The sequence below is a fragment of the Triticum urartu genome, chromosome 4A, assembly GCF_056163025.1.
Source record: "Triticum urartu cultivar PI428250 chromosome 4A, HENAU_Tu73, whole genome shotgun sequence".
Taxonomy (NCBI): Eukaryota; Viridiplantae; Streptophyta; class Magnoliopsida; order Poales; family Poaceae; genus Triticum; species Triticum urartu.
This window is the reverse complement of record NC_141876.1, coordinates 578,126,041-578,198,129: the sequence shown is the minus strand read 5'-3', so window position 1 is coordinate 578,198,129 and position 72,089 is coordinate 578,126,041. Positions and strand designations below refer to the sequence as shown.

The 72,089-nt window shown below is 45.2% G+C and overlaps 2 protein-coding genes and 1 pseudogene across 2 annotated transcripts; 2 read left to right on the top strand and 1 right to left on the bottom strand.

Moving 5' to 3' along the window:
• The first annotated feature begins 5,506 nt into the window (after positions 1-5,506).
• On the top strand, positions 5,507-8,787 carry LOC125552918 (uncharacterized). The gene is made up of 3 exons (XM_048716642.2): positions 5,507-5,682; positions 5,818-5,938; positions 6,119-8,787. The coding sequence occupies exons 1-3, from the start codon at positions 5,545-5,547 to the stop codon at positions 8,428-8,430; spliced, it is 2,571 nt and encodes an 856-aa protein (XP_048572599.2). The 5' UTR covers positions 5,507-5,544; the 3' UTR covers positions 8,431-8,787.
• A 44,510-nt stretch (positions 8,788-53,297) lies between these two features.
• Positions 53,298-59,239, top strand: LOC125552911 (uncharacterized). The gene is made up of 11 exons (XM_087519052.1): positions 53,298-53,518; positions 54,064-54,106; positions 54,207-54,294; positions 54,413-54,433; positions 54,528-54,610; positions 57,516-57,548; positions 57,983-58,061; positions 58,153-58,205; positions 58,418-58,478; positions 58,598-58,680; positions 58,833-59,239. Exons 2-11 carry the CDS (start codon positions 54,095-54,097, stop codon positions 58,926-58,928), a joined length of 609 nt encoding a protein of 202 aa, XP_087375178.1. The 5' UTR covers positions 53,298-53,518; positions 54,064-54,094; the 3' UTR covers positions 58,929-59,239.
• On the bottom strand, positions 55,685-56,926 carry LOC125552916 (1-aminocyclopropane-1-carboxylate oxidase homolog 1 pseudogene; annotated as a pseudogene).
• Positions 59,240-72,089: the final 12,850 nt, after the last annotated feature.

Genomic DNA, 72,089 nt, shown 5'->3' with positions numbered 1-72,089 from the left:
GGGCCCGAAGCTGTCTAAACCCTTGTCTTGTGTTGCATCTCTCGATTCCGCTCAACCCCTCTCAAGCTACCACACAGATGCGTTGGCCTCACGACTAAGTCCTCACACTAGGACATCTGCCATGACAATTCCACGACAGAATCCTTGTAAGCTTCTTGTCCTCCGCTTTATTTATATGCTTAAACTCAGCGGGTAGTCTCGTCTGGCCTGGGGTCATGATCGAAGCGAAATGCGCTTCGTTTGCTGGGTCGTTCTGAGGCCATCACACCGGCTATGTGTCAGATCCCGATCTTCCGCCCACCGCCTCTTGCGAAACAAGGGACCATATGCCGCGTCCTGATTCCCGATGAGAAGGGCTGCGAGCATGTTTTGGCGCGATGCTCAGCTGGCATGCTTGAAACGCGTAATTTGCCATATAAAAAATATTCAATTTGCCATGCTTAAAAATCCGACGTCAGATTTTTAGCATTGCTACTCGTCGAAGTCACTAGTGTAACCAACTGCAAAACATAAATAAGCAAATGTGAGTACAAAGGTACTCAGCAAGTCTTACATCAGAACTATCTACATATGCAACATTATCAACAAGGGGGGGTGGTGGAGTTAACAGCAGCAAGCCAGCTTTGACTCAGTGGCTAACCTATACTACGAGTATCAGAAACTTCTTTGAGGTGAGAAGACGCACACGAGTCCACATATTCACCATATCAATACTCCACTATGGATCCGTTCCCGTCTCCCTACGAGAAGGCCATCCATAGCACTCACGCTTATCTTGCGGATTTTAGAGTATCCACTTCAAGTTGTCTATGTACTACATAAGTCCTCCAAGTTTCCATATCCGAGGAAAACGGCTATTCGAATAGATAATGTTGACCCTGCAGGGGTGTACTTCTTTACACACGCTCTCGCCACTTATAGCCCTGTACACGTCATGTACCTCAGCAACCTTCAAGCGGAAGCCGGGAGAGGGTGTCGGCCACGACCTGACTAACCACACAAATCTCTCATCCAGGTTTATCGCCTATTCGGGTTCCATCCGCAAGGAGATCCGGCCGGGGTGTCGCTCACAGCCCCAAACGATGTGTGCAGGGTTCCCAAGCCCACCATCCGGGTGCCACTTGGTACACCGTGCCACGGTGCCTAGTCTGTCCCAAGCCCGTCCCGTCGGATACCACCTGGTAGACAAGTAGCACTACCTACAAATGCCAGAAACTAGTTGCAACTCCTAGACAGAGATCAAGTGGATTAATAAGCCGAGAGGGGCCGGATAACCGGAATCCAATGTGTGGTAGTAACTGGCCTTGGATAACATACACAGAACTCAGTGCTCAGGGACGGTTCCAATGAGACAACCCACCATGTACTCCTACATAGCCTCTCATCGCTACCTTTACCAAACGTGTTCACACACTTAGCCTTTATCGGTAGGACATGTTCACCACTCCGATTCATTCCCGATGAATCAGACCTGACACAACTCTAAGCATAGCTGGCATAAAGAAAAACAAGCATGGATGAGCAGGCACATCAAGGCTCAAGCAACTCCTACTCATGCTAGTGGGTTTCAACTATTTACTATGGCAATGACAGGTCATGCAGAGGAATGGTTTCAATTACCGCAGCAGAAAGTAGCAGTTTGAATCGTTGTTGTCCTAATGCAGTATAAGGAGCAGGAGCGAGAGAGTGGGATTTATCGAAATGCTCAAGGGGGGTTGCTTGCCTGATAGAATGACGAAGGGGTACGGCTGCTCTGACAGGTACTCGGGAACACCTTCCGGAGTGGAACCTATCGAGAAGAAACGGTGTCGGTGATCAACTCATAAACAAATGCAACAAAATGATGCATGAACATGACATGTGCAAATGCTAGTGTTAGGGCTAATGCAAGATGCTACCAAGTTGGTTGAAGCCCATTTGAATCAAAGATTCAAATGCAATTCAAAATGAAGCATTTAAAACGCCCATATTATGTTTTCACTTATACAGCATGTATAAGTTGGTTTTTCATGCATGTAACTGGCATAAATGGATTCCTTGCATTTTCTGATAATTTTTCATATATAATTTATTTCATTCTGAGCTACAGTTGAATTTCTATGATTTTTTGAAGTTTAGGCAATATTCTGGAATTTCCTGAGTTAAAATAATTCCAGAAATCAATTATTGCGTCAGCTCTACGTCAGCATGACGTAAGCGAGTCAACGGGGCTGACCAGGTCAAACCTGACTAGTGGGTCCCACTGGTCAGTGACCCAGTCAACTAACTAAGTTAGTTAGTCCTAACTAACTGGGCAGGGCCCACTAGTCAGTGACCGTAGTAGCTAATCTAGCTAGTTAATTAAAGCTAACTAAAGTAATTAGTCGGGCGGGGCCCGTAAGTCAGTGAGAGAGAGGGGGAGGTCAAACTGGGCTATGGGGGTCAACCCACGCCAGTCAAAGGTCAGCGGCCGCCGGCGTTTAGCCGCCGGCAAGTGCCTACAGGGGGCTATTTGGCACGCGAAGTGCAGCTACGGGGTGCGGACGCTCGTCCGCATCCAGCCGTGGTGGTGGCGCGGCCGGGGAGCGGCCGGAGTGGCGCCGGCGACGACGAGTGCGGCGGCCGGAGTTCGGCCAGGTGCGTGCGGGGTGTTTTGGGGCACAGCAGGAGCTGCGAGCGGGTCCGCTCGACTCGCCAGAGTGCACTGAGTGCAACGGCGAGCTCGGCTGCGAGCTGCGGCAGCTGTGGCCACGACGGCGAGGGGCGGCGGCGGCGATGGCTTCGGCCGGGGTGGAAAAGGCGGGTACACGGCGCAACAGAGCATGGTGAGAGAGGGAAACGGCAGAGGAGCTCACAGCGAGGCTAACGGAGGACTCGGCAGCCGCGGGGACGGCCGGTGGGCAGCGAATCGACGCCGAGGATCTTCGGTGGCCGACTAGGGGAACGGCGGTGCTTGCAGCGTCTAGGGGCTTCCGGCGCCGTGCGTCTCGTCGAGGAGGCGTAGCCCACAGCGGCGGAGCGCGTGGACACGACGGAGGGACGAGGGGGAGGCAGTGGCCGCGGCAACGGCGAGCAGTGGCGTCGGCTGCGCTCGGGTGCGTGCGAGAGAGGGTGACAGAGGAGAGGAGAAGCACGGGGGAGAGTGAGAGGGGGTCGGGGAGGCTGCGTGGCGTCTCCAGGGGCGTCTAGAGGGAGGCGGCAAGCAGGAGGTGGCCGGGCGTGCGCCGGCGTGCGTCGGCCACGCACTCGGCGTCCTCCTGGCGGGAGGTAAGTGGTGACTGGCAGTGGCCAGTGGGCTGGGCCTCTGCTGGGTCGGCTGGGGGTGCCAGGTAAGCCAGGCCTCAGGTAAGTGTTTTCCCTTTTTTGTTTTCTTTTCTATTTCTGACATTTGTTTTTGACTTAAAAATAAATACCAGCACAAATATAAAAATGTTGAGATTCCTTGTGACCACTAGTTATAATATACCAGAGGCCCTCACCAAATTCCAACATTTTTGGTGCCTCTAAAATATTTATATTATTTTAAACAGCTCCAATTCAAATACATATGGGTTCATTCAAAAATCCAAAATGTCTAGTAAAAATGTGCATCACCCCTGGTTGTTGTTTCCAACATTTTCCCAAAGACCATGAACATTTTTGAAAAGCATTTTGGGTTCACTGAAATTCCATTTTTAATTTAAACCTATTTGAATTTGCTTTGGTGCTAGGGTTTGAAACATCCCCATTTCAATTTCATTTGAAATTTAAACATAATGCACAAAGCAAGCCTAGGATCATACCAGAACTAGGGATGTGACACAGAATCATCAGTTTTTATAACCTGGCAATGTTGGTAATCATAAACCGGCAAGTTCTACATCTTCAAGCCGGCTGAATATCAGTTGAATATTTGAAGACCAATATTTTGTCAAGTCAGAGCATTGAAGGCCGACTCAAATGGATTCTTTATTTACAATATTTTCTTCTACAAGCAAATTGATTATGAAGCTGGTCTATTCACCCGGATTTTCTAGAAGAAGGAAATGATAAGGACTTAAGGATGTTCAGGTGCCGGCTTACAAGAATATTTAACCCGGAGCACAACCTGTTAAATTTGTTTTTGAGTTTTATTTACAGGATCAGTTTAACATGGATAAATCCAAATTAAACTGGGGGCTAATGTCGGGGATATACCTCGCGGTATGACCCGGCCGGACTTGTCGTTTCATTGGTGACCCGCCAGAGGATTGGCGACTCACGTGTCTGGCGGTTCACTGGTGTGACGACTCACGAGCCTGAAGACTCATTGGTGACCCGGCGAGTGTTTCAGATGGATGACAAGGCCTAATGCCTAAAAGACCGGCTCATGATATGGTGGGCCGGCTTAAAGAGGAAAGGCGTGAGGAATATTTCCCTTACAAGAAATCAAGACCCGGACTTGTATCTGGCTTGTAATAGAAGATAGACTAATCCTAGTTCTACTGGGACTTCTCATGTAACCCGCCCCTTCAACTTATATAAGGAGGGGCAGGGCACCCCAAGAGGGAGAGGATCTTTAGGGCTAGACATAACTAGGAGAGCCGGTTTACGACGACTCCCTCGTGATGATAATAAGACATAGCCACAAACAGCACGTAGGGTTGTTACCGGATGATGTTTCCTGGGGGTCCGAAGCTGCCTAAACCCTTGTCTTGTGTTGCATCTCTCGATTCCGCTCAACCCCTCTCAAGTTACCACATAGATGCGTTGGCCTCACGACTAAGTCCTCACACTAGGACATCTGCCGTGACAATTCCACAACAGAATCCTTGTAAGCTTCTTGTCCTCCGCTTATTTATATGCTTAAACTTAGCAGGTAGTCTCGTCTGGCCTAGGGTCATAGTCGAAGCGAAATGCGCTTCGTTTGCTGGGCCGTTTTGAGGCCATCACACCGGCTATGTGCCGGATCCCGATCTTCCGCCCACCGCCTCTTGCGAAACGAGGGACCATATGTCGCGTCCTGATTCCCGATGAAAAGGGTTGCGATCATGTTTTGGCGCAATGCTCAGCTAGCATGTTCGAAACACGCAATTTGCCATATAAACAATATTCGATTTGCCATGCTTAAAAATTCGACGTCAGATTTTTAGCATTTCCGTAATCAAATGGGCAGGGCTTCCGCCTTTCCACATAAAAATTTACGAGTAATTTCAGCGGCACCCGGTTTTGACGGCGGTTGGGCTTCCCAAGAGGACCAAGGAGGAGAAGAGCACTTCGTTCTCCGCGGAGGCCACCCGCACCCACACCAGACCCACTGGAGGAGGCAGACGGCGCCCCGTCAATTTGGTCGGGTCACGGCAGCAACCCTAGCTGACGCCGCGGTGAGAGCGAGCCCAGCCCCCACCCCCCACCCCCCACCCCCCACAGCAAGCAGGAGCTCGGGCCCGAGAGGAGGAGCCACCGCACCACACCACGCCACGCCACCAGAAAATTCCCTCCCCCCTTCCCCTCCCCCTCCCCACGCGGTGCTGCTCCCCCCAAAATTCCCCACCCCTCCGCCCCGCCGTCTCGCCCCCGCCCCCGCCCCCGCCCCCGGCCACCGCCATGCGCATCCGGCGCTACGCCGCGCGCCTGCTCGCCTCCTCGGCCCCCGCCGCGCCCCCGCCGCAGCCCGCGCCCTGGCTCCACGCCGCCGCCGACGACTGCGCCATCTGCGAGCTCACCCGCGGCTCCGACCCGCAGGTACCCACTCCCCCCTCCCCCTCCCCCATCCGCATTACATCGCCCTGCCTGCCCTCTGGGGAAAGCGGCGATTTTGGCTCGGCTGGAACGGGGGTCCGGTCCTCACGCTCGCTTGTGCGTTCCGCGGAATCGCAGGTTGCTCCGGACGGGGTTAAGCACAAGGGGCACATTGCCGGCCTGGAGCCGGAGGGCGAGCTGCTCAAGGGCGACCAGGACCACCGCGCCCGCCTACCTCAGCAACCTCCCGTCCTTGAAGGTGCGTGCCTTCTACGCTGCCACACCCTACTACTGTTTTTTTCGGTCACTTCAGTGCTTAAAAACGTGTAGCTTCTTCTATTCTCCAAACAAAAATGCTTGGCTTTTTATTCAAAAAATGATTGGCTTGCTACTAATGTTTGAAATATTTGTTCTCTTGGTGTTTGACAAATGATTCCAGCTCAAGAATGTGAGGTGGGCCATGAGCACTCTGTGATTAAAGGTTCTGTGAGGCCAGAATCTATGGGGGAGACTACTCTGGTCAGCGAAGCTGCTACTGAGCCGGTAGTAATGGAAGGAGTCCATGTTGTTGATGAAGCTACTGCTGAGCAGGAGGTTGGAGTGGCAACTCCTCTTGTGAATGGCTCTGTCACTGACCCGGAGGTTATCGGGGGAGCTTCTCTTGTGAGTGGATCGATCACTGAGACAGAAGTTATGAGTGGAGTTTCTCTCGCTGATGAAGCTGCTGGGGAGCGAGACGTTTCAGTGGGAGTTTCCCTTGTGAGTGGATCGATCGCTGGGCCAGAGGTTATAAGTGGAGCTTCTCTCGCCGATGAAGCTGTTGCTGAGACAGAAGTTTCAGGGGGACTTTGTCTTGTGAGTGAAGCTGCAACTGAGGCAGCAGATGTAGCCACCTCATCGGGAATTACAACCGGGGCTCCCCTTGACAACAAAGGCGTTGCAGATCCAGATACTGAAATGGGAGCTCCTACCATCCATAAATCTGCTTCCGAAGCTGCAACTGAGGCAGCAGACGTAGCCATCAGGTCAGAAGTTACAACTGGAGCTCCCCTTGACAACAAAGGTGACGCAGAGCAAGATATTAAAATGGGTGCTTCTCCTGTCGACGAATCTGCTTCTGAAGCTGCAACTGAGGCAGCAGATTTAGTCACCACACCAGGAGCTCCCCTCGACAACCAAGGTGTTGCAGAGCCAGATATTAAAATGGGAGCTTCTCCTGTCAATGAATGTGCTGCTAAAACTGCAACTGAGGCTGCAGATGTAGTCGCCGCTCTTAGAGTTACAACTGTAGCTTCCTTCGACAACAAAGGTGTTGCAGAGCCAGATACTAAAATGGAAGCTTCTCCTGCCAATGAATCTGCTGCTGAAATGGATTTTGTACACTCAGGTTCCCTTGTTACTGAAGCTGCAACTCATCCAGGACTACCAGAAAGAGTTTCTCTTGCTAATGGAGCTGCTACTGAGCGAGAGGTTTCAGAGGCAGGTTCACTTGTGAGTGAACCTGCAGCTGAGGCAGCAGACGTAGTCACCGCGTTGGAAGTTACAACTGGAGCTCCCCTTGACAATGAAGGCACTGCAGAACCGGAAATTAAAATTGGACCTTCTTTTGCGAATGAATCTACTGCTGAAATGGATTCAGTACTGTTAGGTTCACTTGTTACTGAAGCTACAACTCATCCTGGACTTATAGGAAGAGTTTCTCTTGTCACTGAGACAGGAGTTACAGGAGGTGCTAACCTCGACACTGAAGTTTCCATAGAACCAGAAGATACAGGTCGACCTTCTCTTATAAATGAATCTACCGAATTGGAAATTACACGGGGGGTTTCTATTGCTACCGATGCTGCTTCAGAACCAGAAGTTACTGGCCAAGCTTCTGCTTGTAGTGGAGATAGTGATGCTGCTTTAAATGAGCCAGAAACTCTTGACTGTGATTTGGATAGTGCCAATGTGCAGATTGAAAATGCAGGAGAGTCTGTTGCCACCAAAGTGCAACCTTCTAGAGACGACAGGGGAGATGTTTGTTCTGTGAATGCCATGAGCACTTGTCCTGTTACGGACAAGAGTCTAGCTTTTGATGAAGTAATACCACAGGATGATGCACCCAGTGTTTCATGTGCATCAGGCGTAGTTGTTAGAAGTGTTGGTCAATCAGGGAGAACTGATGTCATATGTTATGCCAGGCGCAGAGGTAAAAGAAAGCTGGATATGGAAGAAACAAAGACAGACCAACTTGAAATGGGTGATGGTGACATCTATGGTCAGTGTGAGGAAAAGGCGACATTTGACATAACTGTTCCTTGTGAGAGTACGATGTCAAACGCTGAATCTGCAGACATTAAACTCGCCGACATAAAGAGAGGTCTTGTGGACAATTCAGCCTCAAGCAAGGGTAAAAAGAGGAAGGGACGATTTGAATGTGACATTGACTACTGCCACATGACATTCAAGAAAAGAGCCGAACTTTCTGTCCACAAGAAGAACATGTGCACGATCAAGTCATGTGGCAAACATTTTAGATCCCACAAGTATCTGAGACGCCACCAGAGCATTCACAACGAGGAGACACCTTACAAGTGTCCGTGGGAAGGTTGCAGTATGGCTTTCAAGTGGACATGGGCTCTGGCTGATCATTTCCAAGTTCATACAGGGGAAAAGCCCTATAAATGCAGGACGCCGGGGTGTAGCAAGATATATAAGTATGTTTCGGACTTTACCCGGCATAGGATGAGGTGCAAACCGCAGAGGTAAAATCTTGCTCAACATTGCAGAGTTAGGATAGGAGTAAAGCCTGCGCTTGCCACTGTAGATGGTTTTATTATTTGTTGGAAGTTCCTTGGCCCAATTGTTCTGTGTTCTGACAACTTACAGCGGGATTGTTGTTTCTTTATTGAAGAAAAAATGTCACAATCTTTAGTTTAGAAGCTTTAACTATACTGTTCTCGAACATCGGTGTACATTTCCAAAAGCTGTTTGATAAGATCCGCAGTGTTTGTTTCTTACAGTGGTGATGTCTGTTCTTCACAGGGGTGATATATCAAATCCGAGAGTTGTAAATAAGTTGTTTTTATTCTGTTTCAGGATACTACTCCAATGCCTATGCATTTACAGATTTGCATGCTTGAACATTTGCTGCAAAGTACAAGATGGCCTGTTTATTTTGCTTAGTTATTCACCTATACTAGAAGGGTTGGGCGCGCTTTGCTGCGCCATTGATGTTGTTGGGTTTTCATATTTTGGTACTCCCTCTGTTTTAAACTTTACGGTGATTAGTTTTTTGAGAAGTCAAACCTCTTTAAGTTTTGACCGAATTTGTAGAGAAATATATCGGTATCCATAATATCAAATCGGTATCCATAATATCAAATCGGTATCATTAGATTCATCATGAAATCAATTTTTCATACTTTATATAATTAGTATTGTGGGAGTCGATAATTTTGGCTCTCAACTTGGTCAAAGTTAAAGAATTTTGACTTTTGAAAACATGAATACAGCTTATATTTTGGAACTGAGGCAATATTTGGTTTGGCGAGTGGGCGAGATGGAGTGTGTTTTCTTTTTTACTTATAAATGTGGTGTTTTGGTGGGCCTTTCGCGGTGTGTTTCTGTGTTATCTGCTAATCAATCCATAATTGTATGGGGAAATTTTCTACGTCGGTTACTGCATGTACTATATTGGCGCTATAGTATCACATGTTGGCGCTTATTTTTTCTAGGTTATGAGAGGTTGCTCGGGATTGATATGTTTTTATATTCCGGTTGCTGCCGTTTGATTTGAGAAATCGTTGATCCAGTCAAAATGTGAACCAATTCTAAAATTGAATATCTTAATTGAACGGGAGAGCTTCAAAATTAAGGAGCATAGTAAATTAAAAGAATTGCATTAGAGAACTCCTTGAGAAATTGTTGACACAGTCAAAATCAAGTGACCCAATTTTAAATTGGAGACCTCAATTGAATGTGAGGCCTTAAAAATTAGGGAGCATGGTGCTATAGAGGATTGAGCCATATAGTTATCTTCCTGGATGTCTAATAAGCCATGAAGTTGTTCAATCATTAACTGCTGCAATGCTTCACTTCCATGAAGAGCTTTGAAAATAGATAGCGTGCACGTCTATTTATCCATTTAAAGTGCTTCTTCTGTGCATTTCTGGAAGAAAAACGATACGTAAATCATAAAGCACTGGATGGTATCAACCAAACTGGTAATGACTGCAACCTAAGAATACATGCCCTTTCATATGGTTAAGCACAGCAGCACAGGAGTAGTTTCTTAGATTATTTTGTTCGTTGAAATTGGAATTTGTCCTGTTCTCTGACTGGGTGTGTCTGCTGTTAAGGCTTTGATACTCGCGGCACCTTTGATCCCACCCGATTCATTCCTTGTGTTGGGAACATGTTCTAAATTTGCTTTGACACATAAATGATTTCTTTTGCCTTGCTAGCAATGTAGTAGAAATGAACATGTACTAAATCTGTTTTTTCTGCTTTACAATTATCAGTGATCTTCCTGGCTTCTACATAAAGGTAAAATCTAGTTCATTTGGTAGATTTCAACTAGCTTGGAAAAGGCAAAACCATATGCTTAAGCAGTTAAGCTTCAGCATTCTGCAGTACATAAATGCATCATGTGATATTTTTTGTATTGATTGCCAAAGAAAAACCTAACCGTATTTGAGCTTCTGGACCCTGTATTGGTTGCCTATATGTCACTGATGGTATTATCTACCTTCCCTGCCCAGTTTGACATTTGATTTCTCATAGGCAAGTATCTCTGACAGATGTGAGCATATATTCTTGCATCTCGAGATGATCTTGGGTAGCTTGCATATGCATATTTACTCAAGGATCATTGATTTATGTTATAGGCTGCAGTCATGCTTGCATTAGCATCAGTTCGTGCTATGTGACTGTTCTTTTTGGTCGCCCCAATGTCCCTGTGTGATGTTTCATAATAATCCAGAGCTAATTAGGGCACCGGTTCATGTCCCATGATCTGTTCACTATCCACAGTAATTCAGAGCTGTAGATATAGACTGAGCGGTGAGAACTAACCTGTTCTTTACTCCTTTTTAGTATGTTGGATTGAACACTTGACCTCAAAATAATATCGCTTTGATTAACATATCATGTGATAGTTTTTTGTATTGATTGCAAAAGAAAAAACAAATGCCATTCGGGCTTCTGGGGGATGGAGTAGAGTTACCTCTATACCACTGATGATATTAACCACCTTCCCTGCCCAGTTTGATATTTGGTTTCTCATACAGGGAGTCGTTAGTAAGTTCATGTTATGTGCCTGTTCTTTTCGTTGGCCCAACTTTGCGTGTGACGTGACAATAATTCAGAGCTAATTAGGGGCCAGTTCATCTCTCAGTATTTATCCACTATCCACAGTACTTGAAGGGCAGTAGATAGAGATGGAGCAGTGAGAGCTGTAGATAGAGACAGGAAGGAGAAACAGAGACGGGAGGACGGAAATAGAACAAAGAGGTTGAGAGGAGGGATAAATGTTAATGACATTTTGGTTATTTTCAGAGACCACTTGTAAGTAATGTCACAAAAGTATTTTATTTTTTTGCTTTACTGTGTGGCCAAATGCCAAAACGTGTCTGCAATTTACTTGCGACGGTTGTGTGAGCAAATATGTCAGCAATTTACGTGTGATGGTTGATCGTAAGTTCTCTGTCTCGAAATGGATTGATAAGTCTATAGCTTTCAAATGACAATTGACAAACATGGATTTTCTCCCAAGCTGGAATTCTTGCCAAAACAACCAAGTCCAATTCCCTGTATGTAAAAACAGATATACAATACAACACACTCAGAGTTCACATGATCATTGCAAGTAAATGCTGCAAACAAGCAAACATGAATGATCAATGGAACCTAGTTAGGTTGGCATCATAGCACCTGGGTTTTGATCATCGGTTTTGTTCTTCACTCAGACTAGGCGCTCCTTCTTGCGGATGGGCCGAACAGTGTGTAGTAGTGGTAATCCTCTCCCCAGCCATAACACACATTCTTCTTGCATCTATTGGAGGCTTTGGAGAAGCTGCACACCATGGAGCTAGATGCCATGCTCAATTGAGCTAGCTCACAGGAGACATCCCGGTCCATCTGTGCGACAACCTCATCTTTCTTGAGCTTTTCCTTCATGAAACACCTATTAGACCTAGCTCTCCTAGATATGAATTACCTAAGATACCTGAGGGTTATGTTATGGACGGAGAAATAGCTTGGGACTTTCTTGCTTGTAAGGATAGAGATGATCTTAAGAAATTACTATGTAAATTGAAAGAAACATCACATTTGCATAGGTCGGCTTTGCATGCAATAGGCACAATGTAGTTTCAGAAAGGCGTCCTCCTGAAATTCCACCCTTATAAAATTCATTATGTGTGCGTGAACTTGAGCATAAATGTTCAAAGTATAAACAAATTCAATTGCAAGAAAGTAACCACTTAAGCGTTAAAAGTGTAAATCACGTTAAATTGCAGCAACTGTCTTTTCTATGCTTCCTAAATTTAAAAAACCCGCATTCAATTGAGGACAACATTGCTAACTTTGGCATACGATTTTGACCCAGTTACACCCCTGGGCTTGCACTGTTTTGTGAGGTCATCATGTAAGTGGCCTAGTGTCGTGGGTTTCGTGGGTTTTCCTGGAAGACGCAATTTGCGGCGTGGCGGTTGGGGGTTTCTTTTGTTGGCCACGTGTCGATTGTGGTTAGTGATCCATCTGCCCATTCATGTGCGGTCAAATTTGGTGTTTTGACCCTTTCGTCAAAGTTCAGCAGGATCTGACCCTGGTTCGGAAACAATTCAGGATCTGGCTCTTTTCCTACTGCTGGGGTCGATGTCGCCAGGGTTGCACTGCCTACCGCCGAGGCCCTTGGCGGTAGGGTTGACAGTAGAGGCTGATAGACGTCGGTTGTTACTGACGTGGCTAGAGTGCACCTACCATCAGAGAAGGCCACAACAGGTTGAAGTACCCTACCGCCAATGTATCCGGTGGTAGGCTTCAAACCCCCCACCCCCAAAACCCCGAGCTCTAGGTCGTTCTGTTCCAGAAACTGTTTTTTTTTTGCAGTCAGGTATGCAACCCTACCGCCAGAGTGCCCGGCGGTAGCCTTTAGTACCCTACCTCCAGCTACCTCAGCAATAGGTGTCGAAGAGGGGAAATCTGTATTGTTCTCGGAAGTGGGTTATATTTTACGGTAGGTGTGCAACCCTACCGCCGGAGACCCTGGTATGTGTCCCCTTTGAATTTCAGTTCCTTTCCTCCAAAACTTGATAATTTCAATTAAAAAATTTCACTACAATAATATAGTTTGTGAATCAAAATATTAGGATATCACACATCATAATATGCATCACACACCGATAAAAAGGATAGTTCAACATATCAAACATAGCAAATAGGTTTACATGTCCAAGATAACAAATAGTTTAGCAATTCAACGATAACAAGTAGCTCAACCTAGCTAACAATTTCTCATTCAGCTCACATAAAGCAAGTACTTCTACATGGTCATATCACTTGGTCTTCCTCCCCCTCTTGCCGGTGCACTCGTCATTCCTCTTGGAGCGAATCTCTTGCGTTGTTTTTTTTCGTAGTTTGTGCCACGGGAGGTGTCACGCAAAGAAGCAAGGCTCTCCTGGCGGCGAGCAAAAGCTATTTGTTAAACGTTGCATTTGGGGATCTTAAGAACAATTAGATGACCCCTTGTGCCAATGGCACAAAGGGTGAGAGCAAACCAAGTATTCAAACCATAAACATAAGATTTGTTTAAAGACTGATAAAGAAATAGATACTTAGATAGCATGTTAATACATAGTGATATATGAACAGATTAACATTATCGACATAGGAAATAAGTATCTTAAAAGTGGACAGATATAAAAAATAGACAACACTATTATGCCTCAAAAGTAATTGAGGCTATGATTTTTAATTCCAACAATCCATGTATCTTGTATATAGGGCATTATGGGAGTACAATTTTGTTTAATATCAAAGCAGACTTGAAGAGCCTCACGGATGCTGATACTAGTTCATAATACTCATGTATCAACCGTACTTCTGCGGCATCTATGGAAAAAAGAAAAGATAAGCTAAATCCTTAGCATTACAATACTCCCAGGTCTGTATATTGTTAAAACAGGGAGTGCCTTAGTAAGTAGGATACAAACTAAACATGGACAATGAAGGCTTGATTTTGAAAAATACTGCTAGAATTCATATGCATGATCCACAAAAGTACATCATAGGATGACATATATTTTGTCATCAAGCAATAGTAATAGAAAGAAAAATTACATTACATAATTGGAATGAGTACGATCTCGCTGTCTCATCAAATCAAGAAATAAATACATTGTTAAAGTGCAATGATTACCACACACTTATGCAAGATCACGATGAAAGGGGAATGCTATCTTTAACACTCCCGGTAAAGAAGTTTAACTTTTATTACATGAAATGGAACAAATGTACTGGTAACTAAGCATGATTGCAAGGATAGAACACAACCACTCTAGTAAACAGGATTAGAAGGAAATGATGCCTACTTTCATATGCTTGTCTATGTGGCTTACATGAATACTGTACAGGTTGAGGCCAGTATGTGCCGTTCCATGCATATGCAGATGATTTACCTGCATAAAGTAAGACATATCTTCAATCAAGATCAACAGAAGAAAAAGTACACTAAATATCTTTAACTCTTGAAGCTTAGACCATTCAGGAGGCCTCTCATCAATATCCTGAGTAAAGCGTGTCAGGCAGATGAAGGCAGACAAATGGATCTTGGTTCTAAATTTGTGGAAGCTATCCTATTGCATCATATTTTCTCTCTTCAGCTAAAGCTCAGTAAAGGCATCCATGTCCTCATTTGATAAAATAATCTGGTGTTTTTTACCTCTCTGTTCTCTCAAGGATATTTCTCTGCATATAAGAAACAACATGTACCTACAGAATCGCTTAGATAAGAACGGCTTGATAAGAATGCATTGCAGCAAACGTAGAACGCCAACTTCCAATAAGCGAAAACTGAACTTGCGACTCTCTGTTATCTGTTTTCAGTTAACTATAAACTCTGTACCTAGACGCAAAGAGCTTACAAGCTGAAAGAATTAAGCCTACTGGCCATAAAGGTACATGCACAGACTGGAACAACTAGTTGAAACTCTTTTGTTCATTACTTCATAACTGAAACCGAAGAAGAAAATAAGTTGTCATTTTTTTTTACTTATAACACTCCCTCTCAGCGAATCCCCTGGTTTAGAGGTTATTTTTCTTTTTTCAGAATTTGATGGCAAACTTGAACTGTACCAAGAAAGGATTAGCATTGGTAGCAACCTTGCAATGCAATGAAGGAAAAAATCAAATTAGTAGAAAACCTATAGAAGCTTCAGTGAGCCTTCGTACAAACAAAATGGTTTAATTTGGCACCCCTTAGATTATTGGAGTACTAAACAATACAAAGTAGGACACTAAGAATTGCATAGACTCGAAAACTGAAACTCATAACAAGCTAACAACAGACGTGCACTTGCATAATACTCCCTCCGTAAACTAATGTAAGAGCGTTTAATCACTACTTTAGTAATCTAAACGCTCTTATATTAGTTTACAGAGGGGGTATGTCTCAAGTGGCACCTGACTCTGAATCTTCTAGAGATTTAAGCCTTAGCCAGTGTGCATAACAGAAATGAAGATAAGGCAGAAGAAATAATCAGTTATGTGCTTCTTAGTAATTGCTTGATTCCAAGAAGACCAAATATGTAGAAGGAGGACTCTAGGTCAAGGTTCTGGATAATGGGTGAACATAAGTCTACAGTACTATGTGCTTCTTGTAAACAAAATAAAAGCAACACATAAAACCTGGCTATAAAATGCAGTTCAAACAAAGCAAACAACATGAAGCAATAAGAATAAAACAAAACCAATATGGCAATATATTGGAACAGCTAGGATCGCATTTGCAAAGTTTTATTGTTGTCTGTCTTCTTAATGAAGTTTCAATGACAGAGAGATTCAACCTGGAGTCAACTATCTGAAATAAATTAATACAACAAATCAAATAATAGTCCTGATGGGATGCACCTTGGATTAACTTAACAGGGACCATCTAGCACCGTGCAATGGACTAGCAGACATGTGGAATTGATGAGAGAATGAAAAATAGGTATACGAGGCAGTGAAGATCGATGTGAGATGTCGCAGTAAATCGGTCAGAGAAACAAGCCCAAGCACCTTCTAGAGCAGCGAGTGAGCTCGTCGATGAAGCTGGAGTTGCAACCTGGTGTTCCTGTAGAAAAAGAGAACGACGGTGTTATCTCTGTGTGCATATTTTAGATGAAATTGCTCCGGAAGAACCTAATTTCAGTGAAGGAAAACTGTAGCCATAGATCTGGATATGAATTTTGTGTTCAATACTCTGTAATTTGATTTTCTGTTTATGGAATATATGAATTTGGAAATGGCAGCTGCAGCTATGTTGCCACTATTTCCCGGCGGTTCTGAGGATGATATGGACATGCACAAATGAAAAGAGAAATGAGGTCTCCGAAGGTAAACGAACGATGGAAACACACATATGGATAATTATATTCCTTTTTAGCAACTGGTGAACTAACAACAAGTCAAGTCACCAAATAAATCTACAGTCCATACTTATTTGCTTGATGTAGGCATAAACTGCTGCGCATCAAGCTTCATGTTGAATACTCCTTCCGATCCATATTACTTGTCGCTCAAACATATAGATGGACCATATTAAGATAGCACCTTGTATGCATAGGATGGACCATATTTTGAGTATATGAACAGTCAGTTCATTTAGTTTTCCTGCTATCAGAATAAGACCATGAAATGAAATCAACTTTGAAGACCTGAGAGAATCTCCAGCCGCGCCCCCAATAGGTCCTCCCCAGGCGTTTTTGTCGCGCCGGCGCCCAAAAAACGGCCCAGTCGTGTCCTCAGAAGCCCGTTTTTCGCCGGCTCGGGTCGAAACTGGTGCCGACGGACCCAGGCCGAACCCGGCGCCCTGGGGGCGCCTGGGGCGCCGGCACAAGCGAAAAGGGCGCGTGGGTCCGCCCTGTCGGCGAGTCGAGCGCCTCTTCCCGCCGTTTCTTCCTGCTTTTCCCCCACTTCCCTCCCATACTCCTCCTTCCTCCCGCCAATCTCCCTCCCGCTCGCCTCCCAGCCGGCCGCCATGCCATCAAAGAAGTACGTCACCCCCCGCGCGGCGGCAACCGCGACCGCCTCCGTCGCCCAGCCGAAGCAGAGGAAGCCGAGGGCGCCGCCGACGAAGCCACCGGGCATGTCAAACGCCGAGTGGAGGGCGGAAGTTCAGCGACGGGAGGCTGTCACCGCCGACCGGCAGAACAGGGCCATCGCCAAGAAGGCCCGCGACAACGCGGCGCGCGCGGCTGCGGCTGCCTCATCGACGGACCAAGCCGAGGCCGAGGCGACTCGCGCGGGGATGATGAATCCACCCGGAAGCCACGCCCAGTACGCGCCCTGGGGCCACCAAGGCGTCGGCTCTCCGCAGCCATGGGGATCGCCCTCGCCGGGCTACGCCGACGGGGACGCGCACGGTGGGTTCAACCCAAACGTCACCTTCCCCCATGGATACTCGGCCCAGCGCTGAAAGGACATGCGGTGCCCCCATGTGTGGTTTTGGTAATTGATGACAATCTCTATGGACTAACGGTTGCCTTGAGTTATATTTGAAGCATTTGTCCATAGGATTGTCTTGAAGTCCATGTGTTGGTTTCAAGGAGTTTATGAGATGGCCAAAGTGCTTTTCAAGGAATTATCCAAAGATTGGCCATGTGTGAGTTGAGATGGCCAAAGTGCTTTTCAAGGAATTATCCAAAGATTGGTCATGTGTGAGTTGAGATGGCCAAAGTGCTTTTCAAGGAATTATCCAAAGATTGGTCATGTGTGAGTTGAGCTTATTGCAAGCATGTCTTGAAGAAGAAGATTGTGTGATCATTCATGTTTACCTTCAAGACATCATCCAAATGAAGAGAGTTGGAAAGATTCAATGTTGATCAAGACTAAGTCAAGAGTGAATCAAGTTGATCAACTCACAAAGCGTAGAAGAAGTACCGAGAGGGATCAAGTGATCCCATGGTATGGTAAGCATTGTCCATTACGCTTTGTGTACTAACCCATGGTCTACGTGAGAGTTCTTTGTGGGGTTAGGTATGTTTCCATGGTCTTGCGTCAAGAGGAAGATCTCATACAACCCATGGAGGATGACATCAAGTGGTGATCGTCATCAAGTTTGCAGTGTGCAAGTTCAAGTGGAGCAACTCGAAGAGTGGCTCACCCATAATGGAGTATGGGGGAGCAATCAAGCTTGAAGCTTGCCGTCCATTGTGGTGTCAATGGAATTTTGAAGATGTGCCAAAGAGTGGCTCACCCATAGTGGAGTATGGGGGAGCAATCAACTAGTCTTCATCGAGCCAACACAATCAAGAAAGGTGGTCCAACTTGAGGAAGTCAAGATCGTCATCATCTAGCTCAAGTGGACTATGTGCAAGGCAAAGGTTTGCCCTTGATAGGTTTTCTATTTTACCGGTCTCATAGTGGTAGTTGGGAGACCAGGTTGTAGGATCGATTGCCGTACTATCAAGGGGGGCTCTCTAGGGAGTAGCTTGATCGTATCATTAGTCGAGAGCTCAAACCATTGCATCCTTGCATCATGTTTCTTGGTTCTTGTTTGGTTCCATTTGTGAGTCTTAGAGCTTATGGTCATCTTGATGACAAGCTTGAGTTCATCGAAAACGGAGTTCGCATGCATCTTCTATGATGTTTTTGGTGTTGGAGGTTTTACCAGTCTTATCCGAGGAAGGGTTCTCACCATTTTATTATGGTCCTTTTCTCATTTGCTTCTTATTGATATTTCTCTCAATATTGTGTTAGCCCTTGTCATTAGCTTTCCAACAAACTTGGTTTCGTTGAATTCGGAGCTCATATGCGAAAGTTGTAGTTGTTTTGATTTTGCCTGTTTTACACAGAGAGGTTGTACCGCCCCATGGAGAGGTTGTACCGCTTGACCGGTACAACCGGTGTTTGGAGCGGTTGTACCGCTCCAAAATTGGTCCGGAGGTTGTACATGTACTGCTCTATCACCAGACTGGTCTCTGTTGTGGTGCGGTTGTTGGGCGGTTGTGGGCCGGTTGTACCGCTTATTGCCTGTTACCGGTTGTACCGGTGCTCATAGAGGTTGTACCGCTCCTATGTTGTTCTGTACATAACGGGCAGATTCGTGGGGACCTATTTAAGGGGGTCTTCTTCCCCAATGGTTCCCTATCTCTTGAGCTCGTTTTTGCCCCCATTGTTGACCTTCTTTGAGCTTGCTAACTCTCAATCCCTCCATGGATTCTTGCTAGTTTTTGAGGGAAAAGAGAGAGGAGATCTAGATCCACATTTCCACCAATCACTTTCTCCTCTATGTGAGGGGAACCCCTTGGATCTAGATCTTGGAGTTCTTGGTGTTCTCCTTCTTGTTCTTCCTCTCATTTTCCTCCCTAGCATTAGTTGCTCCGGTGGGATTTGAGAGAGAAGGACTTGGGCACTCCGTGTGCCCTTGCCATTGCATTTGGTGCATCGGTTTGAGTTCTCCACGGTGATACGTGGAAGTGAAGTTTGAGAAGCTTATTACTCTTGGGTGTTTGGGCACCCTAGAGCTTGTTCCTCTTGGGTGCCTTGGCGCCCTAGACGGTTGGTGTTGTTCGGAGCTCAATCATTGTGGTGTAAAGCTCCGGGCAAGCGTCGGGGTCTCCAATTAGGTTGTGGAGATTGCCTCGAGCAATTTGACGGGTACCGGTGACCGCCCTCAAGGGTTGCCAACGTGTACGGGTTCGGTGACCGCCCCCAAGGGTTGCCATTTGTACGGGTTCGGTGACCGCCCTCAAGGGTCCCTTAGTGGAATCACGGCATCTTGCATTGTGCGAGGGCGTGAGGAGATTACGGTGGCCCTAGTGGCTTCTTGGGGAGCATTGTGCCTCCACACCGCTCCAAACGGAGATTAGCATCCGCAAGGGTGTGAACTTTGGGATACATCATCGTCTCCGCGTGCCTCGGTTATCTCTTACCCGAGCTCTTTACTTATGCACTTTACTTTGTGATAGCCATATTGTTTCTTGCCATATATCTTGCTATCACATAGTTGCTTATCTTGCTTAGCATAAGTTGTTGGTGCACATAGGTGAGCCTAGTTGCTTTAGGTTTTGTGCTTGACAAATTAACCGCTAGGTTTATTCCGCATTTGTTCAAGCCTAAATCGTAATCATTTTAAAACGCCTATTCACCCCCCTGTTGGGTTTCGTAGTAATTTCAAAAAAATTCCTACGCACACGCAAGATCATGGTGATGCATAGCAACGAGAGGGGGAGTATGATCTACATACCTAGTAGATCGACAACGAAAGCGTTTGGTTGATGTAGTCGTACGTCTTCACGATCCGACCGGTCAAGCACCGAAACTACGACACCTCCGAGTTCTAGCACACGTTCAGCTCGATGACGATCCCCGAACTCCGATCCAGCAAAGTGTCGGGGAAGAGTTCCGTCAGCATGATGGCGTGGTGACGATCTTGACGTACTACTGCTGCAGGGCTTCGCCTAAGCACCGCTACAATATTATCGAGGACTATGGTGGCTGGGGGCGCCGCACACGGCTAAGGAATAGATCACGTGGATCAACTTGTGTGTTCTAGGGTGCCTCTGCCTCAGTATATAAAGGACCAAAGGGGGGAGGCTGGCCGGCCACATAGGGCGCGCCAGGAGAGTCCTACTCCCTCTGGGAGTAGGATTCGCCCCCCCCCCCCAATCCTAGTTGGAATAGGACTTGTGGAGGGGGGAAAAGAGAGAGAGGGGCCGGCCCCCTCTCCTTGTCCAATTCGGACCAAGGGAGGGGAGGGGCGTGCGGCCCATGTAGGGCTGCCTCTTCTCTTTTCCACTAAGGCCCATCATGGCCCATTTAGCTCCCGGAGGGTTCCGGTAACCTCCCGGTACTCCGGTAAAATCCTGATTTCACCCGGAACACTTCCGATATCCAAACATAGGCTTCCAATATATCAATCTTTATGTCTCGACCATTTCGAGACTCCTCGTCATGTCCGTGATCACATCCAGGACTCCGAATAACCTTCGGTACATCAAAATGCATAAACTCATAATATAACTATCATCGTAACCTTAAGCGTGCGGACCCTACGGGTTCGAGAACAATGTAGACATGACCGAGACATGTCTCCAGTCAATAACCAATAGCGGGACCTGGATGCCCATATTGGCTCCTACATATTCTACGAAGATCTTTATCGGTCAGACCGCATAACAACATACGTCGTTCCCTTTGTCATCGGTGTGTTACTTGCCCGAGATTCGATCGTCGGTATTCCAATACCTAGTTCAATCTCGTTGCCGGCAAGTCTCTTTACTCGTTCTGTAATACATCATCCCGCAACTAACTCATTTAGTTGCAATGCTTGCAAGGCTTAAGTGATGTGCATTACCGAGAGGGCCCAGAGATACCTCTCCGACAATCGGAGTGACAAAACCTAATCTCGAAATACGCCAACCCAACATGTACCTTTGGAGACACCTGTAGTACTCCTTTATAATCACCCAGTTACGTTGTGACGTTTGGTAGTACCCAAAGTGTTCCTCCGGTAAACGGGAGTTGCATAATCTCATAGTTATAGGAACATGTATAAGTCATGAAGAAAGCAATAACAACATACTAAACGATCGGGTGCTAAGCTAATGGAATGGGTCATGTCAATCAGATCATTCTCTCAATGATGTGATCCCGTTAATCAAATAACAACTCATTGTTCATGGTTAGGAAACATAACCATCTTTGATTAACGAGCTAGTCAAGTAGAGGCATACTAGTGACACTTTGTTTGTCTATGTATTCACACATGTATTATGTTTCCAGTTAATACAATTCTAGCATGAATAATAAACATTTATCATGATTATAAGGAAATAAATAATAACTTTATTATTGCCTCTAGGGCATATTTCCTTCAGTCTCCCACTTGCACTAGAGTCAATAATCTAGATTACACAGTAATGATTCTAACACCCATGGAGCCTTGGTGCTGATCATGTTTTGCTCGTGGAAGAGGCTTAGTCAATGGGTCTGCAATATTCAGATCCGTATGTATCTTGCAAATCTCTATGTCTCCCACCTGGACTAGATCCCGGATGGAATTGAAGCGTCTCTTAATGTGCTTGGTTCTCTTGTGAAATCTGGATTCCTTTGCCAAGGCAATTGCACCAGTATTGTCACAAAAGATTTTCATTGGACCCGATGCACTAGGTATGACACCCAGATCGGATATGAACTCCTTCATCCAGACTCCTTCATTTGCTGCTTCCGAAGCAGCTATGTACTCCGCTTCACATGTAGATCCCGCTACAACGCTTTGTTTAGAACTGCACCAACTGACAGGTCCACCGTTTAATGTAAACACGTATCTGGTTTGCGATTTAGAATCGTCCGGATCAGTGTCAAAGCTTGCATCAACGTAACCTTTTACGATGAGCTCTTTGTCACCTCCATATATGAGAGACATATCCTTAGTCCTTTTCAGGTATTTCAGGATGTTCTTGACCGCTGTCCAGTGATCCACTCCTGGATTACTTTGGTACCTCCCTGCTAGACTTATAGCAAGGCACACATCAGGTCTGGTACACAGCATTGCATACATGATAGATCCTATGGCTGATGCATAGGTAACATCTTTCATATTCTCTCTATCTTCTGCAGTGGTCGGGCATTGAGTCTTACTCAACTTCACACCTTGTAACACAGGCAAGAACCCTTTCTTTGCTTGATCCATTTTGAACTTCTTCAAAATTTTGTCAAGGTATGTGGTTTGTGAAAGTCCAATTAAGCGTTTTGATCTATCTCTATAGATCTTAATGCCTAATATGTAAGCAGCTTCACCGAGGTCTTTCATTGAAAAACTCTTATTCAAGTATCCCTTTATGCTATCCAGAAATTCTATATCATTTCCAATTAGTAATATGTCATCTACATATAATATCAGAAATGCTACAGAGCTCCCACTCACTTTCTTGTAAATACAGGCTTCTCCAAAAGTCTGTATAAAACCAAATGCTTTGATCACACTATCAAAGCGTTTATTCCAACTCCGAGAGGCTTGCACCAGTCCATAAATGGATCGCTGGAGCTTGCACACTTTGTTAGCTCCCTTTGGATCGACAAAACCTTCTGGTTGCATCACATACAATTCTTCTTCCAGAAATCCATTCAGGAATGCAGTTTTGACATCCATCTGCCAAATTTCATAATCATAAAATGCGGCAATTGCTAACATGATTCGGACAGACTTAAGCATCGCTACGGGTGAGAAGGTCTCATCATAGTCAATCCCTTGAACTTGCTGAAAACCTTTTGCGACAAGTCGAGCTTTGTAGACAGTAATATTACCGTCAGTGTCAGTCTTCTTCTTGAAGATCCGTTTATTCTCAATTGCTTGCCGATCATCGGGCAAGTCAACCAAAGTCCATACTTTGTTCTCATACATGGATCCCATCTCAGATTTCATGGCTTCAAGCCACTTTGCGGAATCTGGGCTCACCATTGCTTCTTCATAGTTCGTAGGTTCATCATGATCTAGTAGCATGACTTCTAGAACGGGATTACCGTACCACTCTGGTGCGGATCTTACTCTGGTTGATCTACGAGGTTCAGTAGTATCTTGTTCTGAAGTTTCATGATCATCATCATCATTAGCTTCCTCACTAACTGGTGTAGGTGTCATAGAAACAGTTTTCTGTGATGTACTACTTTCCAATAAGGGAGCAGGTACAGTTACCTCGTCAAGTTCTACTTTACTCCCACTCACTTCTTTCGAGAGAAATTCTTTCTCCAGAAAGTTTCCGAATTTAGCAACAAAAGTCTTGCCTTCGGATCTGTGATAGAAGGTGTATCCAATAGTTTCCTTTGGATATCCTATGAAGACACATTTCTCCGATTTGGGTTCGAGCTTATCAGGTTGAAGCTTTTTCACATAAGCATCGCAGCCCCAAACTTTCAGAAACGACAACTTTGGTTTCTTGCCAAACCACAGTTCATAAGGCGTCGTCTCAACGGATTTTGATGGTGCCCTATTTAACGTGAATGCGGCCGTCTCTAGAGCGTATCCCCAAAACGATAGCGGTAAATCAGTAAGAGACATCATAGATCGCACCATATCCAGTAAAGGACGATTAGGACGTTCGGACACACCATTACGCTGAGGTGTTCCGGGTGGCGTGAGTTGCGAAACTATTCCACAATTTTTCAAATGTACACCAAACTCGTAACTCAAATATTCTCCTCCACGATCAGATCGTAGAAACTTTATTTTCTTGTTATGATGATTTTCAACTTCACTCTGAAATTCCTTGAACTTTTCAAATGTTTCAGACTTATGTTTCATTAAGTAGATATACCCATATCTGCTTAAATCATCTGTGAAGGTGAGAAAATAACGATATCCGCCACGAGCCTCAATATTCATCGGACCACATACATCTGTATGTATGATTTCCAACAAATCTGTTGCTCTCTCCATAGTACCGGAGAACGGCGTTTTAGTCATCTTGCCCATGAGGCACGGTTCGCAAGTACCAAGTGATTCATAATCAAGTGGTTCCAAAAGTCCATCAGTATGGAGTTTCTTCATGCGCTTTACACCGATATGACCTAAACGGCAGTGCCACAAATAAGTTGCACTCTCATTATCAACTCTGCATCTTTTGGCTTCAACATTATGAATATGTGTGTTACTACTATCGAGATTCAACAAGAATAGACCACTCTTCAAGGGTGCATGACCATAAAAGATATTACTCATATAAATAGAACAACCATTATTCTCTGATTTAAATGAATAACCGTCTCGCATCAAACAAGATCCAGATATAATGTTCATGCTTAAGGCTGGCACCAAATAACAATTATTTAGGTCTAATACTAATCCCGAAGGTAGATGTAGAGGTAGCGTGCCGACTGCGATCACATCGACTTTGGAACCATTTCCCACGCGCATCGTCACCTCGTCCTTAACCAATCTTTGCTTGATCCGTAGTCCCTGTTTCGAGTTGCAAATATTAGCAACAGAACCAGTATCAAATACCCAGGTGCTACAGCGAGCATTAGTAAGGTACACATCAATAACATGTATATCACATATACCTTTGTTCACCTTGCCATCCTTCTTATCCGCCAAATACTTGGGGCAGTTCCGCTTCCGTTTCAGGCTTAGGTCCAGGTTTGGGTTTCTTCTCTTGAGTAGCAACTTGCTTGCCGTTCTTTTTGAAGTTCCCCTTCTTCTTCCCTTTGCCCTTTTTCTTGAAACTAGTGGTCTTGTTGACCATCAACACTTGATGCTCCTTCTTGATTTCTACCTCCGCAGCTTTCAGCATCGCGAAGAGCTCGGGAATAGTCTTATTCATCCCTTGCATATTATAGTTCATCACGAAGCTCTTGTAGCTTGGTGGCAGTGATTGGAGAATTCTGTCAATGACGCAATCATCTGGAAGATTAACTCCCAATTGAATCAAGTGATTATTATACCCAGACATTTTGAGTATATGCTCACTAACAGAACTGTTCTCTTCCATCTTGCAGCTATAGAACTTATTGGAGACTTCATATCTCTCAATCTGGGCATTTGCTTGAAATATTAACTTCAACTCCTGGAACATCTCATATGCTCCATGACGTTCAAAACGTCGTTGAAGTCCCGATTCTAAGCCGTAAAGCATGGCACACTGAACTATCGAGTAGTCATGAGCTTTGCTCTGCCAGACGTTCATAACATCCGGCGTTGCTCCTGCAGCAGGCCTGGCACCCAGCGGTGCTTCCAGGACGTAATTCTTCTATGCAACAATGAGGATAATCCTCAAGTTACGGACCCAGTCCGTGTAATTGCTACCATCATCTTTCAACTTTGCTTTCTCAAGGAACGCATTAAAATTCAACGGAACAACAGCACGAGCCATCTATCTACAATCAAACATAAACAAGCAAGATACTAATCAGGTACTAAGTTTCATGATAAATTTAAGTTCAGTTAATTTACTTAAATAACTCCCACTTAGATAGACATCCCTCTAATCCTCTAAGTGATTACGTGATCCAAATCAACTAAACCATGTCCGATCATCACGTGAGATGGAGTAGTTTTCATTGGTGAACATCATTATGTTGATCATATCTACTATATGATTCACGCTCGACCTTTCGGTCTCCGTGTTCCGAGGCCATATCTGTATATGCTTGGCTCGTCAAGTATAACCTGAGTATTCCGCGTGTGCAACTGTTTTGCACCCGTTGTATTTGAACGTAGAACCTATCACACCCGATCATCACGTGGTGTCTCAGCACGAAGAACTTTCGCAACGGTGCGTACTCAGGAAGAACACTTCTTGATAATTTAGTGAGAGATCATCTTATAATGCTACCGTCAATCAAAGCAAGATAAGATGCATAAAAGATAAACATCACATGCAATCAATATAAGTGATATGATATGGCCATAATCATCTTGTGCTTGTGATCTCCATCTCCGAAGCACCGTCGTGATCACCATCGTCATCGGCGTGACACCATGATCTCCATCGTAGCATCGTTGTCGTCTCGCCAAGCTTGTGCTTTCACGACTATCCCTACCGTTTAGTGATAAAGTAAAGCATTACATCGTGATTGCATTGCATACAATAAAGCGACAACCATATGGCTCCTGCCGGTTGCCGATAACTCGGTTACAAAACATGATCATCTCATACAATAAAATTCAGCATCATGTCTTGACCATATCACATCACAACATGCCCTGCAAAAACAAGTTAGACGTCCTCTACTTTGTTGTTGCAAGTTTTACGTGGCTGCTACGGGCTTAAGTAAGAACTAATTGTTGGGGAACGTTGCAGAAAACAAAAAATTTCCTACTCGTTTCACCCAGATCATCTAGGAGTTCATCTAGCAACGAGTCATTGGATGCATCTACATACCTTTGTAGATCGCGCACGGAAGCGTTCAAAGAACGGTGATGATGTAGTCGAACACGACGTGATCCAAATCACCGATGACCAAGCGCCGAACGGACGGCACCTCCGCGTTCAACACACGTACGGGACGGGAGACGTCTCCTCCTTCTTGATCCAGCAAGGGGGGAAGGAGAGGTTGATGAAGATCCAGCAGCACGACGACGTGGTGGTGGATGCAGGGCGTCACAGAAGCAGGGCTTCGCCAAGACTACGAGGGAGAGACGTAACGGGGAGAGAGGGAGGCGCCAGGGGCTGGTGTATGAAGTCCCTCCTCTCCCCCACTATATATAGGAGGGCCAAGGGGGGGGTGCGCAGCCTAGGAGATCCAATCTCCTAGGTGCGGCGGCCAAGGGGAGGTTTCCCTCCCCCCCAAGGCACCTAGAGGTGCCTTCCACCACTTGGACTCTTCCTTTAAGTGGAACCCTAGGCGCATGGGCTTTTGGGGCTGGTGCCCTTGGCCCATCTAGGACAAGGCGCACCCCCTACAGCCCATGTGGCCCCCCGGGACAGGTGGCCCCACCCGGTGGGCCCCTGGGACCCCTCCGGTGGTCCCGGTACAATACCGATAACCCCGAAACTTGTCCCGATGGCCGAAACAGCACTTCCTATATATAATTCTTTACCTCCGGACCATTCCGGGACTCCTCGTGACGTCCGGGATCTCATCCGGGACTCCGAACAACATTCGGGTTTCTGCATATACATATCTTCACAACCCTAGCGTCACCGAACCTTAAGTGTGTAGACCCTACGGGTTCGGGAGACAAGCAGACATGACCGAGACGACTCTCCGGTCAATAACCAACAGCGGGATCTGGATACCCATGTTGGCTCCCACATGCTCCACGATGATTTCATCGGATGAACCACGATGTCGAGGATTCAATCAACCCCGTATGCAATTCCCTTTGTCAATCGATATGTTACTTGCCCGAGATTCGATCGTCGGTATCCCAATACCTCGTTCAATCTCGTTACCGGCAAGTCACTTTACTCATACCGTAATGCATGATCCCGTGACCAGACACTTGGTCACTATGAGCTCATTATGATGATGCATTACCGAGTGGGCCCAGTGATACCTCTCCGTCATACAGAGTGACAAATCCCAGTCTTGATCCATGTCAACCCAACAGACACTTTCGGAGATACCCGTAGTCTACCTTTATAGTCACCCAGTTACGTTGTGACGTTTGGTATACCCAAAGCACTCCTACGGTATCCGGGAGTTACACGATCTCATGGTCTAAGGAAAAGATACTTTGACATTGGAAAACTCTAGCAAACGAACTATACGATCTTGTGCTATGTTTAGGATTGGGTCTTGTCCATCACATCATTCTCCTAATGATGTGATCTCGTTATCAATGACATCCAATGTCCATAGTCAGGAAACCATGACTATCTGTTATTCACACATGTATTACGATTTCCGGATAACACAATTATAGCATGAATAAAGACAATTATCATGAACAAGGAAATATAATAATAATGCTTTTATTATTGCCTCTAGGGCATATTTCCAACAGTCTCCCACTTGCACTAGAGTCAATAATCTAGTTACATTGTGATGAATCGAACACCCATGGAATTCTGGTGTTGATCATGTTTTGCCCTAGGGAGAGGTTTAGTCAACGGATCTGCTACATTCAGGTCCGTATGTACTTTACAAATCTCTATGTCTCCATTTTGAACATTTTCATGAATGGAGTTGAAGCGACGCTTGATGTGCCTTGTCTTCTTGTGAAACCTGGGCTCCTTGGCAAGTGCAATGGCTCCAGTGTTGTCACAGAAGAGCTTGATCGGCCCCGACGCATTGGGTATGACTCCTAGGTCGGTGATGAACTCCTTCACCCATATTGCTTCATGTGCTGCCTCCGAGGCTGCCATGTACTCCGCTTCGCATGTAGATCCCGCCACGACGCTTTGCTTGCAACTGCACCAGCTTACTGCCCCACCATTCAAAATATACACTTATCCGGTTTGTGACTTAGAGTCATCCAGATCTGTGTCGAAGCTAGCGTCGACGTAACCCTTTACGTCGAGCTCTTCGTCACCTCCATAAACGAGAAACATTTCCTTAGTCCTTTTCAGGTACTTCAGGATATTCTTGACCGCTGTCCAGTGTTCCTTGCCGGGATTACTTTGGTACCTTCCTACCAAACTTATGGCAAGGTTTAAATCAGGTCTGGTACACAGCATGGCATACATAATAGAACCTATGGCTGAGGCATAGGGGATGACGCTCATCTCTTCTATATCTTCTGCCGTGGTCGGACATTGAGCTGAGCTCAATTTCATACCTTGCAACACAAGCAAGAACCCCTTCTTAGACTGATCCATATTGAACTTCTTCAATATCTTATCAAGGTATGTGCTTTGTGAAAGACCTATGAGGCGTCTTGATCTATCTCTATAGATTTTGATGCCTAATATATAAGCAGCTTCTCCAAGGTCCTTCATTGAAAAAACTCTTATTCAAGTAGGCCTTGATGCTGTCCAAGAGTTCTATATCATTTCCCATCAAAAGTATGTCATCTACATATAATATGAGAAATGCTACAGAGCTCCCACTCACTTTCTTGTAAACGCAGGCTTCTCCATAAGTCTGCGTAAACCCAAACGCTTTGATCATCTCATCAAAGCGAATGTTCCAACTCCGAGATGCTTGCACCAGCCCATAAATCGAGCGTTGGAGCTTGCACACCTTGTCAGCATTCTTAGGATCGACAAAACCTTCCGGCTGCATCATATACAATTCTTCCTTAAGGAAACCATTAAGGAATGCCGTTTTGACGTCCATTTGCCATATTTCATAATCGTAGAATGCGGCAATTGCTAACATGATTCGGACGGACTTTAGCTTCGCTACCGGTGAGAAAGTCTCATCGTAGTCAACCCCTTGAACTTGTCGATAACCCTTAGCGACAAGTCGAGCTTTATAGATGGTCACATTACCATCCGCGTCTGTCTTCTTCTTAAAGATCCATTTATTTTCTATGGCTCGCCGTTCAACGGGCAAGTCAGTCAAAGTCCATACTTCGTTTTCATACATGGATCCTATCTCGGATTTCATGGCTTCTAGCCATTTGTCAGAATCCGGGCCCGCCATCGCTTCTTCATAGTTCGAAGGTTCACCGTTGTCTAACAACATGATCTCCAAGACAGGGTTGCCGTACCACTCTGGTGCGGAACGTGTCCTTGTGGACCTTCGAATTTCAGTAGGAGCTTGATCAGAAGTATCTTGATCATTATCATTAACTTCCTCTCTAGTCGGTGCAGGCACCTCAGGAACATTTTCTTGAGTTGCGCCAGTTTCCGATTCAAGAGGTAATACTTCATCAAGCTCTACTTTCCTCCCACTTACTTCTTTCGAGAGAAACTCTTTCTCTAGAAAGGACCCATTCTTGGCAACAAAGATCTTGCCTTCGGATCTGAGGTAGAAGGTGTACCCAATAGTTTCTTTTGGGTATCCTATGAAGACGCATTTTTCCGACTTGGGTTCGAGCTTTTCAGGTTGAAGTTTCTTGACATAAGCATCGCATCCCCAAACTTTTAGAAACGACAGCTTGGGTTTCTTCCCAAACCATAATTCATACGGTGTCGTCTCAACGGATTTCGATGGAGCCCTATTTAAAGTGAATGCGGCAGTCTCTAAAGCATAGCCCCAAAAAGATAGCGGTAAATCGGTAAGAGACATCATAGATCGCACCATATCTAATAGAGTGCGATTACGACGTTCGGACACACCGTTACGCTGAGGTGTTCCAGGCGGCGTGAGTTGTGAAACTATTCCACATTTTCTTAAGTGTGTGCCAAACTCGTGACTCAAGTATTCTCCTCCACGATCTGATCGTAGAAACTTGATTTTCCTGTCACGTTGATTTTCAACCTCACTCTGAAATTCCTTGAACTTTTCAAAGGTTTCAGACTTGTGTTTCATTAAGTAGATATACCCATATCTACTCAAGTCATCAGTGAGGGTGAGAACATAACGATAGCCACCGCGAGCCTCAACACTCATTGGACCGCACACATCAGTATGTATGATTTCCAATAAGTCAGTTGCTCGCCCCATTGTTCCTGAGAACGGAGTCTTGGTCATTTTACCCATAAGGCATGGTTCGCACGTGTCAAATGATTCATAATCAAGAGACTCTAAAAGTCCATCTGCATGGAGCTTCTTCATGCGTTTGACACCTATGTGACCAAGGCGGCAGTGCCACAAGTATGTGGGACTATCATTATCAACCTTACTTCTTTTGGTACTCACATTATGAACATGTGTAGCATCACGTTCGAGATTCATAAAGAATAAACCATTCACCATAGGAGCATGACCATAAAACATGTCTCTCATAAAATGGAACAACCATTATTCTCGGATTTAAATGAGTAGCCATCTCGAATTAAACGAGATCCCGATACAATGTTCATGCTCAAAGCTGGCACTAAATAACAATTATTAAGGTTTAAAACTAATCCCGAAGGGAGATGCAGAGGCAGCGTGCCGACGGTGATCACATTGACCTTGGAACCATTCCCGACGCGCATCATCACCTCGTCCTTTGCCAGTTTTCGCTTATTCCGCAGCCCCTGCTTTGAGTTACAAATGTGAGCAACTGCACCGGTATCAAATACCCAGGAGCTACTACGGGCACTAGTAAGGTACACATCAATTACATGTATATCACATATACCTTTTGTTTTGCCGGCCTTCTTATCCGCTAAGTACTTAGGGCAGTTCCGCTTCCAGTGACCGCTTCCCTTGCAATAAAAGCACTCAGTCTCGGGCTTGGGTCCATTCTTTGGCTTCTTCCTGGCAGCTTGCTTGCCAGGCGTGGCAACCTCCTTGCCGTCCTTCTTGAAGTTCTTTTTACCCTTGCCTTTCTTGAACTTAGTGGTTTTATTGACCATCAACACTTGATGTTCCTTCTTGACTTCTACCTCCGCTGATTTCAGCATTGAGAACAACTCAGGAATGGTCTTTTGCATCCCCTGCATGTTGAAGTTCATCACAAAGCTCTTGTAGCTTGGTGGAAGCGACTGGAGGATTCTGTCAATGACCGCATCATCCGGGAGATTAACTCCCAGCTGAGACAAGCGGTTATGTAACCCAGACATAGTGAGTATGTGCTCACTGACAGAACTCTTTTCCTCCATCTTACAGCTAAAGAACTTATCGGAGACTTCATATCTCTCGATCCGGGCATGAGCTTGAAAAACCATTTTCAGCTCTTCGAACATCTCATATGCTCCATGTCTCTCAAAACGCTTTTGGAGCCCCGGCTCTAAGCTGTAAAGCATGCCGCACTGAACGAGGGAGTAGTCGTCAACACGTGTCTGCCAAGCGTTCATAACGTCTTGGTTCTGTGGGACGGGTGGATCACCTAGCGGTGCTTGTAGGACATAATCTTTCTTGGCAGCTATGAGGATGATCCTTAGGTTCCGGACCCAGTCCGTATAGTTGCTGCCATCGTCTTTCAGCTTGGTTTTCTCTAGGAACGCGTTGAAGTTGAGGACTACGTTGGCCATTTGATCTACAAGACATATTGCAAAGATTTTAGACTAAGTTCATGATAATTAAGTTCATCTAATCAAATTATTAATGAACTCCCACTTAGATTAGACATCCCTCTAGTCATCTAAGTATTACATGATCCGAGTTAACTAGACCGTGTCCGATCATCACGTGAGACGGACTAGTCAACGTCGGTGAACATCTTCATGTTGATCGTATCTTCTATACGACTCATGCTCGACCTTTCGGTCTTCTGTGTTCCGAGGCCATGTCTGTACATGCTAGGCTCGTCAAGTCAACCTAAGTGTTTGCATGTGTAAATCTGTCTTACACCCGTTGTATGTGAACGTCTGAATAAAACACCCGATCATCACGTGGTGTTTTGAAACAGCGAACTGTCGCAACGGTGCACAGTTAGGGGGAACACTTCTTGAAATTATTATGAGGGATCATCTTATTTACTACCGTCGTCCTAAGTAAACAAGATGCAAAACATGATAAACATCACATGCAATCAAATAATAAACGTGACATGATATGGCCAATATCACATAGCTCCTTTGATCTCCATCTTGGGGCTCCATGATCATCTTGTCACCGGCTTGACACCATGATCTCCATCATCATGATCTCCATCATCGTGTCTCCATGAAGTTGCTCGCCAACTATTACTTCTACTACTATGGCTAACGCGTTTAGCAATAAAGTAAAGTAATTTACATGGCGTTTCTTAATGACACGCAGGTCATATAAAAGAATAAAGACAACTCCTATGGCTCCTGCCGGTTGTCATACTCATCGACATGCAAGTCGTGATTCCTATTACAATAGCATGAACATCTCATACATCACATATAGATCAGTCATCATTCATCACAACTTTGGCCATATCATATCACAAACCACTTGCTGCAAAAACAAGTTAGACGTCCTCTAATTGTTGTTGCAAGTTTTACGTGGCTGAATTAGGGTTCTAGCAAGAACGTCTTCTTACCTACGTTAAAGCCACAACGTGATTTGTCAACTTCTATTTACCCTTCATAAGGACCCTGTTCATCGAATCCGCTCCAACTAAAGTGGGAGAGACAGACACCCGCCAGCCACCTTATGCAACTAGTGCATGTTAGTCGGTGGAACCGGTCTCACGTAAGCGTACGTGTAAGGTTGGTCCGGGCCGCTTCATCCCACAATACCGTTGAAGCAAGAAAAGACTAGTAACGGCAAGAAAGTTGACAAATCTACGCCCACAACAAATTGTGTTCTACTCGCGCAAGAAGAACTACGCATAGACCTAGCTCTGATACCACTGTTGGGGAACGTTGCAGAAAACAAAAATTTTCCTACTCGTTTCACCAAGATCATCTAGGAGTTCATCTAGCAACGAGTCATTGGATGCATCTACATACCTTTGTAGATCGCGCACGGAAGCGTTCAAAGAACGATGATGATGTAGTCGAACACGACGTGATCCAAATCACCGATGACCAAGCGCCGAATGGACGGCACCTCCGCGTTCAACACACGTACGGGACGAGAGACGTCTCCTCCTTCTTGATCCAGCAAGGGGGGGAGGAGAGGTTGATGAAGATCCAGCAGCACGACGGCGTGGTGGTGGATGCAGGGCGTCACAGAAGCAGGGCTTCGCCAAGACTACGAGGGAGAGACGTAACGGGGAGAGAGGGAGGCGCCAGGGGCTGGTGTATGAAGTCCCTCCTCTCCCCAACTATATATAGGAGGGCCAAGGGGGGGTGGTGCACAGCCTAGGAGATCCAATCTCCTAGGTGCGGCGGCCAAGGGGAGGTTTCCCTCCCCCCCAAGGCACCTAGAGGTGCCTTCCACCACTTGGACTCTTCCTTTAAGTGGAACCCTAGGCGCATGGGCTTTTGGGGCTGGTGCCCTTGGCCCATCTAGGCCAAGGCGCACCCCCTACAGCCCATGTGGCCCCCGGGACAGGTGGCCCCACCCGGTGGGCCCCCGGGACCCCTCCGGTGGTCCCGGTACAATACCGATAACCCCGAAACTTGTCCCGATGGCCGAAACAGCACTTCCTATATATAATTCTTTACCTCCGGACCATTCCGGGACTCCTCGTGACGTCTGGGATCTCATCCGGGACTCCGAACAACATTCGGGTTTCTGCATATACATATCTTCACAACCCTAGCATCACCGAACCTTAAGTGTGTAGACCCTACGGGTTCGGGAGACAAGCAGACATGACCGAGACGACTCTCCGGTCAATAACCAACAGCAGGATCTGGATACCCATGTTGGCTCCCACATGCTCCACGATGATTTCATCGGATGAACCACGATGTCGAGGATTCAATCAACCCCGTATGCAATTCCCTTTGTCAATCGATATGTTACTTGCCCGAGATTCGATCGTCGGTATCCCAATACCTTGTTCAATCTCATTACCGGCAAGTCACTTTACTCGTACCGTAATGCATGATCCCGTGACCAGACACTTGGTCACTATGAGCTCATTATGATGATGCATTACCGAGTGGGCCCAGTGATACCTCTCCGTCATACGGAGTGACAAATCCCAGTCTTGATCCATGTCAACCCAACAGACACTTTCGGAGATACCCGTAGTCTACCTTTATAGTCACCCAGTTACGTTGTGACGTTTGGTATACCCAAAGCACTCCTACGGTATTCGGGAGTTACACGATCTCATGGTCTAAGGAAAAGATACTTTGACATTGGAAAACTCTAGCAAACGAACTATACGATCTTGTGCTATGTTTAGGATTGGGTCTTGTCCATCACATCATTCTCCTAATGATGTGATCTCGTTATCAATGACATCCAATGTCCATAGTCAGGAAACCATGACTATCTGTTGATCAACGAGCTAGTTAACTAGAGGCTTACTAGGGACATGTTGGTGTCTGTTATTCACACATGTATTACGATTTCCGGATAACACAATTATAGCATGAATAAAGACAATTATCATGAACAAGGAAATATAATAATAATGCTTTTATTATTGCCTCTAGGGCATATTTCCAACAGTCTCCCACTTGCACTAGAGTCAATAATCTAGTTACATTGTGATGAATCGAACACCCATGGAATTCTGGTGTTGATCATGTTTTGCCCTAGGGAGAGGTTTAGTCAACGGATCTGCTACATTCAGGTCCGTATGTACTTTACAAATCTCTATGTCTCCATTTTGAACATTTTCACGAATGGAGTTGAAGCGACGCTTGATGTGCCTTGTCTTCTTGTGAAACCTGGGCTCCTTGGCAAGTGCAATGGCTCTAGTGTTGTCACAGAAGAGCTTGATCGGCCCCGACGCATTGGGTATGACTCCTAGGTCGGTGATGAACTCCTTCACCCATATTGCTTCATGTGCTGCCTCCGAGGCTGCCATGTACTCCGCTTCACATGTAGATCCCGCCACGACGCTTTGCTTGCAACTGCACCAGCTTACTGCCCCACCATTCAAAATATACACTTATCCGGTTTGTGACTTAGAGTCATCCAGATCTGTGTCGAAGCTAGCGTCGACGTAACCCTTTACGTCGAGCTCTTCGTCACCTCCATAAACGAGAAACATTTCCTTAGTCCTTTTCAGGTACTTCAGGATATTCTTGACTGCTGTCCAGTGTTCCTTGCCGGGATTACTTTGGTACCTTCCTACCAAACTTACGGCAAGGTTTAAATCAGGTCTGGTACACAGCATGGCATACATAATAGAACCTATGGCTGAGGCATAGGGGATGACGCTCATCTCTTCTATATCTTCTGCCGTGGTCGGACATTGAGCTGAGCTCAATTTCATACCTTGCAACACAGGCAAGAACCCCTTCTTAGACTGATCCATATTGAACTTCTTCAGTATCTTATCAAGGTATGTGCTTTGTGAAAGACCTATGAGGCGTCTTGATCTATCTCTATAGATTTTGATGCCTAATATATAAGCAGCTTCTCCAAGGTCCTTCATTGAAAAAACTCTTATTCAAGTAGGCCTTGATGCTGTCCAAGAGTTCTATATCATTTCCCATCAAAAGTATGTCATCTACATATAATATGAGAAATGCTACAGAGCTCCCACTCACTTTCTTGTAAACGCAGGCTTCTCCATAAGTCTGCGTAAACCCAAACGCTTTGATCATCTCATCAAAGCGAATGTTCCAACTCCGAGATGCTTGCACCAGCCCATAAATCGAGCGTTGGAGCTTGCACACCTTGTCAGCATTCTTAGGATCGACAAAACCTTCCGGCTGCATCATATACAATTCTTCCTTAAGGAAACCATTAAGGAATGCCGTTTTGACGTCCATTTGCCATATTTCATAATCGTAGAATGCGGCAATTGCTAACATGATTCGGACGGACTTTAGCTTCGCTACCGGTGAGAAAGTCTCATCGTAGTCAACCCCTTGAACTTGTCGATAACCCTTAGCGACAAGTCGAGCTTTATAGATGGTCACATTACCATCCGCGTCTGTCTTCTTCTTAAAGATCCATTTATTTTCTATGGCTCGCCGTTCAACGGGCAAGTCAGTCAAAGTCCATACTTCGTTTTCATACATGGATCCTATCTCGGATTTCATGGCTTCTAGCCATTTGTCAGAATCCGGGCCCGCCATCGCTTCTTCATAGTTCGAAGGTTCACCGTTGTCTAACAACATGATCTCCAAGACAGGGTTGCCGTACCACTCTGGTGCGGAACGTGTCCTTGTGGACCTTCGAATTTCAGTAGGAGCTTGATCAGAAGTATCTTGATCATTATCATTAACTTCCTCTCTAGTCGGTGCAGGCACCTCAGGAACATTTTCTTGAGTTGCGCCAGTTTCCGATTCAAGAGGTAATACTTCATCAAGCTCTACTTTCCTCCCACTTACTTCTTTCGAGAGAAACTCTTTCTCTAGAAAGGACCCATTCTTGGCAACAAAGATCTTGCCTTCGGATCTGAGGTAGAAGGTGTACCCAATAGTTTCTTTTGGGTATCCTATGAAGACGCATTTTTCCGACTTGGGTTCGAGCTTTTCAGGTTGAAGTTTCTTGACATAAGCATCGCATCCCCAAACTTTTAGAAACGACAGCTTGGGTTTCTTCCCAAACCATAATTCATACGGTGTCGTCTCAACGGATTTCGATGGAGCCCTATTTAAAGTGAATGCGGCAGTCTCTAAAGCATAGCCCCAAAAAGATAGCGGTAAATCGGTAAGAGACATCATAGATCGCACCATATCTAATAGAGTGCGATTACGACGTTCGGACACACCGTTACGCTGAGGTGTTCCAGGCGGCGTGAGTTGTGAAACTATTCCACATTTTCTTAAGTGTGTGCCAAACTCGTGACTCAAGTATTCTCCTCCACGATCTGATCGTAGAAACTTGATTTTCCTGTCACGTTGATTTTCAACCTCACTCTGAAATTCCTTGAACTTTTCAAAGGTTTCAGACTTGTGTTTCATTAAGTAGATATACCCATATCTACTCAAGTCATCAGTGAGGGTGAGAACATAACGATAGCCACCGCGAGCCTCAACACTCATTGGACCGCACACATCAGTATGTATGATTTCCAATAAGTCAGTTGCTCGCCCCATTGTTCCTGAGAACGGAGTCTTGGTCATTTTACCCATAAGGCATGGTTCGCACGTGTCAAATGATTCATAATCAAGAGACTCTAAAAGTCCATCTGCATGGAGCTTCTTCATGCGTTTGACACCTATGTGACCAAGGCGGCAGTGCCACAAGTATGTGGGACTATCATTATCAACCTTACTTCTTTTGGTACTCACATTATGAACATGTGTAGCATCACGTTCGAGATTCATAAAGAATAAACCATTCACCATAGGAGCATGACCATAAAACATGTCTCTCATAAAATGGAACAACCATTATTCTCGGATTTAAATGAGTAGCCATCTCGAATTAAACGAGATCCCGATACAATGTTCATGCTCAAAGCTGGCACTAAATAACAATTATTAAGGTTTAAAACTAATCCCGAAGGGAGATGCAGAGGCAGCGTGCCGACGGTGATCACATTGACCTTGGAACCATTCCCGACGCGCATCATCACCTCGTCCTTTGCCAGTTTTCGCTTATTCCGCAGCCCCTGCTTTGAGTTACAAATGTGAGCAACTGCACCGGTATCAAATACCCAGGAGCTACTACGGGCACTAGTAAGGTACACATCAATTACATGTATATCACATATACCTTTTGTTTTGCCGGCCTTCTTATCCGCTAAGTACTTAGGGCAGTTCCGCTTCCAGTGACCGCTTCCCTTGCAATAAAAGCACTCAGTCTCGGGCTTGGGTCCATTCTTTGGCTTCTTCCTGGCAGCTTGCTTGCCAGGCGTGGCAACCTCCTTGCCGTCCTTCTTGAAGTTCTTTTTACCCTTGCCTTTCTTGAACTTAGTGGTTTTATTGACCATCAACACTTGATGTTCCTTCTTGACTTCTACCTCCGCTGATTTCAGCATTGAGAACAACTCAGGAATGGTCTTTTGCATCCCCTGCATGTTGAAGTTCATCACAAAGCTCTTGTAGCTTGGTGGAAGCGACTGGAGGATTCTGTCAATGACCGCATCATCCGGGAGATTAACTCCCAGCTGAGACAAGCGGTTATGTAACCCAGACATAGTGAGTATGTGCTCACTGACAGAACTCTTTTCCTCCATCTTACAGCTGAAGAACTTATCGGAGACTTCATATCTCTCGATCCGGGCATGAGCTTGAAAAACCATTTTCAGCTCTTCGAACATCTCATATGCTCCATGTCTCTCAAAACGCTTTTGGAGCCCCGGCTCTAAGCTGTAAAGCATGCCGCACTGAACGAGGGAGTAGTCGTCAACACGTGTCTGCCAAGCGTTCATAACGTCTTGGTTCTGTGGGACGGGTGGATCACCTAGCGGTGCTTGTAGGACATAATCTTTCTTGGCAGCTATGAGGATGATCCTCAGGTTCCGGACCCAGTCCGTATAGTTGCTGCCATCGTCTTTCAGCTTGGTTTTCTCTAGGAACGCGTTGAAGTTGAGGACTACGTTGGCCATTTGATCTACAAGACATATTGCAAAGATTTTAGACTAAGTTCATGATAATTAAGTTCATCTAATCAAATTATTAATGAACTCCCACTTAGATTAGACATCCCTCTAGTCATCTAAGTATTACATGATCCGAGTTAACTAGACCGTGTCCGATCATCACGTGAGACGGACTAGTCAACGTCGGTGAACATCTTCATGTTGATCGTATCTTCTATACGACTCATGCTCGACCTTTCGGTCTTCTGTGTTCCGAGGCCATGTCTGTACATGCTAGGCTCGTCAAGTCAACCTAAGTGTTTGCATGTGTAAATCTGTCTTACACCCGTTGTATGTGAACGTCTGAATAAAACACCCGATCATCACGTGGTGTTTTGAAACAGCGAACTGTCGCAACGGTGCACAGTTAGGGGGAACACTTCTTGAAATTATTATGAGGGATCATCTTATTTACTACCATCGTTCTAAGTAAACAAGATGCAAAACATGATAAACATCACATGCAATCAAATAATAAACGTGACATGATATGGCCAATATCACATAGCTCCTTTGATCTCCATCTTGGGGCTCCATGATCATCTTGTCACCGGCTTGACACCATGATCTCCATCATCATGATCTCCATCATCGTGTCTCCATGAAGTTGCTCGCCAACTATTACTTCTACTACTATGGCTAACGCGTTTAGCAATAAAGTAAAGTAATTTACATGGCGTTTCTTAATGACACGCAGGTCATATAATAGAATAAAGACAACTCCTATGGCTCCTGCCGGTTGTCATACTCATCGACATGCAAGTCGTGATTCCTATTACAATAGCATGAACATCTCATACATCACATATAGATCATTCATCATTCATCACAACTTTGGCCATATCATATCACAAACCACTTGCTGCAAAAACAAGTTAGACGTCCTCTAATTGTTGTTGCAAGTTTTACGTGGCTGAATTAGTGTTCTAGCAAGAACGTCTTCTTACCTACGTTAAAGCCACAACGTGATTTGTCAACTTCTATTTACCCTTCATAAGGACCCTGTTCATCGAATCCGCTCCAACTAAAGTGGGAGAGACAGACACCCGCCAGCCACCTTATGCAACTAGTGCATGTTAGTCGGTGGAACCGGTCTCACGTAAGCGTACGTGTAAGGTTGGTCCGGGCCGCTTCATCCCACAATACCGCTGAAGCAAGAAAAGACTAGTAACGGCAAGAAAGTTGACAAATCTACGCCCACAACAAATTGTGTTCTACTCGCGCAAGAAGAACTACGCATAGACCTAGCTCTGATACCACTGTTGGGGAACGTTGCAGAAAACAAAAATTTTCCTACTCGTTTCACCAAGATCATCTAGGAGTTCATCTAGCAACGAGTCATTGGATGCATCTACATACCTTTGTAGATCGCGCACGGAAGCGTTCAAAGAACGGTGATGATGTAGTCGAACACGACGTGATCCAAATCACCGATGACCAAGCGCCGAACGGACGGCACCTCCGCGTTCAACACGTACGGGACGGGAGACGTCTCCTCCTTCTTGATCCAGCAAGGGGGGGAGGAGAGGTTGATGAAGATCCAGCAGCACGACGGCGTGGTGGTGGATGCAGGGCGTCACAGAAGCAGGGCTTCGCCAAGACTACGAGGGAGAGACGTAACGGGGAGAGAGGGAGGCGCCAGGGGCTGGTGTATGAAGTCCCTCCTCTCCCCCACTATATATAGGAGGGCCAAGGGGGGGGGTGCACAGCCTAGGAGATCCAATCTCCTAGGTGCGGCGGCCAAGGGGAGGTTTCCCTCCCCCCCAAGGCACCTAGAGGTGCCTTCCACCACTTGGACTCTTCCTTTAAGTGGAACCCTAGGCGCATGGGCTTTTGGGGCTGGTGCCCTTGGCCCATCTAGGCCAAGGCGCACCCCCTACAGCCCATGTGCCCCCCGGGACAGGTGGCCCCACCCGGTGGGCCCCCGGGACCCCTCCGGTGGTCCCGGTACAATACCGATAACCCGGAAACTTGTCCCGATGGCCGAAACAGCACTTCCTATATATAATTCTTTACCTCTGGACCATTCCGGGACTCCTCGTGACGTCCGGGATCTCATCCGGGACTCCGAACAACATTCGGGTTTCTGCATATACATATCTTCACAACCCTAGCATCACCGAACCTTAAGTGTGTAGACCCTACGGGTTCGGGAGACAAGCAGACATGACCGAGACGACTCTCCGGTCAATAACCAACAGCAGGATCTGGATACCCATGTTGGCTCCCACATGCTCCACGATGATTTCATCGGATGAACCACGATGTCGAGGATTCAATCAACCCCGTATGCAATTCCCTTTGTCAATCGATATGTTACTTGCCCGAGATTCGATCGTCGGTATCCCAATACCTCGTTCAATCTCGTTACCGGCAAGTCACTTTACTCGTACCGTAATGCATGATCCCGTGACCAGACACTTGGTCACTATGAGCTCATTATGATGATGCATTACCGAGTGGGCCCAGTGATACCTCTCCGTCATACGGAGTGACAAATCCCAGTCTTGATCCATGTCAACCCAACAGACACTTTCGGAGATACCCGTAGTCTACCTTTATAGTCACCCAGTTACGTTGTGACGTTTGGTATACCCAAAGCACTCCTAAGGTATCCGGGAGTTACACGATCTCATGGTCTAAGGAAAAGATACTTTGACATTGGAAAACTCTAGCAAACGAACTATACGATCTTGTGCTATGTTTAGGATTGGGTCTTGTCCATCACATCATTCTCCTAATGATGTGATCTCGTTATCAATGACATCCAGTGTCCATAGTCAGGAAACCATGACTATCTGTTGATCAACGAGCTAGTTAACTAGAGGCTTACTAGGGACATGTTGGTGTCTGTTATTCACACATGTATTACGATTTCCGGATAACACAATTATAGCATGAATAAAGACAATTATCATGAACAAGGAAATATAATAATAATGCTTTTATTATTGCCTCTAGGGCATATTTCCAACACTAATCTCACCTACGCATCAAAACCACAATGATAGTTTGTCAATTTGACTCCGTTTTAACCTTCGCAAAGACCGGGCGTAGCCATACTTGGTTCAACTAAAGTTGGAGAAACTGTCACCCACAAGCCACCTCTGTGCAAAGCACGTCGGGAGAACCGGTCTCGCGTAAGCGTACGCGTAATGTCATTCTGGGCCGCTTCATCCAACAATACCGCCGAACCAAAGTATGACATGCTGGTAGGCAGCATGACTTATATCGCCCACAACTCACTTGTGTTCTACTCGTGCATATAACATCAACATATAAAACCTAGGCTCGGATGCCACTGTTGGGTTTCGTAGTAATTTCAAAAAAATTCCTACGCACACGCAAGATCATGGTGATGCATAGCAACGAGAGGGGGAGTATGATCTACATACCTAGTAGATCGACAACGGAAGCGTTTGGTTGATGTAGTCGTACGTCTTCACGATCCGACCGATCAAGCACCGAAACTACGGCACCTCCGAGTTCTAGCACACGTTCAGCTCGATGACGATCCCCGGACTCCGATCCAGCAAAGTGTCGGGGAAGAGTTCCGTCAGCACGATGGCGTGGTGACGATCTTGATGTACTACTGCTGCAGGGCTTCGCCTAAGCACCGCTACAATATTATCGAGGACTATGGTGGCTGGGGGCGCCGCACACGGCTAAGGAATAGATCACGTGGATCAACTTGTGTGTTCTAGGGTGCCTCTGCCTCAGTATATAAAGGACCAAATGGGGGGAGGCTGGCCGGCCACATAGGGCGCGCCAGGAGAGTCCTACTCCCTCTGGGAGTAGGATTCCCCCCCCCCAATCCTAGTTGGAATAAGACTTGTGGAGGGGGGAAAAGAGAGAGAGGGGACGGCCCCCTCTCCTTGTCCAATTCGGACCAAGGGAGGGGAGGGGCGCGCGGCCCATGTAGGGCTGCCTCTTCTCTTTTCCACTAAGGCCCATCATGGCCCATTTAGCTCCCGGGGGGTTCCGGTAACCTCTCGGTACTCCGGTAAAATCCCGATTTCACTCGGAACACTTCCGATATCCAAACATAGGCTTCCAATATATAAATCTTTATGTCTCGACCATTTCGAGACTCCTCGTCATGTCCATGATCACATCCGGGACTCCGAACAACCTTCGGTACATCAAAATGCATAAACTCATAATATAACTATCATCGTAACCTTAAGCGTGCGGACCCTACGTGTTCGAGAACAATGTAGACATGACCGAGACATGTCTCCAGTCAATAACCAATAGCGGGACCTGGATGCCCATATTGGCTCCTACATATTCTACGAAGATCTTTATCGGTCAGACCGCATAACAACATACGTCGTTCCCTTTGTCATCAGTGTGTTACTTGCTCGAGATTCGATCGTCGGTATTCCAATACCTAGTTCAATCTCGTTGCCGGCAAGTCTCTTTACTTGTTCTGTAATACATCATCCCGCAACTAACTCATTTAGTTGCAATGCTTGCAAGGCTTAAGTGATGTGCATTACCGAGAGGGCCCAGAGATACCTCTCCGACAATCAGAGTGACAAAACCTAATCTCGAAATACGCCAACCCAACATGTACCTTTGGAGACACCTGTAGTACTCCTTTATAATCACCCAGTTACGTTGTGACGTTTGGTAGTACCCAAAGTGTTCCTCCGGTAAACGGGAGTTGCATAATTTCATAGTTATAGGAACATGTATAAGTCATGAAGAAAGCAATAGCAACATACTAAACTATCGGGTGCTAAGCTAATGGAATGGGTCATGTCAATCAGATCATTCTCTCAATGATGTGATCCCGTTAATCAAATAACAACTCATTGTTCATGGTTAGGAAACATAACCATCTTTGATTAACGAGCTAGTCAAGTAGAGGCATACTAGTGACACTTTGTTTGTCTATGTATTCACACATGTATTATGTTTCCGGTTAATACAATTCTAGCATGAATAATAAACATTTATCATGATTATAAGGAAATAAATAATAACTTTATTATTGCCTCTAGGGCATATTTCCTTCACCCCCCCCTCTAGGCGACATCCACGATCTTTCAATTGGTATCAGAGCCTCGTCTCTCTTTATTAGGCTTTACCGCCTAGAGAGTAAAGATGTCGACTAGGGGATTAGGATTCTCTGACACTCTTAGTTTCGATGGCACAAATTTTGATGTTTGGGTAATTCGCATGCTTAATCTCTTTAGGGTCATGGACCCAAATTTAGAGCGAATTGTAGATATGGGTTTTTCTCCTCCAAAGGATCCCAAAGATTATCTTTAGAGGATGAGAAAAACTCTTATCTCAATGCTCAAGCTTCTAATGTGCTTTTCGATGCTTTGAGCAATGTAGTTATATTTCAACTCATGCTGTTCCGGGATGCTCATGAGTTGTGGACGAAGCTTTAAGAAAAATATGGTGTGTCCAAGATTTGTGGGGATGATTGTTCTCCCTCCACCTCCGGTTGTATAGTCTTCTCAACTTCTTCTACTTCACCTACATGTGGTTTGCCACAAGGTAACGATATGGTGAGTAGTGTTGGTCATTGCAATGATGATAGTATGCTTATTGTGGATGATCCTTCATCACTATCTTATTGCAATGCTCCTTCTTTGGGCTTTAACACTTCGAGCACTCGAAATGCTTCATATGCTTGTGTTGATAGTCCTTTCATATCATGTAGAAATTGCTTGACTAAATCTCATGATGATATGTTTACTATGTCTTGTTGCCATGATAAAAATGCATATATTTCCTCGAATTGTTGTGCTAACAATGTAGAGGAAACCCAACACCCCATGGAACAAGATGTGGTCTTGAATGGTCCTTCAACGGATCCTACATCATCATCTATTGCATTTTGCCTTATGGCCAAGGCTTCAAAGGTATCTCCCACTTTGAATCCCAATATATCTTGTGATGATATTGATGATGGCAAGAGTGATGATGATGTTGATTATGATGAAGAGAATGATGATGTTGCCTCCTTAAAAATTAAGGGGGAAATGATTTTTAAAGCTCTTCTTAAGAATAAAATTGCTCGTTCCAACTTCATGGAAATCATGTCTATTGCTATTGAGGGCAAGAAATATATTGATGAGTTGGAATCTCGTCTTGAGGAGCATGAGGTCACCATTGATCAAATGGAAGGTCATGAGCGTGATTACGCTAATGAGATTGCGGACCTCTCTCAAGCTCTTGAACTTGAACAAACCACCAAGGAATCTCTTGAGGAGACTTTTTCTTCAGAATTATCTAGAGTGAGGGAATCTCATGATAGAGCTCTTGAGGTGGCAAATGATTTTGAAACTAAAAATGAGGAGCTTGAAGTTGCGCATGCTAAACTCCTTGAGGACTTTGAGCACCTCGAAAATGGCTCAAGGGTCATTAAGGATGAGCTCATCAAACTCACCGAGTCTCATGCTCAACTTAAAGCTTCTTATTCAAAAGAGCTTTCCAAGGTGTCTTCTCCTCTTGTTGCTAATGATGATGCTTATGCTACTAACTCTATCTCTTGTGAAGCATCCATATTGAAGGAGAATGTTGAGCTTCGGGCTCAACTTGAGTTGCTATCTAGCAATTATGGGAAATTGGAAGAAAACCATGAAAATTTCTCAAGCTCTCATGATGATCTTCTAGTATCCCATAATGAGCTAAAGATATCTCATGAGGCCATGATTTCTAAGGTAACATCTAGTGAGCCTCATGTGGATACTAGCACTAATTCTAGTCAAAATGCTATATTGCCATGTGCTAGTCCTTGTAATTCATCTACTCACAATGTTGGTACATCTTGTGATGAATTGCTTTCCTTGCCTTGTTGCTCTAACGATGAAGATTATACTTCCTCTAGTACTTGTGTTGAGACTAACCATGTAGAGGAAATCAAAGAGCTCAAGGCCCAAGTCACTTCTTTGAAGAAAGACTTGGAAAAGAGTCATGAAGGGAAATCCACACTCAACAATATCTTGAGTGTGCAAAAATCCCCCAATGACAAAGATGGACTTGGATTCAACTCCAACAAGAATAAGAAGTCCAAGGTGAACAAAAGGAAGGGCCAAGAACAAGTCAAGAATTCGACCAAGATTGTTTGCTTCAAGTGCAAAGTAGAAGGGCATCATGTTAGATCTTGCCCATTGAAGAAGAAGCCCATTAGTGACAAGCAACAAGGGAAGCGGCCACAAGTACACTCTCATTCTCAACCTCAAGTTGAAGGAAAGCCTCTTCCCAAGAAGACTCAAGCTTATGCTTCTCAAGTTGAGAAATCAAGTGAGAAGAAAGTGAAGAGTGGACGTTGCTACCTATGTCGCGAGAAAGGTCACCTCGCTTCTTCATGCACTAGTGGTAACTTATCCAACCCAATTATTATTGATGATATCTATTCTCTTGGGAAGGATAAGGTTGGCAATGTGGTTGCCAAGTTTGTTGGTACTCAAAGTGGTTTGAAGCAAAGAACCATTTGGGTAGCCAAGCCTATTGTGACTAACCTCTTAGGACCCAACTTGGTTGGGGACCAACAAGCTCAAACTTGATCAATATGTGATGTTGGAGGTCATTGGAGACTTGGCTACATTATGAAGAATTAAGGGTACTTCATCATTCTTATTGTCTCAAGCCAAGTCAATTGAATCATCAAGATTATATCTTATATCCAATGTGCCTCCTTGCGGTAACTTGTACCTCAATTGCTTACATTGAAAGTTACTTGCCCCTTGCATGTTTTGGTTTTGTTCCTTGCATGTGTTTGTATATGTTGTGCTTCCAACTTGATTATCTTGAGCAATCAAGTATGTGTGTGTTGGTTTGCACATCATGTACGTGTGTGTCATGCGTTGAGCCTTTTGCATCTTGTTTATTTCTTAGTTGGCTCTTGTGAGAGATTAATGGAATATCCCAATATGAGGGAGTGATGTGCTTTGTGCACTTCACAATCCTATAAAGGTGGGTACATGGGGAATACCACTTAGTATTGATATTGCAAGCTTATCTAGTCACTATGTGGTATGTCTTCTCATGAGAAATTCAAATTCTAAATAGTCCATTAATTATCTCTTGTTGGATCCTTTAATTGCCTCTTGTCTATCTTTAATTGGTATCACATTATGGGGGAGTAATATGCTATGTGTATATTACTAGCCTAGAAAATGTGTACATTTGAGATATTGTCATCTAGAGTTGATATTGTAAATTATCTTGTTCCTAGGTGGCATGTTAGCTCTACAAGTTGCAATTTGCTTTTGTATGGTGTGAAGATGATGTCAGATATCCTTTCTATCTACCATCGGGAATTATTTCCATTTACTTCTTGTCTTTTGACAATTGGTACTCACTTTTATGGTAGAATTTATTGATCATCTTTACATTGGCTTTTGTTTTTTATTTGCCATTTCTCTTGCCAAGGATTGTATCATCTCCCTTTGTCTTCCATACCACTTGTGGATCTTGTTTAGTGTTTTCTAGATATAGTGAAAGTGGTGATCCCACCTTGTGCATTTTGTATTCAAATGCAAATTCTCTCAATGCACTAGTCTCGGGGGAGCTATCCTATTTTCTATAAAACACTCGTCTTGCGATCCTTATCAAGTGTGTGTTGGTGGAAGGCAAGCCGTTTTCATTTTGGTACTTTGTGCCATCATGAAACTTTGTAGAGAGCTTGGTTTGTTTGGAACCATCCTCTCTTTTGGGAGTTTGATACCTTTTTTGAGTGTATCAATGGATATCTCATTCCTTGATGTATCTTTTATGGATATCCTCCAAGTGATGTTTTATTCATTTGGTATCTTTTCTTCACTTGGTTTTTCTTTGTCATTTGGTATCGGTTCTTGAAAGTCTTGAGCGTGCATATTAACTTCATGTAGTATCTTTGGCATGCTTTCTTTCTTCGACCCAATATATAGGGGAAACTCCACCAAGTCTCAAATTGGATGAGATGTGCATGAATTTCATTTCCTTTTCTATATGCACATATTTATGTGGAGTTTGTCCTATGTATTGTTGGTGTTTCTAACTCTTTGGTCCCAATGAGTTTGGGTACCATTTTGTTTGTGTTGTTGTTCTAGGAACAATTGGAGATACATTGGATGCTCGGCTCACTCACAAGGAAGGTGTTGTCATCATGTGCTTATTGGAGTCGAGCTAGGATGATCAATGAACTACTATCTACCTTCAATTGGTATCTACTACATACTTCCAATGTTAACTCGGTAACAAGTATCTTCATATTCTTCATGCACACATTTCTTGCATCAACCTTGTGTAGGTTGTATCATGGCATGTTATTCATTCATTCTTGTGATACGTGTTCCCTTTCTCAAAGCATCCCAACAATGATCTCTTGTTGCTAGTTGTGATGTCTGATGGGTGTGTGGTAGGAATTCTTTTATATACAACAAGACCATATCTAGCCATGTGCTATGCTTCCAAGCAAATATCTTATTGGTATATGTATGACCTCCCTTTGGATATCTTGTTCCTCATGTTGTAACTATTTCGGGTGTACATCCTTCTTTGTAGATATATATCATCATGATTTCGTCTACCTAGAATCTTATACACTTGAGATAAGTTGCATATCTAGTTGATATCCTTTCTTTCACGTCCACCTTGTTTTTCTTATGTTGTTTCTTTGGTGGCTCCGTGAAAGCTTTTGCCTTGAGTGCGTGTCTTCTATCGTTGCATCTTGATGCACTCTTGTGTGGTGAAGATTATTTTCCTCATGCTTATCTTTATGAGGCTTTTGCCATCTTAATTGGTATCCCTCGTCTTGATGAGGCTTTCATCTTCTATCTTCACGACGGGTTGTCACAAGCATATGTTCTTTATATCCTTATTAGTAAGCTTGTGAACCCATTTGTAGTTGTGTGTGGGAATGATAGGCCTTGCACCGTGTGCCTCATTCTTTCAAGACTTTATTGATGCTTAATGCTCATCCGTACTTTAGTCTTCTCAAGTGTTTTGCCTTGACTCACACACATCATTTTTGTTGAGCCCTTTCTTAAGTTGCCTCTTTTACTTGTTGCTCAACCATGTGTTTGTTGCAAGTACTAGGTTTTGTTTCCTATATGCTCACTTGCACTTGTTGTAAGTTTCTATTGATTTTGGGGGAGCTGTGATCCTATTTTGTGCACTTTGTATCCAAATACAAAAATTCTTATGTGTGCACAAATCATGGGGAGCTTCTCTAGTTTCTTTAGAACACTCCTTTGCTCATATCATAATATCCTTTATTCATGTAGCTCGTAGGATCTTTGGTCTAGTTGGTTCAATTGATACCCGTTGATTGCTTGCTTCAATTGGTACCTTTTGATTGCTTGATTGCTTGTGTCTCTCTTTGTTATGTCCTTGTGGCATATCATTCCTTTAGCAATCTTGGTGCCTCAATATAGTTGGTCTTCCTCCAAGTATTACTGTTGGATATGTGTATTGCATTCCACTCTCTTGTTGAGAAATACACAACTTATGGAGGAACATAATTTATATTGGCCTTCTAAGCTTTTTGCCCATTTTGGCAATTGATGCCAATGGGGGAGAAGTTTCAGAGAGTTTTGTGGATAAGTTTAGAGAGTTTTTTTCTTCTTGCTTTGGTTTTGTACCTAAGCATTTGCATCTCATACACATGCATTGTTGGTTGTTGCGTTGCATGGTGATAAATAATTCCTTATATAAACTCTCTTGAAAGTGATTGTCATCAATTACCAAAATATGGGAGATTGAAAGGACATGCGGTGCCCCCATGTGTGGTTTTGGTGATTGATGACAATCTCTATGGATTAACGGTTGCCTTGAGTTATATTTGAAGCATTTGTCCATAGGATTGTCTTGAAGTCCATGTGTTGCTTTCAAGGAGTTTATGAGATGGACAAAGTGCTTTTCAAGGAATTATCCAAAGATTGGCCATGTGTGAGTTGAGATGGCCAAAGTGCTTTTCAAGGAATTATCCAAAGATTGGTCATGTGTGAGTTGAGATGGCCAAAGTGCTTTTCAAGGAATTATCCAAAGATTGGTCATGTGTGAGTTGAGCTTATTGCAAGCATGTCTTGAAGAAGAAGATTGTGTGATCATTCATGTTTACCTTCAAGACATCATCCAAATGAAGAGAGTTGGAAAGATTCAATGTTGATCAAGACTAAGTCAAGAGTGAATCAAGTTGATCAACTCACAAAGCGTAGAAGAAGTACCGAGAGGGATCAAGTGATCCCATGGTATGGTAAGCATTGTCCATTATGCTTTGTGTACTAACCCATTTGTCTACGTGAGAGTTCTTTATGGGGTTAGGTATGTTTCCATGGTCTTGCGTCAAGAGGAAGATCTCATACAACCCATGGAGGATGACATCAAGTGGTGATCGTCATCAAGTTTGCAGTGTGCAAGTTCAAGTGGAGCAACTCGAAGAGTGGCTCACCCATAATGGAGTATGGGGGAGCAATCAAGCTTGAAGCTAGCCGTCCATTGTGGTGTCAATGGAATTTAGAAGATGTGCCAAAGAGTGGCTCACCCATAGTGGAGTATGGGGGAGCAATCAACTAGTCTTCATCGAGCCAACACAATCAAGAAAGGTGGTCCAACTTGAGGAAGTCAAGATCGTCATCATCTAACTCAAGTGGATTATGTGCAAGGCAAAGGTTTGCCCTTGATAGGTTTTCTATTTTACCGGTCTCATAGTGGTAGTTGGGAGACCAGGTTGTAGGATCGATTGCCGTACTATCAAGGGGGGCTCTCTAGGGAGTAGCTTGATTGTATCATTAGTCGAGAGCTCAAACCATTGCATCCTTGCATCATGTTTCTTGGTTCTTGTTTGATTCCATTTGTGAGTCTTAGAGCTTATGGTCATCTTGATGACAAGCTTGAGTTAATCGAAAACGGAGTTCGCATGCATCTTCTATGATGTTTTCGGTGTTGGAGGTTTTATCAGTCTTATCCGAGGAAGGGTTCTCACCATTTTATTATGGTCCTTTTCTTATTTGCTTCTTATTAATATTTCTCTCAAGATTGTGTTAGCCCTTGTCATTAGCTTTCCAACAAACTTGGTTTCATTGAATTCGGAGCTCGTATGCGAAAGTTGTGGCTGTTTTGATTTTGCCTGTTTTACACAGAGAGGTTGTACCGCCCCATGGAGAGGTTGTACCGCTTGCCCGGTACAACCGGTATTTGGAGCGGTTGTACCGCTCCAAAATTGGTCCGGAGGTTGTACCGGCCATGTACCGCTCTACCACCGGACTGGTCTCTGTTGTGGTGCGGTTGTTGGGCGGTTGTGGGCTGGTTGTACCGCTTATTGCCTGTTACTGGTTGTACCGGTGCTCATAGAGGTTGTACCGCTCCTATGTTGTTCTATACATAACGGGCAGATTCGTGGGGACCTATTTAAGGGGGTCTTCTTCCCCAATGGTTCCCTATCTCTTGAGCTCGTTTTTGCCCCCATTATTGACCTTCTTTGAGCTTGCTAACTCTCAATCCCTCCATGGATTCTTGCTAGTTTTTGAGGGAAAAGAGAGAGGAGATCTAGATCCACATTTCCACCAATCACTTTCTCCTCTATGTGAGGGGAACCCCTTGGATCTAGATCTTGGAGTTCTTGGTGTTCTCCTTCTTGTTCTTCCTCTCATTTTCCTTCCTAGCATTAGTTGCTTCGGTGGGATTTGAGAGAGAAGGACTTGGGCACTCCGTGTGCCTTTGCCATTGCATTTGGTGCATCGGTTTGAGTTCTCCACGGTGATACGTGGAAGTGAAGTTTGAGAAGCTTATTACTCTTGGGTGTTTGGGCACCTTAGAGCTTGTTCCTCTTGGGTGCCTTGGCGCCCTAAACGGTTGGTGTTGTTCGGAGCTCAATCATTGTGGTGTAAAACTCCGGGCAAGCGTCGGGGTCTCCAATTAGGTTGTGGAGATCGCCCCGAGCAATTTGACGGGTACCGGTGACCGCCCCCAAGGGTTGACAAAGTGTACGGGTTCGGTGACCGCCCCCAAGGGTTGCCATTTGTAAGGGTTCGGTGACCGCCCTTAAGGGTCCCTTAGTGGAATCACGGCATCTTGCATTGTGCGAGGGCGTGAGGAGATTACGGTGGCCCTAGTGGTTTCTTGGGAAGCATTGTGCCTCCACACCGCTTCAAACGGAGATTAGCATCCGCAAGGGTGTGAACTTCGGGATACATCGTCGTCTCAGCGTGCCTCGGTTATCTCTTACCCGAGCTCTTTACTTATGCACTTTACTTTTTGATAGCCATATTGTTTCTTGTCATATATCTTGCTATCACATAGTTGCTTATCTTACTTAGCATAAGTTGTTGGTGCACATAGGTGAGCCTAGTTGCTTTAGGTTTTGTGCTTGACAAATTAACCGTTAGGTTTATTCCGCATTTGTTCAAACCTAAATCGTAATCATTTTAAAACGCCTATTAACCCCCCTCTAGGCGACACCCACGATCTTTCAAGCGCACGCCCTCTCCCACCTTTGCCGGCGTGCAGTACTCTCCATACAACTACTCGCCACCCGCCTACGCTTCCTCCCCAACGCTCCCGCTACGCCGTGACCCGCTGCCTTTTGTGAGCAGGAACGATCAAGTTTGAATTTTTCGCGTCCTGGAAACGGCGTCTGGGGACATGACTGTGAGCTAGGTCGCCCTTAGGAACCGAACTAGCACGGGTTCATCCCCAGACCGCTTTTTTTAGCGCCCTGGGGGCCGAACGGCTGGAGATGCTCTGAGGCTGCTGCCGCCCGCTGGCCGGCGTCTCTCACTCGCCGGTGTCCGTGGCGTTGACACCATGGGCATCCGGGCCACTTTACCGCCTCAAGGCTTGATTTGAGAAAACCAAACTTGGGCCCCTGCCTTATCTGGCCCAGCCCAACCACGAGCCTCTCGGTCCATCCATCCCAGGCCACATCTGGTTGCTTCGGCTCTCCCTCCCACCACCGTCCTCGGCTTTGTCTCAAAAAAAAAAAACCACCGTCCTCGGCTCCCCGGAGATCCCGCCGTCGCTGTCTCCGTCGCCGTCGCCGTCGCCGCCACCGGCCCGTGTTGGTGCCGCCCCGGCTGGCTCTTGCAACTTGGAAGGGCTGGTAACACCGCCCCTGCCGCCGCCTCCCTCCCCGCCAGTCCCCGCGCCCGCGGCAAGCGCTCCTCGGCGCCCCTCCTCCTGCCGTCGGATCCCCTCGCCGTGAGTTCCGTGCTCCCTTCATTCTGATCTCCTAGCGTCCTCATAATCCGTTCGTCCCTGATGGAGGCTAGGGTTAACTAATCCTTCGACGTTTGGTTAGTTTGATTGGTGGAACGCTCTGCTGTTTATGCTGCCGTGCCCCGTCGTATTAGGGTTCAATTCGATGTCCAGTTCATTCGGTTCAGTTTCATGCAATGCTAAATATTACAAGATGGACATTCTACCATGCTGTGTTGTTATGCCATGCTCTATCTGTTTTGATTTGATGTGTGGTTCGAATTTCATATCAACGGCACCTCTGTCCCATACTTCTTTTTATGTCGAAAACAATGCAGTCTGCTGTGGATAGTTTGCTGCGCTGGTTAATTTTCAGCCTAAGGATGCATATTGTTTCAATGAGTCAAGTCCCGCTGCCATCATGAGCAGCTTCTCCGATGGTTGAGCAGGGGCATGTTTTGTTCGCTTTGTCGATTGTCATGTGGCAACAATTTGTTCTAGATTATTGTTTTGTTTCTTATGTTTCTTGTACATGTGATGATTCGTAGGTAGCAGCTGCTTGGCGGTGGACAGGGCAAGATGTCTGGCAATGTGAGTTGCTCCTACTCGTAATTCTTTTTTTGTCTGTAGAGAACCCAGTGTGGTGCATTTGAGGATTTTGAGCTGATCTTCTGCTTGTTATGATGCGTAGCCTGCAGGTGTGGATAACACTTTCCGTAGGAAATTTGATAAGGAGGAGTACTTGGAGCGAGCTCGACAGAGAGAGCGGGATGAGAAGGTCCTCCACGATGTCCTACTGTTTTTTGAAAAGTAAACATAATCATATTCATATTCATATGTCTCTCTTGTTCAATACAGTGCTAACATTTGTTCTGTCTTTGTCCCTTGGTTATGCGGATGAAGCCCGGAGAGGCAAGGGTATGCACTCCGTCTAAAGTTATTAATTCTATTAAATCTGCAGCCTTACTGTTATGATCATGCAATACTGAATTATTTCCTCTACAAACGTCAGACAGGGGCCCTCCTGTGCAAAGACAGCCTTTGAAGCATAGGGATTATGAAGTTGATCTTGAGTCTCGTCTTGGTAAAACCCAGGTTTGTCAGTTTCTTATTATGTTTTTCCATGTTTCGTCATTGTTGTATAACCTGTGAACCCAATTGGGTGTGATTCCTCGATTTCTTATGTATATCTGTAACGCCTCGCGTGGTGCGTTTGGAAGTTCCTTATTTAGGTTAATTTGCAACCTAGTATCTGAGACTTCATGTTTATGCTTGATTTGAATTATTGGATGTTGATTTGTGGGTATTGGGTGTTTTAGTATGTCATGGCATTGTATGTTCTTTATGCTGCTATTTTCCCAGAGTCTGTCAAACAGCCGTATATGCTTACTGTTGTATTTGGCAGTTGTAGACAGACACCATACTAAATTAACTATGTCAATATATATATTGAAAGAAAGTAGGGAGTCCCCCTTCAGCTAAGCTCGTTAAGAATTGGATGCTTTATTTGCATAACATTTTAATTATGGTACAGTTTACCATGTTCATGATGTTTGTTTATCTTGTCCTCATGAAATTTGGATTTTAGTCGATGAAGGGCCAAAAAGGATACAAATGTCATCATGGAATTTCATTGTTCATCCGACCGTACCAGTCAAGTAGATGCGCCCTTGTATATATAGTCAGAATACAGAAAATGTACTCAAGAATAGATATGCAGTTTCTGTGCATGTACTATAATCTTGCCATGGCTAGTCTTAATTTGACGCTTTCTGCAATTCATGGAAAGGCCAACAAGCCAGCCATGTTTCAGGTTCTGAAAACTGCATCTGCAATTCTGCATCCATGCGTTCTGGTGACATATAATTTGGCCTGTAATGAGCCTGCTGAAATGAAAGCGGGGAGGGTTCCCTGACTTTTCTTGTAAATTTGGGGAAGCTGAACTAAGACGTTGTCAGTATCTTGCTCCCTGTTTCATTTGTGTTGGATGTCCAATCATTCCATGATGTCCACTTTGGAAAGCAAAAAGGATTAATTTCATCTTGCATTGCTTGGATACATATATATTGAATTCGAACCACAAACACAATCCAAACATCTTGCATTGCTAGCATGGTTATGATTGGAGTGCTGAGCGAGCAACTAGCTTGTAGTTTTGATCGGATGGATTCAGAGCCTCAGGTGCTGGAGCAGAGAGTTGCTGTCAAGGCCCTTGGCCCTGTAGCGCCGGACCAGTCCCGCCATGGTGGTGCTCCTGTACAGCGCCTCGCCGTCGGTGACAATTGGCTGTTGCACTCGTGTGGACGTGGCCGCGCCCTGCCGCCGGAAGAAGCAGGCCATGAAGACGCGGGGCCTGACACTCTTGGCCACCATGCGGTGCTCCACGCTCCTGAACTTGCCGTTGGAGACGAGCTGCAGGAACTCGCCGACGTTCACCACCAGCGCGCCCGCCACTGCCGGCACGTCCACCCAGACGACATCTGACTTCTTCTTGTCATTTTCCTGTAGTCCGTCGACGAGCACCTGGAAGCCGCCCACAGCGTCCTGGAGGACCACGGTCAGGAAGCAGGGGTGGGCGCTGGTGCCCAACGTCAGGTGCGGCTCTGGGCAGGATGGGTAGTAGTGGCTAGCGAGCCCCTCCAGGCACGCAGCATCCTCCTCCAGGTGCTCACGGCGGAGGCCCAGTGCCTTCGACAACAGCTCGAGCAGGGTGCGGCCCAGCTGCTGCACCAACCTCATGTACTTGGGCGCGATGGTCCTGCACGCGGGCGGTATCTCCTCGGGCGGTGTCGGCTCCGGCGCCGTCTCCATGAAAAGGGTGCCGTGCCAGTTGGCCGCTGGCGACCGGAACAGGTCGAAGTTGCTCTGGTACCTCACGTGCCGGCGAGAGTCCCGGCTGTAGTAGGGCGCCTTGGCCTCCGCCGGCTCCCCGTGAAAGCCCCGCAACACTACAAGCATCTCTGACATGGCCGCCTTGGGCACGCCATGGTTCACCACCTGGAAGAAGCCCACCATCTCCGCGGTGACCAGCTCAGCTCGCTCAGATGGTGTGGTAGTAGTAGTAGCACCCACGGCAGCCGCGAGATTGATGACCGGGATGGTAAAGTGGTGCTCATGGTCTGCATGCAAATGGCGGAGGGGGAGGGGGTGGTGGAAGATGGAGAGGGTGGTGGAAGATGGAGGGGATGGTGGTGACGCCCGTGTCGACGAGGCCCTTGAAGCTGGCCTTGGTGTTGTCGAAGGCCTTAAGGGCACGAAGGCGATCGGAGTCGGAGGCCATCAATTGTTGCACTACTCCACTAGATGAGGATTGCTGCTCCTTTAAAGGAACTCTGGGCCGGTGCAAATCGTGCGAGATCGAAAAGCTCGATCCACTATATATTAATTCTCTTCATTACCTATCTCTTCTCAACTGCTATGCAAGAGACAACCTAACTTGCAGTTCTTTATGTAATCATTGCGGTGGTTGATCCATTATTGTTTCTTTATCATTTTCCGAAAAGAAAAAGAAATCATGGTTTCCCTGTCAAAGACCAGGCTCGAATGGTAAATTCACTAGTTTGAGTTAGCCAAATAAGAAGAATATAATAGCCAAGGCCTTACGAAGAGCGGACTTTTATAGTGTTCTGTAAGGTTGTGGCTAGATTGACTCTACTGGAGAACTCCTTTGAGTAGTACTGCTGCTGTGCTGTATTACTATATACCAGGAGTCTAGGACAATGATTAACAGTTTGATATTACGAGCACATGACTAGGACAATGATTAACAGTTTGATATTACCAGCATATGATTAGAAGTATGAATGAGCATTGCAAAATATTAGTAACTTAAGTCCATGTATGAATGTTTTATTTGTATAGGTGGCTCGGTTTGGTCATTTACTCATTTATCATCGATAAGCTGTTTTTTTTTGTTCGCTATATAACAATCTGTATAGATAAAATAGACGCTCTATTATGTAAATGTATAACTAACCATATTATTTTGCCTCCTTTTCAGGTGGTAACCCCAATCGCACCTTTGAGTCAGCAGGTTTGTCCCAAAATCTCACAGGGCTTGTTATTTTAGATAAGAAATGACAATGTTTGTAATAAAACACTAAAATTTCCAGTTTGGCTTACTTGATAGACATTCTGCCAGAGTATGTGATTCCTTGTTGTTTGTTCGTTGTACTACTTGAGAACTCTGTGGGGTCTTAATTCAGAAGACCTGTTGTATGTGGTGTTCTTTAGATTTTGGTCTCATGTTTCCACAATCAGTCATTACTCACTAGTGTTTGATTCATCACTTGCTTGATCTTCTTTAACATACCAATCCATGATATTTAGAACAACACTATTGCTACATAATTTATCTTGCTTGCCATTGGATTGGAGGACGATGCAAATATTAATGATTAACTAGATACTGTTCATGCTCAGTTTATCGCACAAAAGCTTGTTCTCAGTTTACCAACTTTCTGGCAGGCTGGATACTACTGTTCAGTATGTGAGTGTGTTGTTAAAGATTCAGCCAACTATTTGGATCATATAAATGGCAAGAAGCGTAAGTACCTGCAAACTCTATTTTAAGTTCAGTTGGTCTAGCAAACTTGCCTATCATCAGTCTCATGTTTTATGGTTTGAACATTTGACAGACCAGCGAGCATTGGGCATGTCTATGCGTGTTGAAAGGGCATCACTCGAACAGGTAAAAAAAATTGAAGCTTGTCCTTTGGACCCGAGGCCATCTAATAATTAAAATCATTATTCATCATGCGCTGGTTATTTCGTTGGTTTATCATCTCATCTCAAATTAAAAATGAAAATCTTCGAGTTATCTAAGCCAAGTGGACAGCTGCTTGCATAGTTGCATGGTTGCCTTCCATATGTTTCAATGTTAATAACTCTTTCTGCCCGCAGGTGCAAAAACGGTTTGAGGCACTTAAGAAGAGGAAGGACCCAGCCAGCTTCAGTGAACAAGGTGATGCAATGCGAAAACATCATCTAGGATGTCATTTCTCCTCTCTTTTCATTGTCCACAGAATTGTATACCAGATTGCTGTCTGAAATTTAAAATTGGCTTCTTGGCCTTTTCTTCAGATTTGGATGAGAGAATATGGAAACAGCAGCAAGAGGAGGAGGAGAAGAAGCGTCAACGCAGAGAAAAGAAGAAAGAAAAGAAGGTATAAGTACAATCTTTTATGTGTGCCTATGTGTATGTAATTTCCTGTTTCTACTACGTACGTGTTTTCCATTGAACACGAGACTTGACTTGCAGTCTGTCAGTTTATTGAGCTGTTGAGAATTGTAATGACATGGTATGATTTGGTTTCAGAAAGAGCAGGCTGGCCAGAATGAACCTGAGGACATTGATCCTGATGTTGCTGCTATGATGGGCTTTGGCGGGTTCGGCACCTCTTCAAAGAAGTGAAAATTGCTGCTTCATTCCGTTGGTCTGTGGCTGCCGAAGACGTCGCCGTGGCTCTGTGCACCTGGATCTCAGCATAGGTCAGACACAGCTCTGATGCAGAGCCGCAGTGTTGTGATTAGTGTAGTACTGGAGCCTTGTTTGCAACCGCTACCTGATAATGTCAGCGAAAGGATACTTGATGCTGGAACAATTCAGCTTCTGTAATTTGTGACCGTGATCATTTGTGAGAAATGAGACGACTAATTCGTCTAGATGCCGCTGTGTCATTTGAGAGGCATTTTATCTGAGAAATGAGATAACTAATTCGTTTACACGCTGTTGTTATATCAGCTTGCGAGAAAAGCAAATGATGTGTTTGCAGGCTGTTTGTTGTCTTATTCTCCCATATTCTCCGTTTTGGAAAAGAAAAAATATATTAAGTTTGCATATACTCTACGATATAAGTCAGGAGTAACATAAATGATGGATTTGTGACAAAACTGGCAAGTTAGAAGGTTTTGTTGTCGTTACCTTCGGGCAGACGTATCCAGTGAAAACTGGAATTCCGTGGAAGCCTGAAAACTGTAAAATCCTAAAATACCTCGTGACCACTTGAACATATTTTTACAGAAAACTCCTTTCCTCTCCCTTGCTTGACCTGTGCTATACACGGCAAGCCCAGCCCACTTCTTCTCCCTTAGGCCTTGTTTGGTTCCTTCAGATTTGAAGGGGTTTGGAGGAGATTGAGAGGGATTAAATCCCCCACAAGTCAAAATCCACCTCAATCCCTTCCAATCCTCTTCAATCCCTTGTGGGAGGGATTAACCGAACAAGCCCTTAGGAATTTTTCAATGAGGGAATTTTTATATTTATACCAATATAGAATACTTTTGTGATTTGTTCTATATGGATATTTATTAATTAGGAATTTTTTTATGTGGGGCTGTTTTATTTGTACACTAGACTAGAATCCTATATGATTTCCCCTATACTAGCAAAAGAGCCCATGCGTTGCAATGGGAGAGAAAACATAACACACGTTCTTAACTCAATAACCATCACTCAAGACCACAATAGGTCCATCTCCTTTATTTTTGCGAGACATCATATTTGTGTTGCCGCTTATCCTCCTCACCCTCGCCGACGATGGCCTCGGTGTTCACACAAAACAACAAAAAATGTGTGTTGAATATGGTTAATCCTAAGGCGTTTCTCTCTCCCTCTCCCCCCCCTCTCTCTTCCTCTCTCTCTCTCGCTCGCTCGCTTTCTCTCACTCTCGCGATGGGAAATCTGTTGTTTCCCTTACGACATTTTTCAGAGGTATGCATGTGTAGTTATTGATATTTTCTTTTCCGTATATGGTTATAGTGGGGTGTTTATTTGCAATCTGGATCGCCGCCAGTATGAAAAAAACAAATCTTGCGCTATAAATTATAAGTTTGCTTCAATAACAATATTTTAAAAATATTTAACAGGTAAAATTAACATCATATTTAGATTCCACATATTTTTCTAATAAAATTTCATATATAATATGTTAAAATCAAAGTTACAGTTTAAAAGATACAGATAATTTAGAAAATCATTTGGTTTGACTTAAATATATTCCAAAAAAATATTTAAAAATACTTAACTGGTAAAATAATCTCATATTCATATTCTACATATTTTTCTAATCAAATTTCATATATAACATGTTTAAATCGGAGTTACAGTTTAAAAAATATGGATGATGTTAAAAAGCATTTGTTTGATTTAAATATGATCCGCGGATGAATTACCTAAAACATCAGGGCGGTTTTCGAAAAATGTAAAATAACGGTTCGGGTGTGACTTAAATCCGGACGGCAGATTAATTTCAAGAAAAGACAGAAACTTTTGTGTAAAATACGAAAATAACGATTCGTTTTAACTTAAAACAGGACTGCCGGTTGAATTCTCTGAAATAGAGGAACTTTTCTGAAAAATGCCATGATGGACGAAAAAAACTTAATTTGCTTTATTATTAGGTAAAGATAAAGATAAAGATAGAGAGTATATGATTATTTTTCCTGGTTACTCCGCACTACGTTTCAAACAAAACTCTGCACCTGTTCAAACCTCCTTTCCTTTCTGGCTTTCATATGGTACGTATGATAAACAAAACTGGTACATATTCAGTCCTGTAGGTTTGTTTGGACATGACACTGCAATCTTGTGTTTTTCTTTCTTTAATAATCCTTTGCTTTTTGAATGAAAGATGGCCTGAGCATAATTATAAATACACCTTGAGCATTTCATTTACATTAAAATCTGCTCGAAAACACGTTTTGTCAGAGGTGCTCAAACACGTGTTGATGGGCTAAAAATACACTGGAAAAGATATATTTGTGCCAATTTCTAGTCTAGTTCAAACAAAGTGATTCATGATCTAGTCCCCTAAATCAACTCGGGATCTAGTTCAAACAAAGTGATTCATGATATATTTGAAGCCCAGCGACCCAAACTATACCGCGCACGTGTTTCTTCGCAATTTCCTGATGGCGCTGTCCAACAATTTCCTGATGGAGCTGTCCATCCTACTGTTCCACGATCAGTCCAGTGTCGGGCAGATGGCGACCTCGCCTCGCCTGGTTCTACTAGTACTAGTCTGCATGCTTGACATTTCTCTTGTTGCACCTACTTAGATACTACTTTCTTGGTCTCATAATATAAGAGCATTTTTTTTTGGATGAGGATTTATGGCTTTTGGGTGTCACACACCCCTATATGAAAATAGCATTAAAAAACATATTAGAAAAATTCAAAAAAATCTGAAATTTTGGGATATGAAACTTGGGTGCCCGTTGTACACGCTGTTCAGTTTCGTGAGGAATTGGTGCCCGTGGTAATGCCATAAAAAGGACAAAAAAATCGTATTTGCAGAAAAAACCGAATGTAACATATGTCGGACAGTCATTCCTACGCCGCGGATACCATGAGCACCCATTCCCCACGAAAATGAGTACGGGTGTGCAACAGGCACTAATGTTTCATAACCTGAAATTTCCTGATATTTTTTCATATAGGGGTGTGTGGCACCCGAGAGCTGCAATGCATTTTCCTATTTTTTGACATTAATATAAAAGCATTTTTTGATACTACACTAATGTAAAAAACCGCTCTTATATTATGGGACGAAGGGAGTACTGTAGTAAGTTGTAATCAATTGTCCCCTTGGTTGACAGGACCGCCTCACCAGATAAACACGTACTACAGTAGTAGTATTGCGATATGACCGGAGCAAAACAACACACTCTTCGTGCACGCCGCGCGCGATTCGAGCCAATCCAGTTAATCCAACCGGATGTACTACTACCTCTGTGTCTACATATAAGAGGGAGCAGGCGAGCGCGAGTGTGAAGCTAGTTTCAGTTCCCTGGTTTAGGCCTTCTTTGGTTTGGAGGAATTTCATAGGAATTCTAGAGAATAAGATTTTTATAGGATTTTTTTTCTTTAGAGCCTTTTGGTTCATAGGAATGGATTCCTATTCCTACATAGGATTTGTTCCTATCCTTCACATTTCATAGGAAAATAAAAATGAGCCTAGACTCAATAAAAAATTTCCTTTGGTGTGAACCAAATGACATTTTGTTTCCTATTCCTACTCATAGGATTTGAGATACATGTCATCTCATTTCCTACAAATTTCCTATTCCTATGATAATCATATTCTATGAACCAAAAGAGGCCTTATATCTCAAGGTCCGGCTGGGATTTGAGACTTTTTTTTGAAATGGAGGCAACAGATTTGCCTCATATATTAATTAAGAAGAGTATAGAATTTTTGTTGCAAGCCCCAAACTACTTAGGACTCACTCTCCTCTCCTGGTACAATAGTGCCCAATTTTTTTGCTCTGGCTAAAACCCAAAGTTTGATCTCACATCTAATGTTGTTGAGTAGGATTGTTGTTAGTGCATTCTTGTGCCGAAGGACGCGGGTGTTCTGCCCATTGCAAATGGTCCAACTGACAAGCATTGTAAGGGACGCCATGGCCTTCCCGTTGGACGTGCTGTCGTCGGATCTCTTCGACCACCAATCACACTAACAGAGTCCTCTAGTTGCCAATCCTAAGTATCGAATTCAATCAATTGCAGCCAGTCGTCCACCATGTTCCAAAGACGGAGCGTGAACCGACATTTGTAGAAGAGGTGCGGCCCGGATTCTTGGACTTGCTTGCAGAGTGGGCAAAGGTCGCAGTTAGGCCATCCTCGCTTGGCCAGTTGGTTGCCGGTCCAAATACAGTCTTGGTTAGCCAACCAAGAGAAGAACTTGACCGTGGGAGGCGCCCAAGCTTTCCATATCATGTGATCCATTGGAGAGTAGATCGTTCCCAAGAATTGGGCCTTATAGGCGGAGGCTGTGGAGTAGTGCCCATTGTTCGCGTATTTCCACAAAATATTGTCTTCAACATGCTCATCAAGGTGGAAGCCTTGAATGGTTGCCCAGAGGGCCACAAATTGGTGGATATGCTCCATGGTGAAGTTTGTCGAAACTTTGACTTTGGCAACCCAAGGCCCATTGTTGAGCGCCTCCCTTACCTTCCAATTTTTGGGCAATGAAGCCTCGAAAATGTGTGGAGCTATCTCCTTGGGCTTCCGGTTGTTAATCCATGAAGCCTACCAGAAGGGGATTCTTGATCCATTCCCTACGGTGATGGTGGTGGATGCGTAGAAGAGATTGAGGTCATGTTCATCGCAGGGGTTGCCCATGCCAACCCACGGTTTGGAAGGCTCTTTCCATTCAAACCATGGACATTCGAGTCTCAAAGCTCATGCAAACTTGTCTATGTTGAGCACCCCAAGGCCTCCACACTCGTACACATTGCATACCAGTTCTCAATTGACTCTGCATTTCACTCCTGTTGTCTTGTCTGAGCCAACCCAAAGGAAAGCTCTTTCCAATTTATTGGTACTGTGTAGGGTGCTCGAGGGAACGATGAGAGGCATAATGTAGTATGACACTTGGGAGGAGAGGACTGATTTTACAAGGGCGGTGGGTCCAATGGCAGCGATGTTGCCACCATCCCAAGGAGTGAGCTTAGCTGCCACCTTGTCCTCCAAGAATTGAAAGTCCACTTTTTTCAGTTGCCATATCGAGATAGAGAGTCCCAGGTATCTCATTGGGAAGGAGGATCTTTTGGCCGGCAGGTTATGAAGGATGGGTGTCAAGTTTATGTTGCCGCATCTGATGGGTACGACTGGACTCTTCTAAAAGTTGGTTGCAAGGCCCGTGACCTTGCCAAAGCAGTGTAAAATCTGAGATAGCCGGTCAATGTCCCTCTTGATGGGCACCATGAAAACTGTCGCGTCATCCGCATAGAGAGAGGTGAGGAAACCTCTTTTCTGCAAAAGGTCGATGATGTATTCCCATTTGATCGAATCTATAGCTTTGCAGATGTCCAGCTTGAAAAGGAGTGACGGGGTTTTTGATCTTTTGAAGCCTCCGAGCAAGGTTTCTGATGTAGATGAAGTTGTTTTGGATGCACCTTCTCTTAATGAATGCACTTTGCATGTTCGAGGCAAGGGCGTTCATGTGATGGTGCAGTCTATTCGCTAGGACTTTCGTAATGATCTTTGCAATGATGTGGATGAGGCTAATTGACCTATAATCCGGTATCCCCTCCGTGCCCTCCTTCTTGGCAAAAGTACCACATTGGCCAAATTAAGCCAATGAAGGTTGGCACTATGTAGATCCTCAAACAGACGAGCCACTGCCATCATCTCCCCCTTCATCATTTGCCAACATTTTCTGAAGAAAAGACCGGTGAAACCCTGGGGCCTTGTCAGTGAGCATGTCATTGATCACCGTTTTAAGCTCCTCCTCAGAGATGGGGTCCTCATGATCTGACAGTACATGAGTCTCCATGTTGAGCTCGCCCCAGTTTAGGTCAAGGTACCTTAGTTCCCTCTCCTCATAACCTCACTGAAGTGATAACAAATGAGCTCCTCTTTTTTTCTCATGTTTGGTGATCCACCCATGGTTGTGTTTGAGTCTATGTATGTGATTTTGCATCTTCGCACATTAACCTTCCGGTGGGAGTATTTGGTGTTTGCATCACCCTCCTTTAGATTGGTCATTTTAGCACATTGATGCTTTCAAGCTATCTCGATGACTAATAAGGAGATGACCCTCCTTTTTAACCTCTTGCAGAGGTCCATTTCTTTCAAGGATAAAGCTCTGCTTTCCTGGGCTATGTCTAGGTGGAGGATGACCAGCAGAGCGCCATGAAGATGGACTTTTGATTTGGAAAAAGGTGTCCTACTTCACTCAGTGAGCCCAGTGCCCATTTTTTCAGATTGTGGTGTAGCACCTGCCAAGACTCAGAGTGTGAAGTTGGCTCCGCCCATGCCTTTTGAACCACGTCAGTGAGGCCCGGCATCTGAAGGAAATATGCCCTAGAGGCAATAATAAAGTTTTTATTTATATTTCCTTATACCATGATAAATGTTTATTATTCATGCTAGAATTGTATTAACCAGAAACTTAGTACATGTGTGAATACATAGACAAACAGAATGTCACTAGTATGCCTCTACTTGACTAGCTCGTTGAATCAATGATGGTTATGTTTCCTAACCATAGACATGAGTTGTCATTTGATTAACGGGATCACATCATTAGAGAATGATGTGATTGACTTGACCCATCCGTTAGCTTAGCACGATGATCGTTTAGTTTGTTGCTATTGCTTTCTCCATAACTTATACATGTTCCTATGACTATGAGATCATGCAACTCCCGAATACCGGAGGAACACTTAGTGTTTGGGATATACTTACCGGAGGTAAACCGGCTAGGCATGGCCGGATTAGCTCCATGAAGATTGAAGCCCATGAAGATGGCAAGATACTGGCGCTTTAAGAAGGCCCAAGGCCCAAAGACGGATTAAAGCCTGTAGTTGTGAACCGACTTTATCATGTAAACTTGTATTGTAAGTTAGAGGAATAGAGACCGAGCCGGACACCTCTATGATCCGGCCTCGGGACTCTGTAAATCGGCGGGCGTCAACCTGTGTATATAAAGGGATGACCCGACCACAGTTTGAGGACAGAAAACAACAACTCGAGGGCCAGTCAAAGCGGATTCGCTCCCTGGTCATCGAAACCCTAGCAATACCAATCACAACTAGACATAGGCTTTTACCTTCATCGAAGGGGCCGAACTAGTATAAACTCCCCGTGTCCCCTTGTCCAGTTTAACCCCTTTAAGCTAACCCATTGCGATGGCTCCACGACTACGTCCTTTCACAAGGACATCTGCCATGACAAACCCACGACAGTTGGCGCCCACCGTGGGGCTATCGCACGATGGTTTCGAGTTCTTAAAGGGCAGCTTTGATGGACTCAAGGGATACACTGTGGGCTGGATGACGAAGAGTCGTCGCGGCAAGCTCTACATCGACAATGTAGGATGGGGCCCCGAGGCCGATTCAATCGAATATGGGTATCGGGTCCCCTTTGGTGGGATTCACGTCTTCATCGGCAAGATTGGCGAACCGGGCCCTGAGCCGGACACCTGCACCGACATCATCGAGACGGCTCAGCGTGCAAGCCCTTCCCCGGTTCAGCCCATGGCGAAGCATGTTTTCGTAGGTGTCATCCATGGAGCAGAATATGAGGATGGACCGGCATCCGATAGAGAAACCGTTGTCTGCTCCGACAATGAGTCTTCTGGAGAGACCGAATCGCTCTATCAGTTGCAGGATGGCCGAATTAGTGGAGGTTCTGAGGGCAACAGTATTCCGGACTCCCCTGATCTGCCAAACCGGGCTGCTATCTTCATGGCCGGTACACAATCAGCGCCCCACTCATCAACCGCCGCAGCAATACTCTCCGGTTCAGCAACAGCCACGTCGGCGGGGGCAGGGAGCTCTGCGCCACCTCCGGCTCAAGTTCTGTCTGACTTGTTCGATGCTTTGGCAACATTGATGGCCGCAGAGGTGGATGCAGCAGCCCGGGATCAGCACAATGCAGAGATCGCAAAGGTAAAGGATCAGATAACTCAGGCTAAAGCGGACCTAGCAGCAGAGAACGCTAGGATGGCTACAGAACGGGCCGAGTTGGAAGCTCAGGCCTACCGGCTTAGGCTGGATCAGAATGCTTCAGAGGAAGTCATGAGAAGAAGATACCGATCGCATCTCCCGCCGAGTTATGAGCCAAGAAATCTCTTCAATACGCCAGGAGCAGGAACGAGTAACCAGCCAATACTAAACCGGACGGAGGCGCCAGGGACAGGAGCGTCGGTTCAGCCGCGTGCGACGGACCCGCCTCGTCAGAACAACATTGTACCACAGTATGTTCCAACACCTCCCGGGCATTACTCCAACCCGTTGGACAACATTGTGGCCGCCGCTTCACGGTTGGCAGCCCTCCCAACCGACGGCGAATCACCAGTTGCGATTGAGGCACGACGGGCCAGAGATCTCCTTCAAACAGCTCTAAACCAGCAGCAGGCATATTCTCACAGTCGTGAGAGGATTCATTCCACCCCCTGTTCAAGCCGGAGCTACAGCAAGCACGTTGAGGATGAACCGGCCGTGTCAAGCAGTGCACGTCGCCGTAACTCGCCGCGAGGGCACAACCCGGCAGGGGGAGGTGCTAATGCGCAGGATGTGGTGGATCATGGTCGCGCACCTCGAGAGGCCGAGTTAGCAGCTCTGCACGGAGCCCGTCAACCCACGCCGGTTCACCCTACCGCTTCAGTAGAGCCAGGTGTGGTATTCAGTTCCTTAGGGGTGCCGTGTCTCACCCCCGCTTTGCGTAATGTGCGACTGCCCAAGGATTTCAAAGGACCTCATAAGGTACCCAATTACACCGCCGATCTGCAACCAGAGGCATGGGTTGAAAGTTACGAGATGGCAATGGAGATGTTAGATGTGGATGAAGCGGTATGTGCTAAATACTTCACCATGATGTTGGAAGGAACAACTCGTACTTGGCTGAAGAGCTTACCAACTAACTCTGTCGGATCATGGGCCGAATTGAAGCATCGGTTTATCCAAAACTTCAAAGATACTTGTAAGCAGCCCATGTCAATTGTGGATCTGGCCGCTTGTGTCCAAGAGGATGGGGAGTCCATGACCCATTGGGTAAAGCGGGTGTCAGCTATTTTACATTCATCGGATCGTATCAATGCAGATACCGCAGTGCTAACGTTGGAGGGCAATTGCCGTTTTCTGCCGCTCAAACAGAAGTTAGGAAGGCTCAAACGTCACTGCAATGATATGTCAACGTTTATGGCCGCTTTGGTTAAGTACGCCAATTCAGATAATACCAAAGACCCTGACTCAGAGGAGGACAAACCGGGGAAAGGGAAAAAGAACGGCAACACCAAGGGTCAGCAGCATAATCCGGCAGGCCATGGGAACAATGGTAAGCGCAAGGCCGACAACAGTTTGGACTTTGTGGCTAACACCAATGCTCAGGAGAATGGTCAGCGTCGTAAGGGCAAGCAGACCTAGAGGGGCGGAGGTTCAGGCCCCAGTTTGGAGCGCCTGTTAAATCAACCCTGTCCAAAGCATGGATCAAAGGAGAAGCCAGCATCGCATCTTTGGAAGGATTGTTATATCATGCGAGATTTCAATAACTCCAATATGTTTCAGTACGATAATGGCCCGCCCGGTGGTTCAGGAGGTGGTTTCCACAGGCCGGGTTACAGAGGCGGCAGCTTCGGTTTAGGATTTCAGGGCAATCAAACCGGACACAACAATCAAGGGAACCAAGGCAACCAGGAAGGTTACAACCATCAGGGGAACCAGCAGCAGCAACAGTCAGGTTATCAGAGCAATCCTAAGCAGTTAAATAGTGGGCAATATCATGTCTTCACCACTAGCTTGTGTAAGCGTGATCAGAAGCTTCACAAGAAGGCAGTGAACTCTGTTGAACCGGCGGTGCCTCAGTATTTGCGCTGGTCTGAGCAACCCATTTTATGGAGTAGAGAGGATCACCCGCCCCGGGTTGACAATCCGGGTCATCTGGCCTTAGTGGTGGCCCCTCAAGTTGGGGGATATAAGTTCACTAAGGTACTCATGGATGGGGGAAGTAGTATCAACATTCTATATTATGATACCTTCCGTCGTATGGGGTTGACAGATAAGAATCTTAAACCGTCAAACACCGTTTCCCATGGTGTGGTGCCTGGTAAGTCTGCATATCCAGTGGGCAAGATAGCCTTAGAGGTGGATTTTGGAGATGATCATGATTCAAGATCACAAACATTGACTTTTGAGGTGGTAAAAATTAGAAGTCCGTATCACGCTTTGTTTGGGCGACCGGCTTACGCTAAGTTCATGGCGAGGCCGTGTTATGTTTATCTACAGCTTAAAATGCCAGGTCATAAGGGGACCATCACAGTACACGGGAGCAGGAAGATCACTTTGGAATGTGAGGAAGGTGATGCGGCTTATGCTGAGTCAGTTTGTGCCACGGAGGAGCTGAAGTTTTATAAAGACCAAGTTGATCCGGCAGATATGACTTCTTTGAAAAAACCAACTACGGAATACAATCCGGTGTTGAAATTTAAATCGGCCACAGATACTAAGATGGTTGATTTTGTTCCTGGTGATTCATCCAAGCAGTTCAGCATCAGCGCTAACCTGGATCCCAAATAGGAAAGCGCGCTCATCGAGTTCATCCATGATAACCGAGACATCTTTGCATGGAAACCTTCTGACATGCCAGGTGTACCGAGGGAACTCACTGAGCACACACTTAACATTGATCCTAAGTTTAAACCGGTCCAGCAGTTTCTCCGCCGCTTCAATGAAGAAAGGCGCAAGGCTATTGGTGAAGAGGTAGCTCGGTTATTGGCCGCAGGGTTTATCATGGAGGTCTTTCACCCGGAGTGGTTGGCTAATCCGATGCTGGTTCTTAAGAAAAATGGCACTTGGCGTATGTGTGTAGATTACACAGACTTGAACAAGGCTTGCCCTGCAGATCCCTTTGCCCTCCCTCGTATTGATCAGATTATTGATGCTACGGCGGGTTGTGACCGTTTGTGTTTTCTGGACGCTTATTCTGGTTATCATCGGATCAAAATGGCAGTTAAGGACCAGGAGAAGACGACTTTTATAACTCCTTTTGGAGCCTTCTACTATGTCTATATGCCTTTTGGGCTCAAGAGTGCCCAGGCGACTTATCAACGCTGTGTTCAGAATTGTCTTCATAAGCAGATTGGGCGCAATGTTCATGCATATGTAGATGATATTGTGATAAAGTCCAGGAAGGAAGAAACATTGATAGATGATTTGAGAGAAACCTTTGATAACCTCCGGGTTTACAAGATGATGCTCAATCCGGAAAAGTGTGTCTTTGGTGTCCCGGCAGGCAAACTCTTGGGTTTTCTGGTGTCAAACAGAGGCATTGAGGCTAATCCGGAAAAAATCTCAGCAATTACATCTTTGGCTAAACCGGCATGTATCAATGACGTTCAACGTTTGGCCGGCCGGATTGCGGCTTTGAGCCGGTTTATCAGTCGTCTTGGGGAGAAGGCTATCCCTCTATATCAGATGCTAAAGAAAACAGATGATTTTGTCTGGAGTGAGGTGGCTGATAAAGCATTTGAGGATCTGGAGAGGCAGTTAGCTGAATCGCCTGTGCTTGCAGCCTCGATTGATAAAGAACCGTTATTGCTGTATGTGGCTGCCAATGTCCGAGTTGTTAGCATGGCTATTGTGGTGGAGAGCAAGGAAGCTGGAAAGGAGTATCCGGTTCAACGGCCGGTTTATTATATCAGTGAGGTGCTCATTGAATCAAAGAAGAGGTATCCACATTGGCAGAATCTGGTGTATGGAGTGTTTCTGGCAAGCCGGAAGCTCAAACATTATTTTCAGGGTCATCCTATCACAGTGGTCAGTTCAGCCCCTCTGGGAGATATCATTCAAAACAGAGAAGCAACTGGCCGGATTGCCAAGTGGGCTATTGAGCTTGGAACTCACGGGCTCAAATACATACCTCGCACAACGATTAAATCCCAAGCACTCGTGGACTTCATCAATGATTGGACAGAGTTGCAGGCACCAGAGGAAAAGTCAGATAACACATATTGGACTATTCATTTTGATGGATCCAGACAGTTGGAGGGCTCGGGGGCTGGAGTCATACTAACTTCCCCACGAGGTGACAAGTTTTGTTATGTCCTCCGTTTAATGTTCCCTTGTACTAACAACGCAGCTGAGTATGAGGCCTTACTCCACGGTCTTAGGATGGCTAAGGAGATGAACTTAAGCCGGGTTAAGTGCTTTGGGGATTCAGATCTGGTGGATCAACAGGTGTCTGGCACTTGGGATTCTAAAGACCCACTCATGGTTGCATATCGACGAGAGGTGGACACAGTGGCTGGTCACTTCAAGGGTTATCAGGTGGACCATATAGACCGGCGAAAGAACGAAGCGGCGGACGCTTTAAGCCGCCTTGGTTCTCAGCGTAAACCGGTCCCACCAAATGTCTTTCTTGACGTGCTGCATAATCCGTCGGTCAAGGTACCAACAGAGGAGGAGTTGGCTATTCCTGATCCGGAGGCTCAATTGGTGGCAGCTTTGCATGTCATACCGAATTGGACAATCCCATACTTGGCTTACATGAACCGGGGCGAGTTACCGGAGGATGAAACCTCGGCCCGGAAGATAATCCGGCATTCTAAGTCGATGACCATACTCAACGAAGAGTTACATCGTTACAACGTCTCAGGGGCAATTCAGCGATGTGTCTCTCCTCAAGAGGGTTGTGAGATTTTGCGAGAAATCCATGAAGGGGATTGTGGTCACGACGCCGGTTCAAAGTCTTTGGTAGCTAAAGCTTTTCGCCATAGTTTTTATTGGTTAACAGCTCACGCTGATGCGGAGGATTTAGTCAAAAGATGTGACGGTTGTCAAAAATTCGCACGCCGTGCTCATATTTCGGCTCAGGAGTTGAGGATGATTCCAATAACTTGGCCATTTGCGACTTGGGGGCTTGATATGGTTGGACCCTTTAAGCGATCCAAGGACAAAAAGATCCACTTGTTAGTGGCAGTTGACAAATTCACCAAATGGGTGGAAGCAGAGCCAGTCAGTAAGTGTGATGCGGCCACGGCGGTTCAGTTCATCAAAAAGGTGATATTCCGGTTTAGCTTTCCACACAGTATTATAACTGATAATGGTACTAATCTGTCAAAGGGAGAGA

Bases quoted from the DNA above. Each gene is read 5' to 3' on its own strand.
- LOC125552918 (XM_048716642.2), top strand. From the start codon at position 5,545: ATGCGCATCCGGCGCTACGCCGCGCGCCTGCTCGCCTCCTCGGCCCCC. The intron at 5,683-5,817 runs GTACCCACTCCC...GCGGAATCGCAG, and splicing joins CCCGCGGCTCCGACCCGCAG to GTTGCTCCGGACGGGGTTAA. The intron at 5,939-6,118 runs GTGCGTGCCTTC...AAATGATTCCAG, and splicing joins GCAACCTCCCGTCCTTGAAG to CTCAAGAATGTGAGGTGGGC.
- LOC125552911 (XM_087519052.1), top strand. The intron at 57,549-57,982 runs GTTTGTCCCAAA...ACTTTCTGGCAG, and splicing joins TCGCACCTTTGAGTCAGCAG to GCTGGATACTACTGTTCAGT. The intron at 58,681-58,832 runs GTATAAGTACAA...ATTTGGTTTCAG, and splicing joins AAAAGAAGAAAGAAAAGAAG to AAAGAGCAGGCTGGCCAGAA.